This window comes from Cupressus sempervirens, chromosome 9 (genome assembly GCF_028749045.1).
Source record: "Cupressus sempervirens isolate cs-2001-9-10 chromosome 9, ASM2874904v1, whole genome shotgun sequence".
In the NCBI taxonomy this organism is placed as follows: Eukaryota; Viridiplantae; Streptophyta; class Pinopsida; order Cupressales; family Cupressaceae; genus Cupressus; species Cupressus sempervirens.
Window position 1 is genome coordinate 811,267,475 of NC_143126.1, and position 72,089 is coordinate 811,339,563.

A 72,089-nucleotide genomic window follows, 5' to 3' on the forward strand; every position below is an offset into this window, starting at 1 on the left:
TTATCGTTAGGAAAAATCATAGACATAAATAAAAACTACATGAAAATATAACCAGTAATAAAAAATAATAGATCACACAGAAATGAACACAAGGCACCAAGATTTAACGTGGTTCACCCAATCCCTAGGCTACATCCACCAAACAGCAAATCCAATATTATTACAATCTAGTGATTACAACCCGATTACAATGCATAATCCCTTATAGCTCAATATCGCCACAAGAAGCAATTTTGCATCACAACATAATGAAAAAATACCCAACCCTAAACTCTTTTATACAAGTATTAAACCAATTTAGGGTTATAACATGTCAGCCTTAATTAGCCATAACTTTAGTGGTGAATCTACGAATGGTGAATAGTACCAATTTTTTTTTACCCCACTAATTATAAAGTATGCAAAGTAGTTTCCTGATCAGTCACCACAATATAACAATCTCCCACTTGGGGACTGATCAAGCTCCACACTAAAAAAAAATCTCCCACTCGGAGACTAATCTTATAGCAATACCACTACCACATGGGTCTCCCACTGGATCAAACCACCCTAGACTCTGTTGTTCTTTTATTCATGTTCAATCTAAAAGACCAACCAAAGCTAAAGAAGAGTTCAGCTTCTCTCGTGCTACAACCTTTGTCAACATATCTGTTGGATTGTCAATAGTATGTATCTTCTCTAGCTTTAACTGTCCATCCTCTAAAACTAACTGAATGAAATGGTACCACAACTGTATGTGTTTGGTCTTAGAATGCAGAGCTGAATTCTTTACAAGATGAATGACACTCTAACTATCTATGAACAAATAATTATCCTTTTGAGGATGTCCCAATTCTTCCAAGAAGAACTGAAGCCATATCATCTCCTTGGTTGTGTCTGTAGCAGCAACATACTCTTCCTATGTAGTAGATAGAGCATTAATCTTCTATAACCTAGAAACCCAGCTCACAGCTACCCCACCAACAATAAAGACATAACTTGTAGTACTCTACTTGGTATCAATATCCCTACCAAATCTAAGTCAACATAGCCCTATAAATTAGTAGTAGAGCCCCCAAAGTATAAACACTTATTGGATGTTCCTCTCAAATATCTGAGAATCCACTTGACAATATTCCAATGCTCAAATCTTGGATGACTCATACACCTGCTAACGACTCCCACTGCATGTGCAATATCTGGCCTAGTGCATACCATAGCATACATCAAGCTTCCTACAGCTGAAGCATAGGGTACCTTGGACATCTTATCCTCCTCTTCATATTTCTTAGGACACATCTCCTTAGTCAATTTCAAATGACCAGGTAAAGGTGTACCGATAGCTTTAGCATTCTCCATAGAGAAATGTTGCAACACCTTCTCAACATAATCAGCCTAAGATAGCATTAATGTTCTATTCTTCCTATCTCTGCAAATCTTCATACCAAGGATTTTTTTTTCTACCCCCAAATCCTTCATAGAAAATGCATGTGCTAACTGGCATTTTAGCCCCTTAATATGATCCATGTTAGACCCAGCTACAAGCATATCATCAACATATAAACATAAAATAATGTAGCTGTCATCATCCAACCTCTTAAAATAAACACAATAATCTGAATGACACCTATTATAACCATGCTCATGCATAAACCTATCAAATTTCAGATACCATTGCCGAGGTGCTTGCTTCAAGCCATATAAACTTTTCTTCAGTTTGTACACTAAGTTCTCCTTACCTTGGACCTCAAATCCCCGTGGCTAAGCCATATCGATTTCTTCATCCAAAGCACCATGAAGGAAAGCTATTTTAACATCTAGGTGCTCTGAATGCAAATCTTTAGTAGCCACAAGACTTAAAACAGTATGATAGAAGTCATTTTAACAATAGGAGAAAATATCTCATCAAAATCAATTCCCTTTTTCTATGCAAATCCTTTTACAACTAACCTGGCCTTAAATCTTTTCTTACCTCCTTCCTCTTCTTTCAACCTGTAAACCCACTTATTCTGTAAAGCCTTTTTACCTATAGGCAACTTGCACAAATCCCATGTCTTATTCTTTAGCAAAGAGTCCATTTCATCTTTCATTGCAGACTCCCACTGAATCTTAGTATCCACCTGCACAGCTTCATCATAACTTTTAGGTTCACCAGCATTATTAAGTAAAATAGAATACAAAGAGGGAGAAAATATTTGTGGAGGTCTAATTTACCTTGTTGACTGTCTAACATTAACCGATGTTTGTGGTATTTTTTATTGCACATCATGAGGAATGGCTGGAACATCAGCTTTTGGAGTATCATCCAACACTACATAATCATCTTCTTTCTTCTCATGTTGCTGCAACAAATATTTGTACAACACTTTCTCATTGAATATGACATCCCAACTTCTAACAATTTTATGATTTTCAAAATTCCAAAGCCTATAACCAAATTCATTAATGCTATATGCAACAAAGACACATTTCTTTGATTTTGCTTCTAGCTTGGTTCTATTTTCAAAGTCTATATGAGCAAAAGCTTCACAACCAAAGGTCTTGAGAAAAGAATAACTCACCTTCTTACCAATCCATGCCTCCTCTGGAATACCATAGCCCAAAGGAGTAGAGGGACCTCTATTGATCAAATATACTATAGTATTGACAGCCTCTTCCCACATGTATAAGGGCAACCCAGCATGCAACCTCATGCTCCTTGCGTGCTCCATTATAGTCCTGTTCATACATTCAGCTACTCCATTTTCCTATGGAGTCCTTGGATTAGTTTTCTATCTACGAATACCATTAGTGGAGAAATAATCTTCAAATTCATGACTACAATACTCACCACCATTATCAGATCTAAGATATTTTAATTTCTTACCAGTCTCATTTTCAACCAAGCATTTCTATTTCTTAAAAGTTTCAAATACATCAAATTTATGTCTAAGGAAATAAACCCATACTTTTCTAGTTGCATCATCAATAAATGTAACATAGTAATGAGATCCACCAAGGGAAGATACCTAAGCTAGTCTCCATACATCTGTATGCACAAGCTCTAATTTCTCCTTTTTGTTTTCCTTCCCAATCTTTACAAAACTCACTCTTTTTATTTTTCCATATCAGTCAGACCACTATTGCACTTTTTTTTGCATTGGGATGCATATCACATCTGTACTCCTGACTTTGTGTTCAGTTGAGTGTTTTTTATACCTATTGTTATGGTTTCTTTTGGACCTTTGCTTTGTTTCATGGACAATAGGACTCGTGTAGAATCCATACTCTCGAATTGAGGCCAGTAGAGTGAGTTCATCACTTTTGATCTTGTTACATCATTGGGATTCATGTAGAATCCATATTCTCAGATTGAGGTCAGTTGAGTGATTTCATGATGTATGATTTTATTAGTTTTGGGATTCATGTAGAATCTATCCTTCTCATGTTGCTTTCAGTTGGGTGTTTTCTTTGCATTATGTTCTCATCTTGTCCTTGTTTTATGATCTTCGTGATGGTGGTGCGCCACACATGAGTACGTGCATGTACATTTATCGAGTGACTTGTGAGGCCCAATCTTCCATGGTACTTCTAGAAGTTATGATCATTGGGGTTGGGATGGGAGTATGCATGCCCACGGGCACTTGTCGTAGGATGAGCATGGGTATGGTAGGGTAGCATATGGAGGAGGCTTCTATCTCGCAGCCTAGTGACCTCAATCCCATAGGGTTGGCAGAGGATAGGAAGTTTTAAATAAGTGATAACTAAATAAAATGTGTGAATGGTAATAAAACTTAAGATAATAAAATGTTGTGCCGAGCCATTCCGTTGAGGGATGTTGAATCCGCACGATCCAAGCTTGGGCTTTTCAATGCCAAGTGACTCTCCATGATGTCTTTGCCTACTTAGTAGCCTTTTGAGTGTCTGACCAGGACCTATACTCCTTGCATTGTCTTAGATTCTTGGTTGCAGCCATCATACTGTCTGGCGTGAGTGTTAGCCATGGATGTTGTTTTGTGTGTTTTGTGGTTGGATCATTGTCTCCATCAGCATGGTGGGTGTGGACCTATGGGTGCCATGTGGTTGGGAGGTGTAGCTACCTACACCACTACTAGGGACCGATGTACAGAGATGATCTTGTCCTAGTGTGACCATTGCTGGATGTTTTCACTTGATGCTTCAAGTTCTGGAGTATGCTTTCTTTTGATTTATGCTTTCATTAGAATGCTTGGATATCATGTTTAGATGATATTAGTTTATTTGACACATTCCCATATTATGATGTTTAGCATATGATTAGATGATGTGAATTGTTGTATTAGCATATCTATTGCTTACTGATGTTTAGCATGTGATAGGTGATGTTATCTACTGTAGGATTATCTTATGTTTTACTAGTAGCATGTTAGATTTTCTTATGCTTATATTAGTAGCATGTTTAGTAGTGACATCCCTATTATGATAGTACTGATGATCCAAGTGATGGCTCGGGATGTTACGCACAGGGGATGGCTAGGACCCACGATAGTCTTATGATGCTATTAATGATTGGGAGGAATCATGTACTTCATTTGGTTGTTTTTTTATTGTGATGTTATTTCTGTACATTGTGATGTTGCTTTTGTTCACTGCAATGTTTATTTTAGTACATTCTTTTCTACTGTAGTTTTAGATGGTAGATGTATCTCCTTCTTGATCTTGGCATCTTGTTGATTATGCACTCGAGTGTTCGCTCCTTGATCTATGTGGATCAGGTACTCCCCAGTGTGAAGGTTCTAAACTCTATTTTTCTCTATTTTTCCCCTTTTTTGTTTTCCTTAAGTGTTTTTATGTTTCTATGGGTGACATTTTATCAGCATGGTGTGACATAAAAATGTATCGCATGCCCATAGAAACTGTGTCGTATGATACTGGAAAGTATCGCACGCCTCCTGGAGAAATGTCATGTGATACTGGAAAGTATCGCACCTCCTTTGGAGAAATGTTGTATGATACCCTGAAAGTATCGCATGCCCTTGAGAAAAGTATCTCTCAAACTCTAAAAGTGTTGCCCTCCTTCTTTAGAAATGTCGCACGATACTTTTTAGTGTTTTATTAAAGTATCACACGTGTTTTGTAAAAACTTGTGCGGGTCGGCAACGGGCACTTTTTGATTTGATCCAAACTTTTTGAGAGTTTCTTTGGATACCCTTTTTGGTGTTCTTCAACCCTATGTTGTGACTTTTTGAGATAGGTTTTAGACCTCTTGGAGATAAGATAAAGATTCTAGGAAATTTCAAGGCTTCAGAAATCCAGACTTAGCCAATTTTCAGGGCTTCAGGATTTTAGGCTTAGCCAAATTTTAGAATTTTGCATTTTACTCCAGCTTGGTGTTTTGTTGATGAGTGGTCATTTCTTGAGCCCTCATCTTATATGTGGTGGTTGTTGGCTTTTGTTCTCGTGTGTTAGTTTGGTAGTGGCATTCAAAGATCTGTTAGTTGCCAGGATTGTGGTGAAGTCTTCCATTGTGATCTTTGTGATCCTTATATGATGTTGTCATGTGCATTCTGTTAGATTGTGGTGACTAATCAGGAAAGTACTGTACATACTTCATAAATAGTGGGGTTCGGGGCATCGCCCCGAAAAAAAAAAATTTTGGAAGTAGCCGACATGGTAGCCGACATATTATGGCCGACATATGGCCGACATGTTATAACCCTAAAGCGGTTTAATACTTGTATAAAAAGGGCTTAGGGTTGGGTATTTTTCATATGTGGTGATACAAAATTGGTTCTTGCGGCGGTATTGAGCTGTAAGGGATTACGGATTGTAATCAGGTTGTAATCACTGGATTGTAATAAGATTGGACTTGCTGTTTGGTGGACGTAGCCCAGGGATTGGGTGAACCACATTAAATCTTGGTGCCTTGTGTTTATTTCTGCGTGTTCTATTATTTTCTGTTATTGGTTATATTTGCATGTAGTTTTTATTTCTGTCCATGGTTTTTTCTTAACAAGTGGTATCAGAGCCTAGTTGTTTCTCAGTTATCCTCTGCAGGAAAGTCTCACGGTTAAGTGGGAGTCTCACAGTTGAGTGGGAGCAATGGCAGATGATGGTAAGCTGAGGGTTGATAGGTTTAATGGGTAGAACTTCTAGTTATGGAAGATGCAAATGGAAGACTATTTATATCAGAAGGATTTATGGAAGCCGTTGGAAGGAAAAGCCAAGAATCAGGGAACTATGTCAGAGGCTGAATGGGATCTTTTGGACAGAAAGGCACTCGGAAGCATTCGGTTATGCTTGGCACCATCGGTGGCATTTAATATTACAAAAGCAAAGACGACAGAAGATTTTATGAAAACCCTAGCGACATTGTATGAAAAGCCCTCCGCTTCAAATAAGGTATTTCTCATGAAGCATTTATTTAATATGAAAATGGCAGAAGGTGGATCTGTTGCAGATCATTTAAATGAGTTTAATACTATTACTAGTCAATTATCTTCTGTGGGTATCAATTTTGATGAAGAAATTAGGGCTCTCTTGATTTTGTGTTCTTTGCCTGAAAGCTGGAATGGCTTGGTAATGGCGGTGAGTAATTCTGTTCCTGGATCTAGTACCCTAAAATATGATGATGTGATCGGTGTTATTTTAAGTGAGGAAACTCGTAGAAAATCCTCAGGTGGATCTACATCAAGAAGTGCTTTAAATGCACAAAGCAGGGGCAGAACGACTGAAAGAGGAAGTAACTCTGGAAATCGTGGGAAATCAAGAGGAAAGTCAAAGGGGAGGAGGTCTCAATCGAGAGGACCAAATGATTGCTGGTACTGTGGGAAACCAGGGCACAAAAAGAAAGATTGCTGGACTCGAAAGAAAAATGAAGGAGATAAATCAGATGGAGACAAAGAGACAAATGTGGTAAGTAACAAATCTGAAGAGGATGCTTTGCTTCTATCTTTAGAGAATGTTGATGATTCATGGGTTTTAGATTCTGGTGCTTCTTTTCATGCTACACCTCATAGAGGTTATTTCATTGATTATGTCCAAGGGGATTTTGGGCTTGTTTATTTGGGGGATAATGAACCCTATCAGATTGTTGGAAAGAGAAAAATTAAGATTAAGTTGCAGAATGGGAATCATTGGCTACTACATGAGGTAAGACATGTTCCAAAACTAAGTAGAAATTTAATTTCAGCAGGGCAACTCGGTGATGAGGGTTGTGTAGTTACTTTTAATGATAAAAATTGGAAGGTTTCAAAAGGTTCCCTTGTAGTAGCAAGAGGTGTGAAAGTAGGCACCTTATATCTTTGTACAGGTCATATTGTTCCTTCTACTTTGATTGTTTCAGAGAAAAATGAATATTCAGGAACAATTACTGCAGTTGAGCAGGGAGAACAAATAGCTGTTGTAGATTCTGATACAGCGCTGTGGCACAATAGACTTGGGAACATGAGTGAGAAAGGTATGAAAGTACTTCATTCAAGGAAAGCTTTACCAGGTCTAAAATGTGTGAATTTCTATGAAAGTTGTGTGTATGGAAAACAAAAGAGAGTGAGTTTTGTAAAGATAGGGAAGGAAAACAAAAAGGAGAAATTAGAGCTTGTGCATACAGATGTATGGGGACCGGCTCAGGTATCTTCCCTTGGTGTCTCTCATTATTATGTTACATTTATTGATGATGCAACTAGAAAACTATGGGTTTATTTCCTTAGACAGAAATCTGATGTATTTCAAACTTTTAAGAAATGGAAATGCTTGGTTGAAAATGAGACTGGCAAGAAATTAAAATGTCTCAGATCTGATAATGGTGGTGAGTATTGCAGTCATGAATTTGAAGATTATTTCTCCACTAATGGTATTCGTCGACAAAAAACTATTCCAAGGACTCCACAGGAAAATGGAGTGGCTGAACGCATGAACAGGACTATAATGGAGCGCGCAAGGAGCATGAGGTTGCATGCTGGATTGCCCTTACACATGTGGGCGGAGGCTGTCAATACTGCAGTATATTTGATTAATAGAGGTCCCTCTACTCCTTTGGGCTGTGGTATTCCAGAGGAAGCATGGACTGGTAAGAAGGTGAGTTATTCTTTTCTCAAGACCTTCGGTTGTGAAGCTTTTGCTCATATAGACTCTGAAAATAGAACCAAGCTAGAAGCGAAATCAAAGAAATGTGTCTTTTTTGGATATGGCATTAATGAATTTGGCTATAGGCTTTGGGATTTTGAAAATCATAAAATTATAAGAAGCCGGGATGTCATATTCAATGAAAAAGTGTTGTACAAAGATCTATTGCAGCAACATGAGAAGAAAGAAGATGATTATGTAGTGTTGGATGATACTCCAAAAGCTGATGTTCTAGCCATTCCTCATGATGTGCAACAACTGCAACAACAAATACCACACACACCAGTGAATGTTAGACAGTCAACAAGGCCAATTAGACCTCCACAAAGGTTTTCTCCCTCTTTGTATTCTATTTTACTTACTGATGCTGGTGAACCTGAAAGTTATGATGAAGTTGTGCAGGTGGATACTAAAATTCAGTGGGAGTCTGCAATGAAAGATGAAATGGACTCTTTGCTGAAAAATAAGACATGGGATTTGTGCAAGTTGCCTGCAGGTAAAAAGGCTTTACAAAATAAATGGGTTTACAGGTTGAAAGAAGAGGAAGGAGGTAAGAAAATATTTAAGGCCAGGTTAGTTATAAAAGGATTTGCACAGAAAAAGGGAATTGATTTTGATGAGATATTTTCTCCTGTTGTTAAAATGACTTCTATTCGTACTGTTTTAAGTCTTGTGGCTACTGAAGATTTGCATTTAGAGCAGATGGATGTTAAAACAACCTTTCTTCATGGTGATTTGGATGAAGAAATATATATGGCTCAGCCACAGGGTTTTGAGGTCAAAGGTAAGGAGAACTTAGTGTGCAAATTGAAGAAAAGTTTATATGGCCTGAAGCAAGCACCTCGGCAATGGTATTTGAAATTTGACAGTTTTATGCATGAGCATGGATATAACAGGTGTCATTCAGATTATTGTGTTTATTTTAAGAGGTTGGATGATGATAGCTACATTATTTTATGTTTATATGTTGATGATATGCTTGTAGCTGGGTCTAACATGGATCATATTAAGGGGCTGAAACGCCAATTAGCACATGCATTTTCTATGAAGGATTTGGGGGCAAAAAAACAAATCCTTGGTATGAAGATTTGCAGAGATAGGAAGAACAGAACATTGACTCTATCTCAAGCTAATTATGTTGAGAAGGTGTTGCAACATTTCTCTATGGAGAATGCTAAAGCTGTCAGCACACCTTTACCTGGTCATTTGAAATTGACTAAGGAGATGTGTCCCAAGACACAGGAAGAGGAGGATAAGATGTCCAAGGTACCCTATGCTTCAGCTGTAGGAAGTTTGATGTATGCTATGGTATGCACTAGGCCAGATATTGCACATGCAGTGGGAGTTGTTAGCAGGTATATGAGTCATCCAGGATTTGAGCATTGGAATGCTGTCAAGTGGATTCTCAGATATTTGAAAGGAACATCCAATAAGTGTTTACACTTTGGGGGCTCTACTACTGATTTACAGGGCTATGTTGACTCAGATTTGGCTGGGGATATTGATACCAAGCGGAGTACTACAGGTTATGTCTTTACTGTTGGTGGGGCAGCCGTGAGCTGGGTTTCTAGGCTACAGAAGATTAATGCTCTCTCCACTACAGAGGCAGAGTATGTTGCTGCTACAGAGGCAGCCAAAGAGATGATATGGCTTCAGTTCTTCTTGGAAGAATTGGGACATCCTCAAAAGGATAATTATTTGTTCACAGATAGTCAGAGTGCCATTCATCTTGCTAAGAATTCAGCTCTGCATTCTAAGACCAAACACATACAGTTGCGGTACCATTTCATTCGGTCAATTTTGGAGGATGGACAGTTAAAGCTGGAGAAGATACATACCAATGAAAATCTAGCAGATATGTTGACAAAGGTTGTAACAAGGGAGAAGCTGAACTCCTTTTCAGCTTCAGTTGGTCTTTTAGACTAAATGTGAATAAAAGAACAGCAGAGTCCAGGGTGGTTTGATCCAGTGGGAGCCCCATGCGGTAGTTGTATTGCTACAAGATCAGTCTCCAAGTGGGAGATTGTTGTTTAGTGTGGAGCCTGATCAGTCCCTAAGTGGGAGATTGTTAGATTGTGGTGACTGATCAGGAAAGTACTGTACATACTTCATAATATGTCGGCTACCATATTATGTACAGAAAATAATAGAACACACAGAAATAAACACAAGGCACCAAGATTTAATGTGGTTCACCCAATCCCTGGGCTATGTCCACCAAACAGCAAGTCCGATCTTATTACAATCCAGTGATTACAACCTGATTACAATCCGTAATCCCTTACAGCTCAATACCGCCGCAAGAACCAATTTCGTATCACCACATATGAAAAAAACCATGGACAGAAATAAAAACTACATGCAAATATAACCAATAACAAAAAATAATAGAACACACAGAAATAAACACAAGGCACCAAGATTTAACGTGGTTCACCCAATCCCTGGGCTACGTCCACCAAACAGCAAGTCCGATCTTATTACAATCCAGTGATTACAACCTGATTACAATCCGTAATCCCTTACAGCTCAATACCGCCGCAAGAACCAATTTCATATCACCACATATGAAAAATACCCAACCCTAAGCCCTTTTTATACAAGTATTAAACCGCTTTAGGGTTATAACATGTCGGCCATATGTCGGCCATAATATGTCGGCTACCATATTATGTTGTGGGATTTTTATGGATGTGGATGTTGTCTATTGCACCATGAATGTTTCCTCCCTTGCATGGCATGAACTATGGCACTTCATATGGCATCCTCCTACCATGCTCTTGCCTATGGGTTGTTGCCTCTATTGTATCTTTCTTCAAACCATGGGCTACTACTATCCTAGATTATCATTCCACCTTTGACTGTGGTTTCCTGTCATGCAGTGGCTTCCACATTGACTCTACAATATGGGAGGGAGCAACTTTATGCAATCTTTCCTTTAGCATGGATTTCTTGCTATAGGCTACCCTACCATGAAACATAGTTATCTTCTACTTCTCCTACCATGGAAGCTCCTTAGTGCATGAATAATATTTTTATTTTGAGCTTCAATTTTTTATTTCAAAACATATGAGACTCCATTTTTTTTGTGCCAAAAATATTTGATTCTCAAGTTCAAGAGCAATATATAATTCTCATATGTAGGGGAAAACACATATGTTGAACTTAGTGTCGTAGTTCGTCACATAAACCTCTGACTCTACACAAATGCCAATATATTTTTAAATGAATTTATCTTTAAAACTAGCTAATAGAAGATTGTTTCAATCACTTCTATAGGCAACATTGGTAAAGATGTTACTGTCAAGACTCTAAACAACTGATAAAATCAGTCGAGCCCCAAAGTGGCTAGCTTAAAAAAAAAAAATTCAAACAACTAATATTGCAATCTGATTCATTAACATTCCCTAACTGACTAAATTCAAAATTAATTACAAATTTACACTGAATACTTATTTTAAATCATTTCTACACCACTGTGAACTTTTTGTTAGGAGGCCTGTTGCCTAACTTTAAAAACTAGCCCAAACAAATAACTTGGCTTTGAAAGTTGGCACGATGATACTTCATTCCACAATCTTGCATCCTGCCAGATTTCATGTCATGGCGATCATCCAGTCAAAATATATCAACCTCCAAAGTTACCGAGTTGAAACTGTTTGCAAATCAACTAGAGAAAAAACTAGAAATTGTGTTTGGTTTGAGCCTGGAAAACAAGGCAAACAGATACTTGAAGACTTGAAAACTGGTGAATTAGTTCATTGCCATGAGTGGAATATAATTTTGTGATTTGGACTCATGAGGAATCATAGGACGCATTTGACAAGTGTGCCAACTAGGCTTCTCAAATTTGTAGGATAGGAAACATCAATGGAAAAGTATTTTTTGCAAATGGAATGGCCCTGGGAAAGTGTGCAGACGGATTCATTGAGACTTGAAAACTAGCACACTTGTAGTATTTTCAATATGAAACATAGTGGTACAATCCATTTGATCCCACTAATCATGGATTCAAAGATATGGCATCCCGAACAGGGCTCCCTACTCATCTACATCTCATGACACCAGTAAAAACTTATAAATCGCATTCAGAATCGCATTTGAAAACTGATCAAATAGATTCATCATAAGCTCAAAATTGGAACTTAGAAAGTCTCTAACCCCTAGAATATGATTCAAAAGGAAATTTCTTATTTGGGTTAACTAGTCAAAAGTTATAACTTATCAAACAAGGCTACCCAAAATTATAAACAATATGTAGATTTACAACAGAGGCAGTTGACCAATTTTGAGGCATTCAAAACCTAGTCAAAACATGTCAAAAAAACTTGAAACTTGGAACATAAGTTCTTTGGTATGCATATTAAACATCCTCAAAGTGGAGAGTCATGAATCTTAACCAAATGAAAGATATTCAAATGAAAACTGGGCCTTTTGTCATTGTTTGACACGGGCAGAAAATGCAGAACTGACACTGCTCAAAATGGGACTACACCAAATCAATCGGGATGAAAAAATAATTTTTAAAAAACATGCATATGAAAAATGAAGGGTGTTAAACAACCAAAACACTACCTAGGCCTTGAAATGATAGCTGGAAACATATGCATGAAAAGCATTTATAGGGCTCAAAGTAACTCAAAATTTGGAATGGACACTCAAAACAGGAATGCAATTTTGAGTGCCAACAAACTCTTGTACTTGTCTATTGAATTCTTCATTTTCTAGTATAGTCATTCTATGAGAGACCTTATTTGGAAAAGTGACTCCTGGAATTAGATCCATCTAATGACTAATATTTCTCATAGGTAGCACAACCTATTAGGCACCTTATCAAATACAATATCCCTATGTAGGTACATCTTTGACTTTGACAGATTTTGGAATTATAGAAAAATATGTTCTCTTGCCTCATACCTTCTAGAAATTGTCTTCCATTAGCTAAATGAATTCTAACAGTACTACATATATTTTATTTTATTTCCTTCAATGGCTTCATCTTGTGATGAACTCCATCATTCATCAAGGAATAGGTATTTTCACAACCATCATGTATAACATGCTTTTCAAACTACAACAACCTTCCCAATAACATATGACATGCACCCACGGGCATGATATCACATAATAACATGTCATGGTAGCTCCCAATCTTGAACTTCACTTAGTACTACTAATTGGCCATGACCTTCTGGATGTGGTTGTGGCTCTCTCTCTCTCTCTCTCTCTCTCTCTCTCTCTCTCTCTCTCTTTAATTTTATGACCATCTCCTCTAACACAAAATTGTTAGTTCTCTCACTAGTGATAATCACATCACAAAACTTATCCTCACACTTGCACCTAATGCAATACAAACTCTTTCTTTGATCCAACTCCTCTTCATCTATCAAGGTTCTCCTAAAAAAAAGGGTTTCTCCCCTTTCAACATTATTTAAGTACTCAAACTAAGCTTCTTCTTCTACATGTGCAACTCTTTTCTGGCCTACATTTCTCTTATTTATCCTTCCTTCATGGTCAAGACATTCATAGGAATGATGCCCTTCTTCACCACAATGAAAATGGGTTCCATGAAAACCTCTTCTTCCCAATCCTTTCCCTCTTCTTCTTCCTCTCCGATCCTTATTATTTTGATCATGAAAATGATTAAAATTATTTCCTCTCTAATTTTGACCACTACTTGCCTCATCATTCTTTTTCTAATCTTCATTTTGGGCCTCCATAAGACCCTATGTGGGATCTTCCACCATGACCTCTTCCACCTTTCTTTCGAACTTCTTGTTCAATTTTTCTTCCACCGTTAAGGAAAATTGGTATGTCTCTTCAATATTAGTCATTCTAAATAGACTCAACTCCTCTTGAATACTTGGCCTTAATGCATTAAGGTAATGGGTAATTATCTCATTCTCAACTTCTAGATGATCTATTCAAATGAGTACTAGATATAACTCTTCTATATACTCCTAAACTAATCTTCTCGGTTGCTTCAACCCTTGCATTTTCTTTAGTAGATCAAGCTCATAATTGGCAAGAATAAATTGTCTCTTCAATATCTCCACCATTTGATACCACCTTTTGAATTTCTCTTTTCCACTTCTATTTTTTTCTAATTGAATCTACTACCACCAAATTTTTGCATGCCCTTTCAGTTTGGCCTTCACAAATTTGACCCTCAGAGAATCTTCAATTTTTTCATACTCAAAATATTCAATTAGATCATTGATCTAATTGATCAACTTCTTTAGGTTAAGATCTTCCAAAAAATGTGGGGACTTCAATCTTGGGCCTTTTTCCAATCTTGGAAATGGCTATGAAAAACCTATCCTCCTCTAGGTCCCTAGCTGCTTCTACTCCATCATGTTCAACATGCCCTTCTGCTTTGAATTCACCATCACTTTAATCTCTCACTCAAATATGTATTTCTCTATGCATCTCCTCTAGCAATACTTACACTTGTCTCTAGAGGGCTCTAAAACCCTCTTTTGTCACACCTCCAAGTTTTTTGTCATAGTTCCTTCATAGAGACATTTTTGTGTTTATCGTTCAAACCCACAACCATGGTCTTGGTGTAAAATGCCTCATAGTCGATGATTTGTCTACACACTCAAGAACTCCTACTCTAATACCACTTGATGAAGGGTACTTCCCTTAGCAACACAAACACATAACATAAATAGATAAATAATAGAAAGTAGGAAGAATAAAAAGTTAGCTTCTTATTATCTCCAAAAGTATGGAATTACAAATTTTAGAAATAAAACATACAAAGCTATATTGGAATATTCCTTTCAATAGCATGTAAGCAAGATCCATCACTTTAATCTCTCACTCAAATATGTATTTCTCTATGCATCTCCTCTAGCAATACTTATACTTGTCTCTAGAGGGCTCTAAAACCCTCTTTTGTCACACCTCCAAGTTTTTTGTCATAGTTCCTTCATAGAGACATTTTTGTGTTTATCGTTCAAACCCACAACCATGGTCTTGGTGTAAAATGCCTCACAGTCGATGATTTGTCTACACACTCAAGAACTCCTACTCTAATACCACTTGATGAAGGGTACTTCCCTTAGCAACACAAACACATAACATAAATAGATAAATAATAGAAAGTAGGAAGAATAAAAACTTAGCTTCTTATTATCTCCAAAAGTATGGAATTAAAAATTTTAGAAATAAAACATACAAAGCTATATTGGAATATTCCTTTCAATAGCATGTAAGCTAGATCCACCACCAATATCCCATAATTTTCCTAGAAAATCATACAGACCTTCTTTATATAGGCAATTTTCCACCACCTAAAGAGATTTTAAAAATTTAAGCCTACACCTTTATGTTGGCCAACCCTAAATTATTATTATTATTCATATCTTATTACATTAGAGTAGGCCTCAAAAACTTTCAGAACTCAATTTGTTTTTGAAGAAATCTCATTTATGCCCATTTTAGGTGGTACGACTTTTAAAGTTTCAGAAATACCACAATGTTGGACTTGTGCAAGCCTCATTAGTCAAGGTTTGACCCTTTTCAGAGCCTCTAAAGCCTTCAAAATTGAGTTCAATTTTTTTATATCATCTTGCCAATGCCAAAAAATTCAATGATTTCATAGATTGACTTGACATTGCAATGAAACTTTATTGGCAGACTTATATATCTAAAATGAACCTTCAAGTTGAAATTAGAACATTCTAAGCTCAAATGACCAACTTACTAAAAATAGTAAGCCTCTCGAAATAGTAACTATGCACATAGATAGCCCTTATTGAAAGAAAAATCAAAAATATTTTCAAGTGATGCAAGATTTCCATTACGCCCAGGATGCTCTGCATCAAATGCTCATGTCCTAGAAATGAAGGTTGCATTAATCAATAGAAGGGAAGTGATGAGATGTGTTATCATTCAATAGCTCTTTTATGGATTACGTATATTCCAAATTTGAACAAAATAGTGTTTTCTTATTATGGATTTATGGGTGAGTTTGCACCTATAGTTGTTTTAAGGGAACATTTTAAGTTGTCCAACCATATTTAGTTTGATAAAAACTAGAGAAGTTTAATTTGCATTTTTCACAAATAGAATTTGGTGATGTTGAAACATTTTATGGGCCTAATTACAACATATCACTAGAAAATTAGAAATGCAAGGATTATTCATGGTTGTAGTGGTTGGACTTCAAGTGGGAGATTGTTGGGTATGTAAAGCCCAATGGTCACTTCACCATTCACCTTTAAGACTCTTCACTTCATTACTAAGTTCATTTGTATAAATACATGTGTACATGTTGTGGATAGATGTATCAATTTGTTTCCATGATTTTAGTTCCCTATATTTTCAAACTTATAGGATTAGGGTTGAGTCAATGTGATGCCATGTTTGTGTCTAGATAGTTTTTAAGGAACTTCTCTTCTCATCTATTCCATTGTGTACACCTAGGTGTGTATTTGAAAGAAACCTAATGCATTGGTTCATATTAGGTGATTAGGGAAGGGAGGGTAAGTTTATGCATTTCCCAGATGAGAATAAAGTTGTTGAGAAACCCTAACTCTATGATCAAGTATTTCATTAAAGGCATGATACATCTAAAAGAAGAAATCACATTGCATTCAGAATAGGTAGTGACTAAAATCATTTGAATTGAAGCTCAGGATCAAAGTGCAAATCAAAGGAATATCATGGAAACTAAAGAAGTTGAATTGAATGCAGGAGAAGTAGATAAATCCTTAGAAATGATGAAAGAACTTAGTCAAAGGTGATATGAATTTCTTTGAAATTAAATTGATAGTTCATATTTGATCTGACTGCCTATGTTGCAAAGTTGACAAGTCAAAGGGCTCATAGACTAACTTCAAATCATAAGATAAAGACCAGATTGATAGATGATGTTTTAAAGATAAAATTATAAGTATTCAATGATGAATCTCCTCAACCATCAGATAAAAAAGAGATCCACACTTGTCATTATGTCACTATGGAGAGTTGCATGAAGAATAAATAAAATGACATAATGACGATTTGACACATGGAATAGATGAACCCACACTACATACCAAAATAAAGAGTTAAAGTCTTCTAATATTAATCATCAAATCATGAAGATCAATGATCATCACATGTTCATTGCTGATTAAAGGTAACCCAAAGTTAACATGGTGAAGCAATGAAACCATTGTTTGCATGGTCAAAGGTGGTTAGAGGTAACCTATAGTTAACACCATGACTGAGTGAAAGAATTTAAAGGTGAAGTGATCACATGGTCCCAAGTGGTTGGAAAGTAACCCAAATTAGTAATGTTATCCAAAAATTACACTATAATAATCACACACATGTTTACTTTTGTCTTTTCAACAACCATCACATATGTTGCATGTAGAAATCCTACTGGCACAAAATTTACCCTTGAACTGTGATTGATCTTATACCCAATAATCTTTCTCAACACTCTAACTCTAGTGTCCTCAATTAGATCAAGCTTCATACTCCTTCCATCAAATTTAGTCTTTAGATTCATCTAAACAATCTTCCTAACTTTTATGTCATTTACTAGATAACAACCTTCATTGCTCAATCAAGTGACCTTATGAAATAGGTAATTATCATTTATGATAGGTATATCACCTACCCAAAACATCTCTTCATGCATTATGCTCAGAACAATCCTACTCCATTCATGATAATCAAATTTTGTATAAAACATATACATGATCAGATTCAACTCATTCAAGCATGTGTACTTAGGTTTCAAGTTTAGCTTTTTATTACACATAATACCTAAATCCTTATGAATATCTCCATCTCCAATACTCTCCAATTTATTGTGAATGTAGCTTCTAACATCTTCTATGTGAAGTGCATCAAATGGGATTTCACTCCCAAAGGATCATCAATTAAAGAAAAAAATAGGTGCTTCTTAAACTTTTAGCTTGGTAAAATTGAAAAAATTGCAAACAGTTAGCAGATCACATGGTCACATGCAGTTAAGGTTAACTTATAGTTAAAGCAGTGACTGAGTGAAGTAATAAGTTAAACCTATTTGTGTGGCCGCGATATGAGGAAATGTTAAGGGATAAACCACAATGACAATGCAAGAGATGACAATGGTTAAGGTGAACAATTTTTGTAGGGTCACCAGTTAAGAGACATTCAAGAAATGTTAAGTTGTGAACTGGTGACTGTAGTAATAGTTAACATTAAATTAGTCATTCCATGGTCCCAGGTCAGAAAAAGTAGTTAAGTATAATGTTGCAAAATTGTGATCATGGTTAATGAACAGTTGTCATCTAGTCATCATAGTTAATGAAATAAAGGCATGCTAAATTGTAACTCAGTGAAGGTTAATGTCAAATTCTCCAAGCAATGAAATCGTGCCACCTATTTGCCACAGTGTGCATAGCTAGAAAGTGGACCACGGTGTAGAGAAAAATATAGACTTAACATCTTTTATGACCACCCCCAGACCAAAAGGAGATCTACGCTTGTCACTATGTCACTATGGAAAGTTACATGAACATTAATTATAATGGCATAACGATGATTTGAAACATGTGCACAAAGGAGATTACAAAGGAAAAATAAGAAAGTCTGTTACATTTTAATCGTGATCATTGATAGAAGATCAACAACTAGAATTTAAACATGTTGTGATCGTTGAGATTCAAATTATATAGATTTGGTGCCAAGGTGACTGTTACAGATCAAAGAAGAATATGAACCATTTCGAGGAATCCTAATCATTTATGCTTTCTTTCCTTGACATATTGAATTCCAATTAATGACTATTGGATTTTTTAGTGATTCAAGTGCTCTATTAATGTAATTAATGAATTTGTAACTAGCCAAAAACCCTAAGAGGAGGCTATATATGTAATTTTATATGTTAATAGAAGGAATCAATAATTATGTCTAACTTTTCCCCCTACATTTCTAGATGTTGAGTGAGAATCAAAGAGTTGGATGGAATGAAGGATTTGTATGATGTTTGCAGTTAGGTAATGTGATTGTTCTGATTCCATTTAGGACTAGCATTCCTAGGTTCCTTTCATTTTCTCTTTTAGCCAAGCTATCCTTGCATTTTAGAATAGTTTCTATGGGATTGTAGAATAGATGTATTTGAAGCTGGTGATATCTTACTAGATTCCATTTTAGTGGAGAGTTATCAGTCAAGATGGATTTCATTTCATCTTTCATATGCATCTCTGCTCTATCTCTAGATTGCATTTTAGTAGGACTAATTTTCACTTAGAATTAGGATTATATGTTAGAAGAATTCAAGGTAGCTTCTGATATCCATTCCACTAGGTGTTATAGGTTGCCCAAATCTATTTTTTCCTGGGGTGTTTGTAGTTATGAGCATCCTGGTTTATCCTCTTCTGCTCTCAAGTTAAGAGCATACCCTCATCCCAGTGATCTATTAAAAACACAATTCATTCCATATCTTGCATACAAGGGAGTTTTACCTTATAATTCAATGGGTAGTGATATAATACATACACTAACCCATTTTTTGGTGACATCTTTTTGTTCCTCGCATTATGGGCATCTAGAGTCGAGGTAAAGCCAAGTTAGCAAGAGGGATAGATTGTTTTTTATTAAGGAAAATAGGTTTTGAAGGGTGCCTGAAACCTTTTATAGATCCTGTAATTTTCAAAGAAAGCCCAAACTCAAAAAAAAAAACCTTAGATAAGATAGGTCGCCTGAAAAAATAAGGAGACCAGGGTGGCTTCACAAATAACACAGTGCACTACTACCACCTCAACAGGTTTTAAATGGGATGTTGAAACCCCATGGTTACAATAGAAGACATTTAACCATGTCAAACTACAAGACAATAGGCCAAAGAGACTAGGTTATTGAAAACAAAAAGGGACAACCTCAAAAAAGACTAGGTGAGCAGCTAGAAAAGAAATCTCTCAAGATTTACTTTTAGATCTTGTCTTTTGAGAATGTAGAGACATATTAGATGATGGAAAAGAGGGCTTGACCTTTTTTCCTTTTACTTTTGTCCATCCATCCTCCACCATCCCAATAGCCTTTTTCCAAGAAAATTCATCCAAACTACAAGCATCCTCCAAATCCCTCACAGACAGGGAAGAAGTACCACCACCACATGAAAGAGGGCCAATAGCTCCCCTAGAGCTAGAGTAGCATCGGTCGAATTAGAGATAGAAAAATTCAAAGGAGGGTCAACAATATTGGCCACCACATCCCTCATAGCTAGGGAAGAAGTACCACCACCACATGAAAGAGTGGCAACAACTTCCTCCTAAGCTAGAGCCACCTGAGGAGCATTAGCCAAATCAAGTAGCATTCAAAGGAGCAGTATTGGCCACCACTATAGGGGAAACATTTAAATCATGTGGAGCAGCTACAAAATTTGTCTCCAAAGAATCCTAAGAAGAATCAATCAAATCACCCCCAATAGAGGGAGCTTTCTTAACAGTGTAGTGATCATCCAAAACCCCCTTCCACCAAGAGGGACAAATTGTTAACCAACATAGTTAAGCATAATAAAGATGATTCCTACCTTAAGAGTGGATGTAGGAAAATTTTCCAAACCGCTATAATTTTTTGTGTTGTGTTTTGGTGCTTCTTTTTTTTGTTGTCTTCATTGTGTTCAATGTTTATATGTTCTTAATTAAAACTTATAGCTTCAAGTTTTTCTAATTTTTTTATTTCACAAATTTTGGATTTGCCATAGTAGTTTCCAAGTCAAGCTTTCCCAAATGATACACTTTTCATCTTGTAATTGATGCTCAACATTGAAACTTCTAAATTGTAATCAATAATGAAGGAATTGCACATCCAACAAGGTGAGTGTATTTTTTGGGTCTATTTCCAAACTTGTATACTCAACTACAACCTAGATGAGTATCAAGGCCATGTAGTGAGTTTTTCCTAGGACAATACTCCTCCCATCTTCGTTATATTTTCTCTACAATTTTTTTGCCTAAAGTCAATTTTGAAGGAAGAGAATTCAATCTACCAAAATTTTAATGTGGTGTACTATTTCAGAGTCATCACAAGGAAGAAATTTGCAAGAGTCTCAACCTTGACAAGATTTGGTACTCTCCAAATGCAAAGATTGTAACATGGTTTTTTAAGATATTGCAAATGGTAATTTATATAGATATTGGAAAACAAACTCAATGTCATCTTCACTTGGATTTCCTCCACAAAATATATTGTAGCATTGTATCCCAATGCTCATGCAATTCAAGGTTTTCTTTTAGTGACACTAATTATGTTCATAGGGTTTTGGAACTTGAAAGGTATCGATACGTCTAATTAAGATTGCCAAGGTTTGTAAAAATAATTCCCTACTTGTAATAGTCATAAAATCATTATGTTTGCGATTTTCAGATGCAATGACAATTAGATGAAAAATATTGAAAATAATTTTGTAACTTTGAAACTAACATGCATATGCCAAAATGTTTCATTACATCAACATAGTGGCCCAGATACCCCAAAGAAAAATACTCTACATTATGAAAAATAACATTGTTGGAAATAAATGTCAATTCTAATGTAGGTGCACCTTTTTAATTTTGAATGAGTGACATACATAAATAAATATGGCTTGTGGTAAATTGCTCAAGCTAAAAATAGTTGTTAACCTTGAAGATGGATAGGGTAAAGATATGTGTATGTTTCTCTTATTGAAAACAATTATTCAATTGTATGTTTTCTTTGATGTTATACAAAATGTCAAGCCTTTTTCGAGCAATCGGTGATAGTCAAGCTCACTTGGGCATCGAAGGCAGTTTCCTATATATATCGAGCATTTAGTTATAACCAAGTTTAGAGATAGTATTGATCAAACTTGTTTGGTTAATGAAGTGAAGTCAGTATTGACCAAGTTGGATTGGTTAACATTAGAACTCTTATTTTAACCAAGTTGGGTCGGTTAACGAAGGGATTCTCCGTGTTCACCGAGTACTCAATTTTGTATTAGTTGACTATCAGCATATTAAGTTTGATAAATTTATTGGTTAATACAAGCCAACTTAAGGGATGATAATTTTTTGATTAAAAGAGTATTCAAGCTAAATTGACAAGGTGAATCATATATATGAAAGGTCAAGTTGAGGATTGAAGTGTGGAATTAAAAAAGATGAATTAAGGAAAAAAGTTTGAAGGATATCTGTAAAGGGAAGAGTATCTAAGTGGATCAAGCTACAAATAACATTCTGATCAAGGAGGATCAAGTAATCAAGCCTGAACTAAGATTTGAATCAAAAAAGTTAGTTGCATCAGCAATTAGGTCAAGTCATTCTTACTCTCTAATAACTATAATAGTGAATCAAATCTCTTAATAGAGTTAGCCTAATAGTTATTTGACAAATCCTCTAACAAGTTGGCATTTCTAGATTGAAGTGTCTAAAGACCTCTAACAAGGCCACTCCTAACACGGTGAATTAAATCCTCAAATGGGGTCACACCTAACAATGGATTTTGTAACCTTTAACAGGGTTGACTCCTAACAGAGCTAACTTCAAAAGAGTGAAAAACATTAACTAGTTGCAATTGGTGATTTTCCAAAATTGGGTCTCCCTATTAAATCTTGGTGTCTCTTGTGTTCATGTTATTTCCTTTATTTCTCTATAACTAAGTTAATAATGGCTAATCATATTAATATATTAAGATCTAATTATCTGTGCTAGTCAAGAGATAGTAGTATATTAAGTGTTAACCAAGTTACAACAGAATATTCAATGTTAATTGGGTTACATTAGGATTTGGTTTCTATATTGTGTTGACATCTTAAAAGGGACTTTGGATTTGTTTTTGTAGTAATTGATTCACCCCTCCCCTCTTAGTTACTCCTTTCCATTTCCAATAATTGGTATCAAACCTATTGTTGATTGCAAATATGGTTTCAAGGACCTAAGCTAAAGATCAAAATGAGTCATAGAAGGGAAATTCGTAAGTTGAACAGAGATAACTTCCAAGAATGGAAAGAACTCATGAAGCTACATTTGGCAACCATTGGAGACACAAGCCTAAAATACCTAGAAAACAAGTATATGGCACCTATTGCACCTTTGACAGTGGATCAAATTGTGGAAAAGAAGAATCACAACATAATGATGATTGGCATTGCCTCTACTCTCAATTATGTTGAATTTGATGAAGTCAAAGATTATTCTACTACTCATGAAATGTGGATCAAGCTGAAAGATATGTATCGAGGAGATGACAATGTGAGTAGAGCTAAGGCAAAAAGTATAAAAGGTCAATTTGATCATATGAAGATAAGAAAAGATGAAAACATTGCACAATACAGTAAAAGAATCAAAGCAAGTGTGAGTGCAATCAAAGCCTCAAGAGGGAAAATAGATGATTTGATAGTGGTTAGCAAGGTATTCAAAACTCTTCTTCCTATTTATGAAATTAGAGTTTTAGTTGTTCAAGAAATGAGATGTGATCCCAAAAATGATATAACTTTGGATGCACTAGTGGGAAGGTTGACAACCTTTGTGTTAGATAACTTTGATAACTACATTCCTAACTCTGGTAGCATTGAGTCTACATTTAAAGACAAACTATCACTCAAGAATAAAGGTGGAAAATCTAAAAGAAAAAGGTGTGACAGTGAAAATGAAGATAATTTTGATGATGACCTTGAAGTCATTAAAGCCTTGCTTCCAAGAAGATTCCCTAAAGGAAAGGAAAGTAAAAAGGTAAAATACCTCTAATCTATTTTTCTTGTGGAGAAGTTGGTCACATTGCTGCAAGGTGTCCAAACAGAGAAGGAAAAGAAGAAAAGAAGCATGAAAAGTACAAAGGTAAGAAATATTTCAAAAGTTACAAAGACTACAAGGATAAAGGTAAGAAATCTTGTTACATGGCTAAAGACTCTGATTGTAGTGATGAAGATGGAATGGTTTACATTTCAATTAAAGATGAATCAAATGATGAAAATGATAAGATGGCTCTCATTTCTTATATTAGCAAGAATGAAACATGGATTATTGATAGTAGTTGTTCTCACCACATGACTAGTAATAAATCAAAATTTGAGCACTTGGAACACTATGATGGTGGGAGTGTTAGATTTGGAAATGATGAACCTTGTTATGTAAAAGGAAAAGGTTGCATTACATTAACTGATGAACTTAGATGTGGCAATGTTTACTAAGTTGAAAGGCTGAAACACAATCTACATAGTGTGGCACAATTGAACAACACTAGATTCAATGTAGAATTAATGAATGGAAAGGCCAAACTACTCAATGGGAAAGGAAATCTAGTTGGGACTGGAAATCAAACAAAATGTAATCTATTCTATCTAGATCTAACTAAAAGTTCATGTTTCCTAGCTCAAGTAGAGGAAAGTTGGTTATGCCATAAAAGGTTGTTTCATGCAAATTTTGATAACCTAGTCAACATAAGCAAGAATAAAAGAGTGAGAGGCATTCCTAGTCTAAAGAAACCTGATCTGGGGATGTGCAAAAATTGTCAAATTGGAAAGATGGGAAAGACAAGTTTCAAAAGAAATAATTATCATTCTAGAGAAGTTCTGGAGTTGGTTCATGCAGATCTTTGTGGACCTATTGGCATAGAAATCTACTATGGATATAAGTAGTTCATTTTATTTGTTGATGATTATTCTAGGATGATGATGGTGATGTACCTAAAAGAAAAATCTAAATCTTTTCAAAACTTCAAGTGGTATTTGGCTAGAGTGGGGAAAGAAATGGGAAAGAAACTAAAGTGTCTAAGGTTAGATAGAGGAGGAGAATTCATCTTAAATGAGTTCAATGAATTCTGTAATGAAAGAGGAATCAAAATACAAGTATCTGCACCTAGAACACCTCAGCAGAATGGCATAGCAAAAAAAAGAAATAGATCCATTATGGATTGTGTAAGAACATTGATGATAGAGAAGAATGTTACAATCAAATACTAGAAGAAAGCAATCAACATAGTAGTTCATACCTTAAACTGAGTTCAATTGAAGAAGGACCAAATCAAACACCTTATGAATTATGGTATGGCTATAAACCTAATGTCTATTATTTCAAAGTATTTGGAAGCAAATGTTATATCTTGAAAGAAACAAGGAAAGGAAATTTGATGTGAAAAGTGATGAAAGGATATTCTTAAGATACTCCAACAAAAGTAAAGCATATAAATGTCTCAATCTTACTACTCACAAGGTCATAGAAAGTGCACATGTAAAAATTGTTGAGTTTGTAGAAAAGAGTGAAGAACAAAGTAGGAAAGAACTTCAACACTACAGAAACTTTATCTACTTTGAACTTGATACTTTACCTGAGATTCAAGCAAATGTAATTGGAAATCAGCAACCTTTTCCAGCCGAGTCCCCTAAATATCCAGTTCAACCCAAGTTGCAACCATTACAACCCAAGTCACAGACTGAAGGACCTGAGTCTAAGTCAAAAAGACCTAAGTTTCAACTAGTGTAAATTGAGTCATAGTCTAAAAGACCCAAGTTATAGAGAGTGGGACCCAAGCATGATTTAGAAGATCATCTTGAGCATAGTGAATAGAGTCAAACAAGTTCTAAATCCAAAGAGGAGGTACCTATACTTGATAGATATGTCAGAAGGCATCATGCACTTGAGAAAATCATTGGAGATCAATCAAAAAACATAATGACAAGAAACAAACTAAAAGGTACATGTTTGCTTACTGAGTTTGAACCTAGAACTATTAAAGATGCATTAGACAATGAAAGTTGGATTGAGGAAATGAATGAAGAGATTGATCAAATTGAAAAGAAAAAAACTTGGACTCTTGTTCCTAGACCCAAGGACAAAAAGGTAATTGGCACAAAATGGGTATTCATAAATAAGTTGAATGAAAATGGAGAAGTTTCAAAAAACAAGCCAAGGTTAGTATGCAAAGGTTATATTCAAGAAGAAGGTATTGATTATGGAGAAACTTTTGCTCCTATTGCAAGACTATAGGGTGTGTTAGAACACTACTTGCTTATGTTACACATAAAGAATTCAAATTATATCATACAGATGTAAAGTCAACTTTCTTAAATGGAATCCTAGAAGAAAAAATCTACATTGAGCAACCTAAAGGTTTCATAGATCCTAAAAAAAGGGATATGATTTGCAGATTACACAAAGCTTTATACAGTCTCAAACAAGGTCCTAGAGCCTGGTATAAAAGATTTCATAGTAATCTAGTAAGAAATGGTTAATTTCAAAGGACAAATGACAATAGCAGTATATACATCAAGGAAGGACCAAAAAAGAAGATTGTGCTAGCAGAAATCTTTGTAGATGATACAATATTCACTAGACATGATAACTTATGCAAATCCTTTCTCCAAGGAAATGAGTAAAGAATTTGAAATGTCAATGTTTGGAGAGATTAAATTCTTTTTTGGCTTACAGATTTAATAGAAGAAAGATGGTATCTATATTACTCAATCAAAGTACATTAAGGAGATATTGAAGAAATTTGGAATGGAGGATTCTAGACCAGTTGGAAAACCTATATCTACTGGACATAAGCTTTCCAAAAACGATGATTCCAAAGAGGTAGATCATACTACATATAGATCAATGATTGGAAAACTGCAATATGTGGTATACACAAGACCTGATATTGCATTAGCAGTTGGTATGGTGGTAATATTTCCTACTAATCCAAAGGAAAGTCATATGATGACAATAAAAAGAACTATGAGGTATCTAAAAGGTACTGAGGATTATGGTTTGTGGTATAAGAAAGAAGGAAAGTTTGAATTGAAAGACTTCCCTGATGTTGATTGGGCAAGAAGTATTGATGACAGGAAAAGCACTAGTGGTGGAGCATTCTTTCTTGGAAAGAGGCTAGTATCTTGGACAAGTAAGAAAAAAATTACATCTCTCGATCTACAATAGAAGCAGAATATGTTGTAGGAGAAATTAATTGTTTTGACATTATTTGGTTCAAACAACTGTTTTTAGGTATGAAGGAAGAAATCAAGGATCCAATAGGTTATCTTATGTGATAACACCAATGCAATTAGCATATCCAAGAGCCTAGTGATGCATACCAAGACAAAGCACATTGCAATAAAGTATCTTTTTTGAGAGAATTAGTGCAAGAAAAAGAGGTTAGATTGGAATATGTGAATACAAAGGAACAAATTGCAAACATATTCACCAATCCATTACCTAAGGATGCATTTTTGTATCTAAGACGTAAGTTAGGGGTCATTCCCCTATTTGAAGCTCACTAAACAATGTTAAGTGATGCATAACAATCATTTTAAAGATCAATCAAGTTGATACAGTATTGTCGGAGAAGATTGCATGTGAATCAGTACATTAGGTACATGGAAAATACATTGATTGTTGTCTTTGGAATGAGATGTCAAAGAGGGAGAGTTTGTTGTCATATCAGAGAAATTTTGTGTTAGCAAGTTCATTTTGCATAAGAAGAGATCAATAAGTCAAAGGGAGTTATTTCAATCAGAGAAAATCATTCCAGAGGGAGAGATTGATGTCAGAGGGAGTTCTCATTGATAGAGAGAGTTCTTATGGATGAAAATCAGAATGAAACTAAGGATATTATATTTACTTCTATTTTTCTCTAATAGTTTATTTATATTATGACATGTTCTGTTGCCACCAATGCCAAAGAGGGAGATTGTTGAAAACAATTATTCAACTGTATGTTGTCTTTGATGTTACAAAAAATTTCAAGCCTTTACCAAGTAGTCAATGATAGCCGAGCTCACTCGGACATAGAAGGTAGTTTCATGTATATGTCGAGCATTCAGTTATAACCAAGTTCAAAGACAATATTGACTGAGCTTAGTCAGTTAATGAAGTAAAGTTAGTATTGACCAAGTTGGGTTGGTTAACATTAGAACTCCTATTCTAACCGAGTTGGGTTGGTTAACGAAGGGATCCTCTATATTAATCAAGTACTCAATTCTTTATTAGTTGTCCATCATAATATTAAGTCTGATAAATTTATTGGTTAATGCAAGCTAACTTAAGGGATGATAATTGTTTGATTAAAAGAGTATTCAAGCCAACTTGACAAGGTGAATCATGTATATGAAAGGTCAAGTTGAGGATTGGAATGTGGAATTAAAGAAGATGAATTAAGGAAGCAAATTTGAAGGATATCTGTAAAGGGAAGAGTATCCAAGTGGACCAAGCTACAAAGAACGTTCTAATCAAGGAGGATCAAGTAATCAAGCCAAAACTGAGATCTGAATCGAAAAAGTTAGTTGCATCAACAATCAAGTCAATTCATTGTTACTCTCTAATAATTGTAGTAGTGAATCAAATCTCTTAACAGAGTTAGCCTAATAGCTATTCAAAAAATCCTCTAAGAAGGTTGCATTTCTAGATTGAAGTGTCTGAAGACCTCTAACAAGGCCACTCCTAATAGGGTGAATTAAATCCTCTAACAGGGTCACACCTAATAGTGTGTTTTGTAACCTTTAATAAGGTTGGCTCCTAACAGGGCTCACTTCAAAAGAGTGAAAAATAGTAACTAGATGCAATTGATGGTTTTCCCAAATTGGGTTTCCATGTTAAATGTTGGTGTCTCTTATGTTCATGTTATTTCTTTTATGTTTTCGCAACTAAGTTAATAAAGGTTAATCGCATTAATATCTTAAGATCTAATTATCTATGCTAAGTGACAATAGTATATTTAGTGTTAACCAAGTTACATCAGAATATTCAGTGTTAACCGGGTTATAGCAGGATTTGATTTTTATATTGTGTTGATATCATAAAATGGACTTTGGATTTGTTTTTGTAGTAACAAATTCACCCCTCGCTTCTCAGTTACCCCTTTCCATTTCCAACATCTCTATCTTCAATTTCTTCATACTCATAATGTTCTTCTAGATCATTGATCTGATTGATCAACTCCTTCAAGTTAAGAATTCCCAAAAATGTGGGGACTTCAATCTTGAGTCTTTTGTCAATCTTTAAATGGCTCTGAAAAATCTATCTTCATTAGGAGCCCTAGTTGTTTTTGCTCCTCCCTGTTCAACATTCCTCCTTCAAATTCACCCTCACTTTCATCTCTTACTAAAATATTCATTCCTCTATGAATCTCTTCTTGCACTGCTTACACTTGTCTCTAGAGGGCTCTACAAGCCTCTTGTCACACCTCCAACTCTTCTGCCATGGATCCTTTATAGAGACATTTTCGCACTTGTCAGTCAAATCCACAACCATTGTCCTAGTGTAAACTATCTCATAATCGATGATCTATCTACAGACTTAGGAAATTCTACTCTAATACCACTTGATGAAGGGTACTCCCCTTGATAACACAAACACATCAGAAATAGAGAATAAATAAGTTGCAAGAACAACATGTTGGCTTCTTATTATCTCCAAAAGTATGGAATTACAAATTTCAGAAATAAAATATGCAAAGCTACATGGATGTTTTCCTTACACTATTTTGTAACCTAGAGCCACCACCATCCCAGAATGCCCTAGACAATCCTACATGCTTTCTTTATATAGGCAACTTTTCACCACCCAAGAAGGCTTTAGAAATTTAATCCTAGACTTTAAGGCCAACCAACCCTAAATTATTATTATTTTTCATATTTTATTCAAGTGGCATGACTTTTGAAGACCATAACTCATCATGAGTTGTTCTGATGGACTATTATGACCCCATAATGCCACAATTTGATCTATAACACTTGACTTGTGCAAGTCTAGTCACTTGAGGTTTGATCCCTTTTCAGAGCCTTTAAAACTGAGTTCAAAGTTTTCATACCATGCTTCCTTTTAGTCCTCATTTTCACTATGCTTAATGTCCAAACTTTTGTTGTGAAAGTGTTGTTGTTGAGCAATTAGGGTAAAATGCAGCCTATTTTCATCCTCTAGTGAAACCCTCATTTTGATATTTTTTATCTATTCCAATCACCTAGGATTTTCCTTTATTTTCATGAAAACATTTTACCCTAGCAAACCCTTATTTTTTTAAAGCCTGCACTCTTCAGAATTTTAAATTTTTAAAATAACTCTAAGGTTGGCACTTTATGTTAACCTTTTTTTTCTGATGAGAGCTCTTGGGATCTTAAGTGTGCGACCAAGAGATTGTGGTTAGTCGCAAGGTCGAGGCTCTTGATCAAATCGCAACATCAAATGGCATGACCCGACAAGGTAGTTATTGTCCTTTGGTCGTTGAGTTTTGACAAATAGGCACTTAGGCTCTTCTCAAAATGTGACTGAGCGAAGTAGTTGGTGATGGCCTTAATTGCGTGGTCACCTAAGTAAAATATTATGTCAAGTTTTGATAGCAATTGTGCGATAACTATTTCATTCCCTGTGCGCGGTGTTGCAGCAGTTACAGCCTATTCTTTAATTTGTGATGCGATTGAGGGAAATGATTTCATGAAAGATTTCATAGCTTTGCAAGATAAATGATTGTAGTTACATGTTTTGTTGCAACTGGGCAACTAGGTTAAATGGTTAAAGTTTTAATGTGTTCATAGCTTCACCAGTGATTTAGCTTAAACATGATTTGCATTCATGATAGAGCAAAAGGTTTGTTTGCATGGTCGTTGGGTTGAAGAGCTAACCTTAGGTTAAGATTTCAAAGGTGCGACTGGCCGCCATGTGGATGTCCCTGTTGATGTGGCAGTGCAGTGTCAAAATTATGTGGTGTACGGAAAACTCTTGATTGGTTATAAGTTCAGACAAGGGTCACAGTTTTGTAGTTGTACCTAAGTTGTTGATTAGATGTGGATCAACGATTGTCGTATTCCCACATTTTGAAGATGCGTGGAAGATAGCCTAAGGGAAACGACATGAGGGCACGTGTCCTAGTGGGCCCAAATGGTAAATTCAGAAGTAAAGATAGACAAATCAAAAGCTGACATGTAGCACACTCTAGGAAGGATTAAAGGTCAAACATAAGTGTTTATGAAGTGTTACGCACATGGATATCATTTGGTAGTCAACAGGGTTTTGACTGAGGTTGATGGAAAGATTGCAAGGACAAATCAACACCAAATAAATAGAAAGAAGTGCCAATGCTTAGAGTTTGTGATCTGATTGGATCCGATCTACAGATGTAGTAAAGAGAATTTTGATGAAATCTTATACGTTGGGTAGCTTATCAAGAAAATTTGATATCTTGATTAGAGAATTGATAACCCTGACAGCAGAGGTAGTTGAAGTTTTGATGATCAAGGCAATAGAGGACAAGCAAAATTAAATGTAAAACTCCTCTAGCGGATGTTGCCATACCAATTTAGTGGTTGTTGTCTTGATTTTGATGCACAGTGTCTTAAATGCAATATCTTCTACAATCTTTGTATGGATTTTATGCTTTTCAATCAAATTTGACAGATCCTGCCATCTGTAGTTAGTTGCAATCCTATTTAAGGATTTCCAAGATGTGGAGCTAGGGTTGGAAGGCTGTAGATTTTTTAGTTCTATGTCATTTTTACAGTCTATCTAGTTTTTTAAATTATATAAATGCTTGTAGGCTTGTAAACCTGATGATATAGTGCATATGAATGGTCTAATCGTCAAGTTCTGAGTTATATTTTGAGTCCATATCAGTATTGTGTTCATTTTCAAAGAAAGTAATACAAAAGGAAAATCTGCATATTTGTGTATCTGAGGTTTGTCTCCTTTCTGGTGTATCTATTGTCTTGAGATTGAAATGAATAATTTTTTTTCAATTTAATGCAATTTGGATGAATTGTGTATCTTTGGTTGATTGCTCTTGATTCAAAGAATTAAGTAACTGCTTTCAGTAAGTGGTAGGGTTTTGGATATATGAGAAGGATATGATAAGAATGAAGTTTAGATTTCACTATTGACTTTTAATTGCAAGTCAGTTGAATAGGTCTAAGGTTGCTGATTTTGACTCTATATGACAATGGATAAGGCACCGATCAATTGATATCAGTTTCAAGTTGATGGGTCTTATAATTGCAAAATAAATATATCAATCAAAATCATTTTCCCATTTTATGTAATGAAGAATTAAAGTTGTTGGTCAACACTTGTTTGTAATAGTTTTCCTTCTAGTTATAACTAGCTCTTATGATTAGAGAGTCTATTTGCAAATCCAAGAAGAATTTGTAACTATAATCTGCTGTAAGGGGTAGGTTTGAAAGAAAAGGTATAAATGAGTAAATGTGTGAAGAGAGCAAATTTTGTAACCAATTACCTTCATATCCCTGAGGTGCACCCGCCTTGGCCCTACAGAGCCTAAAGTGTAGAGAGTCTTGTGTACTCTGTTGAAGTTGGTTCAAACCTAAGACTAACCTTGTTAAAAGTAGGTGGTGCAGGAGCACTCACATAAAAATTGTACATGTTGCCGCATTTCAGACTCTAGGTCATTAGGATAAGATCTTTTCTTGAGATTTGTTCAAAACATTGTGGGGTCATTCTTCCCTATTCTATATTGATCTAGAATATTGGGTCAATTTTCCTATTTTGTGATAATCTACAATGTTTCGTAGACCATCCTAACAAGTATAAATAGAGTTTTTAGGTTTAGGTTTACTCAAGTTTTTGGATACAAAGTTACAGGGAGAAGAAATCTGTAGGAGAGCAAGTGTATATACTATTCATTTGATAAATAAATTAGAAGAATATTGTTATCTATCTCTTTCTGGTGTTGGTTCCTTTTGTTTTTGCTTATGTTGAGTTTATCTCTGCATCATTTTTGGTATCAAAGCTTAGCAAAAGGTTTGAAAAAAGGTGAATTGTGAGTTTGTGTTTGTTGTAATAGGTTGGGAAGAGAACCTATAGAGTGGTCACAATACTAGGTTGAGTGGAGAGAACCTAGATAGGAGAAAATGGTCACAAGAGGAGATTTATCTCATGATAAGAGGATACTTTTAGATTCATGGGTTTCATATTGTGATTTTCAGAAAAAGAAAAGAGAGGAAGAGAAAGAAAAGAAAAGAGAAGAGGAAGCTAAAGTGAATCAAGAGATAGAAGAGAAAATGAGATTCCTAATAAGGGAACTTTAAAAAGGGGAAGAAAATTTAGCAAGACTAAAAGAGGAGTTGAAGAAAAATAAGGAAAAAGAAAATAGTGATTTGGAGAAACAATCCATTAAGATTACAAAAGCTTGTGAAGATGGACGAAGGACAAAATGAACAAATTGATGCTGATATAAAAAGTTTGCAACAAATAGTTGTTGATGACCCTTACGATAAAAAGGTTCTTGAAGATAGGAAAGAGGTTGAAGTGGTACTTGTTGATGAGCCTTGTGACGAAAAGGTTCATAAAGATATAAAAGAGGTGGATGTGTTGGTTCTTGATGGAACCAAGCGATGGCATTTAAAATTAAGAAATAAAGTGGTATGGCATATCAAAAGGATGATAATTGCAGCAAGGAAAAAGACTTATGATGAAGCTAAGAGGATAGATAAGGATCAAATAGTGATGAATTTGTCTCCGAACGTGGAGATATTGCAAGATAAAGACATCAAAAAAAAGAATGCAAAGGTTCCTATAGTTAACCAAATTGATGAATTCATATATTATGATGCCCCATTTGTTTTTTCTAATCCATTTATTGCAAGTTTACAAGAGTTCTACCTGAATTCTTATGTGGAAGAGGTTTATGAAAATATGAAAGTTGACTTGGGTACTTGGCCAGAGTACAAACAACAAATACTAAGGAATTGGAAGACAAGAAAGAGGATGGACAATCCAAAGGAATTGGATTCTATTGTCCCTAGGAGTATGGTGCAGGAGCACCCACATAAAGATTGTACATGTTGCTACATTTCAAACACTAGGTCATTAGGATAAGATCTTTTCTTGGGATTTGTTCAGACCATTATGGGGTCATTCTTCCCTATTCTATATTGATCTAGAATATTGGGTCGGTTTTCCTATTTTGTAATAATCTAGAATGTTCCATAGACCATCCTAGCAAGTATAAATAGAGTTTTTAGGTTTAGGTTTACTCAATTTTTGGATACAAAGTTACGGGGAGAAGAAATTTGTAGGAGAGCAATTGTATATATTGTTCATTTGATAAATAAATTAGAAGAATGTTGTATCTGTCTCTTTCTGGTGCTAGTTCGTTTTGTTTTTGCTTCCGTTGAATTTATCTCTACATTAATAGGACTTAGCTAATTCTTACACTTGTTTTCATCTTATGCATCTTGATATTGGGTTTAGAGTACCTAGTAGTCCAAAAAACACCAACACTGTCAATACCAAAAAAAATCAATAACATCACAAATAGACTTGATATTGCAATGAAATTTTATTAGCAGACTGATATATTTAAAATGATCCGTCGGCAAATCAGAATATTTTGAGCTCAAACAACCAACTTACTAAAAATATTAAGCCTTCCGAAATAGTAACTTAGCACATAGATATCCCATATTGAAAGACAAATCAGAAATATTTTTGGGTGATGCAAGATTGCCCTTACACCTATGATGCTCCTGCATCAAATACTCATGTCCTAAAAATAAAGATTAAATTGATTAGCAGAATGGAAGTGGTGAGATGTGTTCCAGAGAAGGGGAGCACAATTACAAGTGTGAATGTTGTGTTATCATTCAATAGCTCTTTTGTGGATGAAGTATATTCTGAATTTGCACAAAAATGGGGTTTCTGATAGTGGATTTATGCGTGAGTTTGCACCTGCAAATGTTTAAAGAGAAGATATTCTACTGTTCAACCATATTCGTTCTAAAAGAAACTGGATAAGATTAATTTGCATTGTTTGTGAACGGAATTAGGTGATGTTAAAATCTTCTGTGGACCTAGTTACAATGTAGCAGTAAAAAAATAGAAATGCAAGGACTATTTATGGTTGTAGTGGGCAGACTTCAAGTGGGAGCTTGTTAGGTATGTGAAGCCCAATGGTCACTTGACCATTCACCTTCAAGATTGCTGAATTCATTTGTATAAATACATGTGTACATTCTATGGACAAATGTATCAGTTACACATAATAAAGCGGTTCCCTACCATGAGAGTGGACATAGGCGAATTCGCCGAACCACTATAATTTGTTGTGTCATGTTTTGGTGGTTCTTTCTATTGTCGTCTTAAATATGTTCAATGTTTATATCTGCTTAATTGAAACATACAGCTACGAGTTTTTGAATGTTTTTATTTTACAAACTTATGATTTGCCATAGTAGTTTCAAGTCGATGTTTCCAAATGATACACTCTTCATCTTGTAATTGATGCTCAACTTCTAAATCTCCCAACTCGATCAAATTTTTGAATTATAATCGATAATGAAGGAATTGCACATCCAACAAGGTGACTGTATATTTTTGGGTCTATTTCCAAACTTTTTTACTCAACTACAAACTAGATCAGTATCTAAGGCCATATAGTGAGATTTTCTAGGACAATATTCCTCCCATCTTCAATATATTTACTCTACAAAATTTCTGCATGAAGTCAGTTTTTAAGGAAGAGAGTTCAATCTACCACGGTTTTAATGCGGTGAACTATTTCAGAGTCGTCACAAGGCAGAAAATTGCAGGAGTCTCAACCTCGACAAGATTTGGGACTCTCCAAATGCAAAGCTTGTAACACGGTTTTTTAAGATATTCTAAATGGCAATTTATTGAGATATTGCAAACAAACTCAACATCAACTCGACTTGGATTACCTCCACAAAACGGATTGTAGCATTGTATCCTAGTGCTTGTGCAAATCAAGGTTTTCTTTTAGTGACACTATTATGTTCATAGGTTTTTGGCACCTGAAAGGTATTAGACTGGCAAAGGCTTGTAAAAATGAATCATTAAATCGTTCTGTTTGTGACTTTGACTTGCAACGACAATTAGATGTAAAATATTGAAAATGATTTTGTAAATATGAAACCGACATGCATATGCCAAAATCTTTAAAATGACTCAACACAGTGGCCTGGATACTCCAAAGAAAAATATTCTACATTATGAAAAATGACATTGTTGGGAATAGATGCTAATTCTAATGTAGGTGGACCTTTTTAATTTGGAATGAGTGACATACATAATCAAATATGGTTTACAATGTATTGCTCTAGCTAAAAATGCTTGTTATCCTTGAAGACGGATAGGTTAAAGGTATGTATATGTTTCTCTATCTGACTGCTAGTTGAGACGAGGGATTTCAAAAGAATAGAAGGAAAATAAATTCACAGTTCATCTTTTGGTAGAAAAGAGAAGTTATGCGTGTTAGCCTTTTCTTCCTTGCATTGTTGGCATCTTTGAAGACATGACTGAGGGCTGACAGAGCCGATGGTGAAACCTATGGCATTTTCACAGAAAGTTGTCGGTGTGCTTCCTGAAGATACTGTGAGATCAATGTCTTCTAAGACTATGTTGTCACAAGGAACCATGTCACTGCAAGAAAATCTCATCACTTCTTTGGTTGCTGATGTCCCTTCAATGTTCTTGTATGCAATGTCACTTACTTTCACAGCTGATGCCTGCAATTTTATGTACTACATGAAACATTAGTATGCTCAAAATTCTGTCTTATTCCAAATCCCCTGCTCCACTTATAAGATTTCCTAACAAAAACATTGACACTATAGGAGCTTTAGCTCATTGGCATTAAGAATAGTTTCCTTTCTCTCTCTTGAGAGCAGCATAATTGAAAGAGTAGAGTAGAGAGACCTTAGTTGGGCATGGCTTCTTCGAGTCACAATAGAACTGATTAATGATGATAGGATGTTTGACATTCTCCAAGAAGACATTCTGAAATTTGATTCCCTTAGCAAATCCAGAGCCACCCTGCAGAATAAAAAGAGATGTTAAATAAACTGTTTAAAGGCCGTTAGATGCTAAAGCTCTCCAGGCCATCATTTTCACTGTTCTCCAAAAATCTGCACTTTTTCTTTCTTTCTTTCTTATTTGCATGTGGTCCTTTGAGTAATATGTGGGCAACTGAGCATGGCAAAAGAAATTTTTCAGAAGAGGATACCTAGTATCGATTAATATTCAAAACTTCATTTACATCAAAAAGTCTATATCGTCTAGAAGTGCAGCTCAAAATTTTCTTAACCATAAAATATGCAGAAACTACTTCTCAAGCTTTCAGAAGTTTGACAAGACCTGCCATGTCTTAATCCTTAGCCCATTTGTTGTATTATACAGAGAGGCACCATGTACCGTCACCTTAGATACCTGTGCCTCTGAATTCCTCTTGCCCAAGCTTCCAATACTGTTAATATCAATAACGATATTCATAAATTTGAATTCATTCAACCGGAAGATTTTGTTTAAAATTTAAGTGCAAAATAACCATTTTATGATTTTACATGGCTTTTCTTACCTGATCCCATGGCCTGGTCCACAAATGATATTTCTAATTTTGATGTTGAATGAGTCACCTACTATGGAAATACAATCATCACCTGTATTAAAGTTAAATATGCCACAAATGTATCTTAGAGACCAATGGATAAATGATAAAATGTAAAATGTGAATAGATACCAAAATATTGTGGCACCAAATCTCTGGTATAGGATGGGGAACCATGGACACCAGGACAATTGAGTGTTCATCACGTTTAGCAATAATTGTAATGAACTGTTGAAGCTTCTGTATAACATGGTAGAGAGATTCCATTCACTGTCTTTAGCTTACCAGTTCCAATAATGCTGTTTGTAATAAGTACATGTCTGCAGGCACTTATATGAAGGCCATCCGTGTTAGGACTATGGGCAGGAGCTAAAACCTTGAGATGGTCTGCATGTACCCCAACACATTTCCTAAACTTGACATGCATTTGTTGACTGTTCTCTACAAGTATATTCTCCACTCTCAGATTGTTGCTTGATTCAAATATGACTGCCTGATAGAAAAACAAATTCAGTATAAAAACTTAAAATTTCAATCATCCTTAAGATGGCTAATAGTCCCATTCCAAAATTTTCAAGCACTTTTTCACCCCGCTATAATATGCTGGAGTAAAATTGAAATAAAGAATTTAGATCAACCAGAAGTATGGCTATTGAAAAGAGAGCTGGAAAAGGTGCATACTGTTGGAGCTGATTGGCATGGCTGCAAAACAAAAGAAAACAGACAGTCATGGACTGATACAATTAATACCAACAAGTCACAGATTTGGTCACAGGAATCAGTGGAAACAAATCTATAGAAAAAATCACATTTAATGAGGATAATTTAAATCCCCTATATTTACATTTGTTTTGTTGATTTTGCAAGATTGCGCCCACCATTGGGCTCCATTTCCATAAACTGTCCCTCCACCTGTTACTGTTAAATCATTTATTCTTACAAAACGAAGCCATTGCCTTCGATTTAATCCTTCCCAAATCTTGGGGTCTCCAGGCGCAATGATTGTTCCAGAGATCTGAAGGGTCAAGGCAGCTTTGCATGGGCCAGAGAATCTAACAGGTCTTACAAGATACTTCTTCCCGTGGGGCACAAGGAATATTGTATTGGCTGATGAACACACCTCTTTCCATGTTCTCTTGAAAGCCTGAAAGACAATTGCACTTAAGTTCATAATTGTCATAATTCATTACTTCTCCTTAGAAACAGTTAAAGAAACACTAATGTTACCACAAAAGTTTAACTATTACATAAACTGTTCAAGAGATGAGAATTGTTTTTTTTTCAGTTTTCATATAAATGAACAATAATTATTTAGTTTTAAACATTGCCATTCAAATATATAGCACCTAGAAATCATTCAACTTTCTGCAAGTAGAAAGATATGCCATACTGTGACTCACTCTCAGTGCTGATAAACACGAAGTAAAGTTCACAGAGAATGATAAACTAATATATACATATTTTGCACTGGATTACAACTTTGGTATAGATATATAATATGAAATATAATGCAGGAAAACTATTCAAAATTGCAAAAAAAGCATGAATGTAGAAAGAGTCCATCTCAATGTAGAGCTCAGTGTAAGAATGTATGAATGCAATTATTATGTACAGATGTTGCAATGGTTATGAGATAACAGATACAATTTTTCGTGATTTCGTGTCATTTTTTCAACGCCATGAGCGGCCTTAGAAATGCTGGTTTCTTGCCAAACAGATTTTGATCAGGAGAAAGGCCAATTGGAGCATCAATTCTTCTTCATACAGGAAGTAACTCAATGCTGCTTGATGCAGTTCTTTTTTGTTCAGATCATTGTTATTTAGGGTGGGAAACTATTTTTATTCCAATGTTGTAACCATTGGCACTATGTTGCTAGCTATTTTTTCTGACCAGCACCATTGATATACATTGGTCCTTCATGGACATGAACATAATTTCTTAGTTATTTGTACCATTTACTGGAATTAGTGATCACAGAAGATGTGGTGGCATCACAAACATATGATTCTAAAATCAAAACGAAAACAAAACAACCTGAAGCCAGCATTTCAAATACTACTTTGCCAAGTGTACTCTTTAGCTCCATAAATCTACTCATCTTCTGTTATTCATGGGCGTTAGCATCGGCTCTTTCTATCCACAGTCCATTTATTAGATTTATTTATTTGCAAAAGACCGTTGAAATTGTAAATATGTGAATCCAAAATCAGAGAAAAAGAAAGAAGAATATATTCATGTCCCATTGATCTATTTTGATCATGGATGGGCATTTATATCATTATTTTCTTACTTGATAATTGGTTGCAATTGAATTTAGTAATTGAGTAAGCGGTGTAGTTCTGTAAAAGATATGAATCCAATTTTCATTTTTATTTTATATTAAACAGAAAATCCCTGATGCAGGTATCTGAAATGCTATTTTTTCTAACTGTACTTTTCAGTCCTATAGATTTTGTATGGTCACCCACAAATACTATCATAATTTTCTTCTGAGAGCTACGTACTGATTTCAGCAATTGTCATTGACAAGTCTGATTGAAAACATATCAATTCAATATCAAAATAAAAGCAAGAAACCATTAAGTAGATACTTCAAATGCTATTTTTACGAACTGTATTTTAAAATCCTCACACAGTAAAGCAAGGGGTTCTATTTAGAATTCTGTAACTCTTGTAGCCTACGTAAATTCCCATAAAATAAATATTAAATAACACGACAGGCTGCCCTCATAATCTCACACAGTTTTCTAAAACAATTTCGCACAAACCATTTAAAATTTTGAACTTGTGAGTGTTAACAAAGCACAGTTACTAATATCTGTTGTTTTACTTAACCAAAATAAGTATATACAGAACTTCTTTAGGAAACCAAATCTCAAAGCTACACTATGCAAATGATATATCTAACATATTATCGTCCAGAATACAAAGGGGGGAAAAGGCTTTGCTCTTCCAGTACTGAGTGTTTGGATTCTATTGCTAGAACAGCTGTCTGAAAACATACACATCCACTTTCCTTGATTCAGTTTGGTAGTGCCATGATCATTCCCTACGGTGATCTCTCTCGGCAAAATGTAAGATTTTCACACTACTGAAAAATGTATGTATATATATGTACTGCACAGGGTGTCCACCTTAAACTTTTGGCATCTCCAGTTTATGACCCTCTACAGAAGCCATAACTACTGAATGTGATAGCTGCTTTGCCTTCTTGGTTAACACTTGACTGTCTCAAATTTTTCTGCATCATAAACTGGAGTAATCTACTGATTAGATGCCAACAAACTTTGTTTTGCCCTTTTTCCTCCAAAAAAAATGGCCTTTGTGTTTTACACCCTTAGATATGTATAGAAGATGCTCATGGAAAAGTAGAGAGACTTTCAATTCCCAAAAATTGCAGTTAATGTTTCCAAGAATCAGAGGAATTGGTTGCTCCAATTTTAAACATGTGAACAAAAAAGGAGAATACCATGTTTACTATGAACAGTTCGACGAAATGCCAATAGCTAAATATAATGAACAAAAAAATGGTAAGAATTTTTTTTTGTTATTTTCCCTTTTTTTAAGAATGGGTATTGTGGTCAACCAAGGTTGCTCCTACATCATATACATTAGGTAGAAATATGGTGAGCTCGGAATTCACAAACAATGGCTGACCACTCTTTTGGCCAATTGTCATGGCTGTAGTGTTCATTTCCACCATGTCAAGTACCTTTTAATTTGTGACAGCTGTTCTCTTCTGTCTTTCCAACTCATCTCTCTGTCATGTACTCTCCCGTTTGGGTTTAATTACCCTCTAGCTGTCCTTCTTCACTTAGTAATGCCCATCCTCCTCTTTCATCACTCCCTTCAGGAATTCTCACATATTTGTCCATTCCCAGTGAATAACTTCCTCCTTTTTCAGTTCATATATAATGCAACAGATGACTCTAACCAGACAGAGTTTTCCAATAAGTGATGGAGAAATGTTGGTGGCTTCTTCCAAACCATCTATCTCTTTTCCATTTTGTTTTTGTTTTTTATTTTGTTATTTCCTTTATTTTTACCTTTTGCCTTCTGTAACTGGGTGATGTTGTGGAGAAAATCGATTCGTTTTGTTTTTATATTTAAGGCAAAACAATGCTCCACCTTGGTAGAGGTAGCATTGGAGCAGACGGGAAGTCTTTTCAAAATAGAACTAGAAACAATTTTGTGCTCTATCATTTTCCATTTTCAGAGGTTAATAGAAATTACAAGTTGCAGATTACTAAGTTTAGGCGATTTCCTAGGTTGAATGGTTGTTTGGAATTATTGAATGCATTTGTAGTCCTCACTTTTTATTTTTTTATTAGTGTGAACTTGCAAGTGCTGAGGAATTATCTGCATCAGTTTTGGTATCAGAGAAATCCGTGATGGCTCATAGGGGACTCTATGTGAATTACGAGATAAGGGGTAGGAAAAATGAAGGGCCTTGAAGGAAAACTGGATAAGAGCTTCAAAGATTAGAGACCCTAAAGGCAAGACCAAAATTGGACAAGTCTAAAAAGGGACCAAAGAACTTGGAGAATGCTACTAGCATATCAGATTCTATGGAGAAGCTTATTAAAGCATTGACAAAACACAGCTCCAAAATAAAGGTGGATATTTCTGATTTTAATTGAGAGGTTCACCGTGATATATTCTTAGACTAGATCCAAGAGTTTGAGAAATATTTTAAGATTGGAGACATATACAAAGATAATCCAAAAAGAGTAAAGATTACCACAATGTACCTGTTCAAATGTGATGCTCATGTTATCATTGTTGTTGTCATTGATGTCAACATATCCTATGTATAGATGTGGATTAAATGTTTTGATGATCCAATAGAGTGTGCTCCGGACGATGCGCCATAAAGATTCATCTTTAACCATGTTAGTGCTGGTCCCATTTATCTTGCTACATAATGTGGTTTGTTTCTTTGGGTCTGGTCCTATCTAGCAAGTGGTCATTGTGCTTCGGTCCAAACATTTGCATTGTAACATATAACGAAAAGAGAAATTCTTCATACCTGTAATGATCAGTGTTAATTTCCTCGAAGTATAATTGAGACCATTCATACCTACGATGCTTCTCTATATTCTTAATTCTTTGTTTTCTTCTAACCACTCCCATAACCACTCCTGCTAACCTCCCCACACATACCTCATCCCTTGCTCATGTTCCCTCCATCTGGACTCATGATCGCATTGTCTCTATGCATGAGGGACTATGACCATCTAGTTGTCATCGTTGTTTGCCGACGTTTTGCATCATTGTTGTTTCCCCATGTGCTCTAGGGTCATTGTGTTTCTGCTTCAAGCCTATCAATGATCTCTACTCGTTACTTCCTACAGTCATGTTTCCTTGCCCATTGTTTCCACTATTCCTTGCTCTCGTGCTCTTGTGTGTACTTGGCTGCTGTCATTTCTCTATCCTTGCTCTTGTTCTCTCCTTGTTTCTTGTTTTGCCTATGGGCAACCATGTTCTCAGCTCCTATGGCTTGTTTTGTTACTCTTTAGATTTCTCCTTCTCTGCCCAACTGTGTTTTCTCGGGATTATGCATTTGTGGTTTTGTTTTTTGTTCTCTTGTTGTTGGCTTCTTGTAATCACTTCTGGCCCTCTACTATTGGCATTCATGGGATTTTCCTTGTTGTTTGGGGGTTACTATTCCTTGTTGTCGAGTTTTCTAGGACTCTTGTGCTCTTCTTCCTCTACTACTGGCAGACTGATGGACCACCTACCCACACCAGTGACATACCAAAGGCCAGTTGACCACATGGCCAAGGTGGAAAGCGAAAATTTACTATTGAAAGAAATGGCCCAAACATTGTCTACTACTGTAACAAAGCTTTAATCATAGTTTCCTAGTTTCTCTTCCACTTCAGATGGGGCTTCTACGGATCTTCGACAATTGGTTAGCTCTAATAAGAAGCAAGTTTGGGAACTTCAAGACTAGCAGGCTATGTTCATTAGCAAGCAATCCTCCCAAGCATCTAAAATTGAACAATTAAAATATTGGGCCTCAATTTGTAACAACTCGAACTCGGTACCACTTTTAGGGTTCAAGGAGCTAGTCCAAACCAAGTTGGCTAACAAGCGTGTTAGGTGGGCTCACAAGCTAAACGTACTAGTGCAAGGCCTTCCTCCCCCACCACTAATCCTCTCCCTACAGGCTACTCCTTTCTCAAGAATCAACTCGATATTTCAGATATTACACTTGATAGGGCATGGATCGGACATAATGACACCCTTTTCCTCAGGTTTCTCGCACTAGCTAATCGTGTGTAGGTTCTTAGGGTGAGAAGGAAGCTCTTTCCTCTTCCCACTAAGATCTATCATAATAAGGATCTCACCAAATTATGGGTAACAGAGTTAAAGCTCTCATGGAGCTTAGTAGTTGAGGCTAGATGTATTGGTAAGTGGGTCATAATCAAGAATATTTGAGATGTCATTCGCGATTCTCCTCCCCGAGTTGGAAGTCAAGAATGACCTCCATGGCCAAATAATGCCCGTGGAGATAGTTGGGCACGCAAATAACTCGTCGAAGTTCCCTACTTGTCAACTGCTAAAATGGCAACGATGCCTTATGGTCCTTGTCAGGTTTGTTTCAGGATGTCATCGGTTCCATTGACATTGTTTTGGTTATCGAGACTCATTAGAGTCTTGTCCGCCATCTTCCCAATATCTATGGGTTTCAATGGTTGTCTACTTTCAGAGATGACGTCAGGTTTTCTGGCAGGGTCAAAGGTTTTGGTAGGGTTGCATCCTTGTCAAGAATTTCCTTTTCAACGCAACTTCTATCGTGTACTCTGATAGTTTTGCTATATTCCTATGGAACCGTATTAGATTGAGGGATTCTTTTGCCAGGGATATCTGCATTGTTGTCTTTTATTTTCTGCCAACCACTTCACCTTATGATATCCATAGTATTGAGGAGGGCGATCCCTTTAGGAATGTACATGACTGCATTAGCAAGTTTTCATCTATGGGTGACATCATCATTTTGGGGGACTTTAATGCCCACACCAAAGACCTTCAGACCCCCCTCCATGACTAGGCGATGAACTCCATCTATACCTCAGAGTCTAACTTGAGTTCACTAGGATTTTAACGCTCCTTCAACGTCAATGATGGCCCTTGGCACAGTATGGTTAGCACTTACTACAGCTCTGTGAATATTCAAACCTTGTGATCCTAAAACGACCCTCATGCTTCCCTGGTTTCAGTCACTTCACTTATTGGCCCCACTATGAGGGAGCTAGCGTGGTGGACTACGCCCTCTCTTGCACCTCCTTCATCCCCTCCATTAGCCACTTCTCCATATCTCATCTCCCCATTGTTGATCACTACCTCCTCGGCCTCACCCTTTGTGCCTCCCCACACCCCATTAGCCTCCCCTCGCACCCCCTAGTGCCACCTCTCCCTCACACTCTTTATTCCTTTGTTAATGCTAATCGTGACCTCTTCACCTCCCACCTCATATGGTCCCTTCCGCAGAGGCCCTTCATTGACACTTGTTTTGCCTCCACATGTTTGACCATCATCTCAATGCAATCCGTGAGTCCTCTGTCCTCTCCTTCCCCCACTGCACCACCTATTTCTCCTGCTACCCCCCCCTCTCCCACCCCATGAACTAGTGGTTCGATGAGGATTGTAAGTCCTTCCACTGCTTGATCCACACCACCTTCTTCTCCCATGCCCATCTTTTCCCCTAACTAAGGCTCTTCTATCGTCATCTTCTTCACCGCAAGAAGCGCTTATTTTTTCTCTCATAGTGTAGATCCCTTGGCATCTCCCTCCGGCAATCCTTGAAGCTCTTTTGCCATAATCTTTTCCCCCAACACCCCCCACCCCCTCCACTCTGAATTTTTGTTCATTCATCTCCCACACTTCTACCCTTTACGACATCCCTAGCTAGCCCCACTTCCACCTTACTCCCTTTCCCATTATCATATCATCACCTTCACCAGCATTTATGAGGTTATTAGATCCATAAGCAATAGCAGAGCAGCTAATGAGGAAGGGTTCCAAGAGGAACTCTTCAAGCTGGGTATCTCAGTCTTGGGTTCTTTCTTCACTGTGCTCTTTAACAAAGTGGTCTACATGGGTTTTCGCAATTCTTGGTCCTGACACATCATTCACCCAATACACAAAGTCAGGTTGGCTTTGAACCTCAACAACTATAGGACCAATTGCCAAACTCTATGCTACCGCTTTGTGCACCATTCTCTACAGGGAGCTTAATAGACGACATCACCGTGCGAGGAGCCAGGCTAGGTTCAGGGAAGATTTTCAAACTATGGATCACATTCTGACGCTTCATGCTATCATTGAGGAGGCTCAATACCTCTCAGCAAAAGTCTATTATTCCTTTGTGGACTTTCGCAAAGTTTTCGATTTTGTCCATCAGTTGACTTTGTTTCAGAGACATAGAGACATCGGGATCTCAAAGATTCTTTTGACCGCCATTATGAAGCTCTATAAGAGTGTGGTTGGTAGGTTCAAGGCTTGTTAGGTTTCTCCAACATCATTCAAAGTACTATTGGAGTGAAGCAAGGCTTATCACTTTCCCCTACTTTGACATCTACATTGACGAGCTTGAAGCTTTCCTCCAGGACTTCTCGCTCCCTGATGATGGTTGTTATTTGCACCATATTCTGATCTCCATTCTTTTTGCGGACGATGTGGTTCTCTTGGCCTCCTCCCCTAAGGGCCCTCAATGTCTCCTAGCCAGTTTGGCCTCTTTTTGTGACTCGAGACAACTCACAGTTAACCTAGGTATGACCTCGGTTATGGTCTTCAACTATTTAAAGACCTCCCATCTGCACTTCTTCTTTCAGGGTGAAGAGATTAAGATCTCATTTACTTATACTTAACTGGGTGTCAAATTCTTAGGACCCCATTTCAATATGAGACTAGACATGTAGCACCAATTTAACGAGGGTCTGGGTTCCCTTGCTCTTCTTGAGAGACAGTGCTTCTAGCATCACTTCCAAGACACTATGTCCAAGATGTCTCTTATGGATTCTCTAAGCAGACCAACTATTCTTTATGGCTTTGTGGTTTAGAGGCCCTCCCTCTAGGCCTATGACTGGGATACTGTTGAGCGGATTTAGAACCTTATCCTTCATTGTATAATCAAATATCACCATACTACCTTTACTAGCATCATTTTGGCCGAGTTCAAGGATCACCCCTTTAAACTCGATGTCATCTTTGACTTGACCTGGTTTCTTCACCAGCTTCGGGGGTTCATTGACTCTACTGAGGATCGATATAGATATTCTTATTTGGCCTATCGCTCCTTTGAGGTGATTAAGGCGGCCAATCCCGCTAGTTGGTATGCCTAGACCTATGCTCTCCTATAGCTGATGGGCATTCATATTGACCACCCACCTCCCTTCCAGTACTCGTTGATCGCTCCAACTCATTTCCTCCCTACCAAGTTAGAGTTGAACGGTCGCATAAGGATGGACACCTACAGGAGGTATATTCACATTACCTTGATCGATCCCCTAGGGTGCCTCCATCCTAGGATGGCCTTTTATGCTAAGCACTACATTGACATTCAAGATTGTATCATTATTTGTCACTCTTATGTTGAGCAGTGCTAGACTCATGCCCTACGTATTCCTCTGGGCTCCTTCAGAGTGGGATCCCATCAGCTTTGCATCCAAACTGACCACCAGATTGAAAAAGATTAACATGGGCGTAACTAAGACAAAATTACACTTTCTATTCCATTGCCCCATCTATTATGAGATTCATGGGAGGTTTCCTTGTTTGTTCAAGGATTGTTAGTCATTAGTTTCCTTTTTTAGATACATCGAATAGGAGTATGTGGCACTCTACCTCAATGAAGCTACATGTCTTCATGATCACACCTTACAAGTTCAATCTCCCTTGAGACTTGGGTCAGTTCATCTCATCACCTCCTTCACATCTATCACCTCCACTAGAGTGAACAAGCATTCGTTGGGTCCTTCTACTTCAGTTAATGCCAGGTCTGTGAAACCACACAGAGACCACACACCTCGGTGGAAGCCCTCCACTCCTAGTGGTTCTCGAAGACGACCCCAGACCCCCTCTCGCCCCAATGGTTATCCTTCTATTATGGGGTACTTCCCTACAGCTGGGGGCTCTTGGTTATCCTCATTCTCCTTTGACTCTAGCTCCCTGGTGGCATTTTCGTTGCTCTTTCTTTTGTTTCTTGGCTGTACCTTTTGGTGTTCCTATTACTGATTGTCTATTTTTTATGACTTTCAGTCCCTTAGACCCTTTTGGTGGTCTCTAGTTCTACATTAATAAATCATCATATCTTCTCTAATCTACAAAGATGTAATTGTATTCTGCTCATCGTTACTAATTGAGAGCAACTTTAGTTTTTCATCAAAGAGTATTGACTTTCTTCAATTATTGTTCCATCTAGCTAAGAGACTTTGTTGGCTCCCTTACAATGGTCAAGCAATTTGGCTTCCTTATTGTGGTCAAGTTGTTCCTCTATCAACGCTTTCTTTCATGCATCATTCCTATTATACTCGCATTCTTAACCATTGGGAATGGATGACATGGTACTGTGTATGAGATTTCACAACATCATGCATATGTTTGAGTGTTCATGTCTTGTCGTTGATACAATGAAGCATATTTCTCATAATTTATTGAAGAGTCTTCATTATGTTCGTAATTGTTGCCTCTTGGCATTCAACGAGATTCACTTCAATCACCATGATGTTTTCTATGGATCAAGCTATGAAAAAACAAAACGCCTCTAATGGAAATTCATTCTTATTGATATTATCATCACGGATTATTGTACTGGGTGTTCATCTAATAATCTTGTGTGTATGGGTTTAAAACAATATCGTTATTGTCACTCGATTTGTATATGGTCAAGATACTTATTTTGTTAGACATTTTTAGACAAAGTGCTCAATCTGTTAAAAGAAATAAGGCATATTGATTGATTGTTTAGAGTCTTCAATCTTAAGTGAGAGATCATTATATTTGTTTTTGAGAATTCAGTAAAGGATCATCATTTTGTGGTCTAGGTTTTTCACTCACAAGTAGAGGGTTTTCCATGGATAAGGTTTTGTGTCCTTTGTTCTCTTGTGTTTTGAATTTCAGTTCATTGCATTATTATACATTCTGGTTCAAAATTTAACAAGGATAAGGAAGTGGAATAAAAATTATGATTGCAAGAGAAATGAGGCACACATGATCATGATGATGAGTTGTATGACTAGGTAGATTCCTTACTTCCTATTGGTCCTCAAGCCTTTGAATTTTCTCATTGGCTAATTTTGTGGTGCTTCATTTCTATTTTCTACTTCTTTTTATTGCCCTAATTAGGGTTTGTAATGGATTTTTGGGCCATTGATTTCAAATCAATCTTGGTTGTTCATTGTAATTAGGGTTCTTATATAAACACCACCCCTCTCATTTGTAACACGGGACTTGTTGGTGAATTGTTGCAAAGATAATGCCAAACTTTCTCTACTTTTCATTGTTGTGTCTTGCATGGTGAATTGTTATGATCAAGTTTGAATTATTGCGTAGTGATCCATATTCCTCACCTAGCTTAGGATTTCATTCATGTTGTTCAGTGTAGTTGGATGAAAGAATTGTGGATGTTTTCTTGCTTGACTCGAATATAAACTAGACCACTAGCCTCTTGCTGATGGTGGGAGTGCCTTGTGTGATGAGCTAGTAAAAGTAGTTAACTTCAACTAATATCCAATCTTTAGTTTACATCCATTGATGGGATTAACAAGGGTAAATATTGATTTGAAAAACATTTGAGTATATCCTTAGAAGCTTGCACCAGGTGGGTAGAGTCGTTGATAAAGCTACAACTAGTAGAGTCCAAGTTCATCCATACTTCCTTCCATCTTGAGTTAGAAGAAATAGTTGTGGAAGATAAGGTTAAGTTGAAGTTCAAGGTCGAAAATCAAAGCATATTTTCATTGCACATTATGAAGCTAAATCTTTAGAAGGCAAGCAATTGACAAGGCTTGAATGAACTAGCGGAAGTCCCCTTAATGATCCAGAAAATCACATCATTTCAATTGAGCATCTAAAACTGAAAGAACCCTGAAGTCATTTCATGATCTCACCTTGCAAGCTTAGCATAAGAAGTGACCTTTTATATCAAGAGATGATTGAATATTTGGTGTTTCGCTCTGAAACATTGAGCGTTTGGTTCTGCAAGTTGCAGTGGAATAAAACTCACATCAACAAGATCCTACATTGGGTTTCTATGCAGAAACACACTAGGTTTGGCCAGTTGGTGAGGACATAGCCATAACATTCAGACTCCCAGCCTATTGACTAGTGACTGAATTTGGCGAGGCAACCTCATTTACTTATGCTCTATTCTTGGCATCATATGTCTCATTCACATCTTCCTCAAGTTCATCTTCATTTGCCTCAACATCCTCATAATTACCCTCTACTTCTTCATTCCCTTCTTAACCATCATATTCTTTGATTTCCTCCACATCATTCATTGGTGTCACGATTTCATGGTTTCTCAAACCATTTATACATGCCATAGATATATCAAGAGTGGGTAAAGAAACAAAACCAACATCCTCTTCTTCATCAGAATCCTCTTCATTTTCTAGCTATTTGTTACACCCTTGTCCACATTTTCTTCATTTTGTAGTGGTAAAGCTTCTGTGTCATTACTGCATGAACAGATCCATTAAATACTAGTGTTTTCACTTTCTTCATCCCACCAATGTACATGACACTTTATTTCGTCTCTGACATTGTTCATCCCAACATCCTGTTTCACTAAATCATGGCTCGCATTTGCAGCAAGGTCATGTCCTCCAAAAGAACATCTGCCATAGCCAAATAAACATCAAGAGACTTTTTCAAAATCCTTTTGCCAAGCTCAATAAATGCTTCCCTTCGTCCTTCATTACAACCCTGTCTGAATTCATCCAAGGAATCGTCACCTGATTCCTCATTCTCAAACACAAATGCATCTTCTTCAGCAGCAGCTTGTATATGCTCCATGTCACTGCCAAATTCCAAAATACTAAAGAATTCACAATAACAAAATCAGCTTCATCGTCTAATTGATCCATAAAAGAATCCAAATAATCAAGGCTTTACACAATGATGAATCTGAAGTTGGACGAGCAACTCTCACTACAATTTAACCTGCTAATAAATACAAGAAGGATGGAGAGGCAATGAATGAAAAAGTGGAATCCAGTTCCCCAACTTTAGCTTCTTCCATCTCTGCTCAAAACCTTCTCCATGGCTCTAACCAAGCTATGATACCAATTGTTGAGCTTTAAATGAGCAGAGAAAACATATGAAAACCTAAAACAGCAAAAAATAAATAGAGACAAAACACTTAACATAGGAAATTATAGTGGTTCACTAAAACTGGCTACATCCACTCTTAAAGCAGGGAAGTATTCTTATTGACTTTACACCAAATACACCTTAGATGGCTTGTACACATACATATGCAACCATCAAATGAAAAGACTGGAGAAGTTAAAAGGTCATGTGACCATTGGACTTCGTATACTAACATCATGTTTGTTCCATATGAAGTGTCATCTCACATGGGGGTAGGGTATGTACGCCTTGTTTGTACTATAATAGATATCTTTCAGAAGGAGTACGAGCTAGTCCCATATTGCTGTTACCATATGTAAACCCAAAAATATATGGCTAGTATCATGGACTATAAAATGACCTTTCCTTTCCCTTCTCCTTGAACAACACAATATATATGTATATGTTAATGTGTGTGTGTATAATGCTTGCATACTTTATAGAATGTCTACCTTAAAAACTTTTAGGCATCTCCACACTATTGTGGTGGGAGAAGTTAGCAGCAGTTATAACAAAACGCGGTTTACAGAAGCCACATCTCACTGATTATAAATTGTAATAAATATGTTTTGTTTTTCTGTTGATACTTGATGACCTTGAGTTTTTCTGCAGCATAAAGTGGACTAATCTGCTGATTAGATGCCAGTTCACAGTGTTTAGCATCTTTTCTCCTAAAAGTATGGCTTTCGTATCTCACATTCTCAGATATCAACAGTGATGCTCATGGAAGATTAAAAAGAATTCCAGCAACCAAAACTTAAAGCTTCCAGGAATCGTGTAAACAGTTCCGATTTTGAACATGTGTAGAAAAGTGTCTATTGTTGATTATGAGATATTTGACGAAATGCAAAGGAAACTGACCAGAACAACAAACACAAAAATGATAAGAAATTAAAACGTTTTTGGACTATTCACGTGATCATGGAGCAGGAACCCATTAATAGGCAACTAATCCAAGCAGCTCATCTCATCCATAGTTCTTCTTTCAGAAAGTTGGGTAAATCTTTAACATATGATCACCAGAATTAACTACAGAACTTAACAGCTCTAACGCATTTCAACAAATGAGATAGAAAATCAAGCATTCAAAAGGCTCCAATACAATGTCATTTACAGATGGGTCTACAAAATATACTTACCAGGGAGGGATTAAACCATCCAGAACAAATTAAGGTTCTTGTGATAGTTTTGAGTCCTAAACCCACATTGAACTTATTATTAACAACTATATGACAGCACTACATGCAATACCAAAGTTTCCTAATAGACTCAGCTTCTATCGACTAAAACTATGACTCGACATTACAAACATCCCAAAATATCTTTTATTCAACATCTCACACTCATCACTATACACTGGAACTACTACAACCCATGAATTTTATCAGATTTCCACAATCTATTTTGAAAATGATTTGTTTCTGGATTCCATTGTCTATATAATTTTTAGCATCAACATTTAGGATACAATGAAAATACAGACAACAAAGGAAACTATTTATTGTTAAGGGTAAGGTCCCATAGAGTCGAGTTTCCAAAAAAAAATTAAAAGTTAAGAATGAGTTTTGTTATAAAAAAAATTAAGAATATTTTAAAGCCTGCCTGGTGGTCCTTAGTACAGCACAACATAAATTGTAAATTTTAGGAAAACCGGTGGTATCAGGTATAAAAAAATGAACAAATGAACACCATTTTTCCTAATTTCTTTTCAGACAGAAAACTATCTAGATGATAGACAAGCGGCATTAACAATTCATAAGCTGGTAAGATCGACCCCAATTTTACCAAATGATATATGCAATCCTAACAGTTAAACATTCTTATTTAAAAGAAAATTTGCTTCAGCCTATTAAAATAGATCACATAAACCTCACGATCAACTTAAAAATACTCCATTTACAACTAAATCACTCACGATTGTTCTTCAGAATTTTCTCTCCTCCCATCAAGAACAGCATGATCTACATATCCACTTTTCCTCCAAATGAATACCTCATTCTGTTTCTCCAACCCTGTCTGAAGTCTTTGGCTACCTATAAATGGAGGCGGAAAGTCTACATCATAAACCATTGCACATATATGAATAGGAATCGCCATTACTAGCCGGCGAGTAAATGCTCAGAAAAACTGCCAAAGCAATTTAAAGGACACTTTCATGCCACATAAAGAAGACAAAATCTGAACAGTGTCCTCATAAAGACTAAACTGTCTTCTGCATGATGCTCCTGCATCACATGGGGATTACTCTGATTTATTTCATTCAGGTAGCTGCGTACTAAATCCAGTGATCGCAGAAGAAGAATGGAATATCAAACATGTGAAATCAAGATACAAATTAAAGGCAATGAAACCGGAGTGGGGATTCTAAATGTACCTTGATATAATTTCCGCCATTCTGGTCACTAATAATTCAGTTCACCGATTTCAGAAGAAAAATGGCAAAGTAAACACATAAAATCCAAACTAAAGTGAAAAAAAAACAAGGAAACGTGAATTGAGTTTTCGAAACGTACCTTGGAATCATCAGTCTCTCCGTCTCCTTTGGCTCCAAATTCATCCACAGATACCACTCTGGCAGATCTTTCCCACCAGTTTTCAAATTCAATTCCACAACTAGAACAGTTGTTGTAGCTCAAATGGGGCCTAGAAATGTTATCGTAGCTCAAATGGGGTACCCATTCAGCGAATTTGCCAAATGATTCGACATTTTCACCTTCAATAATGGAAGAACATATAGTACCATACTGGGGATGCTCTTGCGGACATAATTCAAGTGGGTTTTTCTTAATTTGAGTCATACATTCACCACTCAGAATCCCAAGCACAACTAATACAATCATCAATTCATTCTTCCCCATTCCGATCCTGCTGTTTCCAGGATACATCTCCAGAACGGCACAGAAATTTGTTGAATGGTAAAGTAAATGAGCTGCTGCACTACAGGACTGTACATCTTCCAGCATTACATGCTTTTGAAAAAGATGATTAAATATTTAAGGTTGTGGTTTAATGGCAGATGGTAATTACTGTTATTTATCATATTTATCAGTGTTTGAACTTTTGAGAGGTTTAATTGGGTAGATTGGGTGCTCGGATTTCTGACACTTCTTTATTCCCGAAGACCCCGAAGCATCGATTGACAGACGTGTACAGGGAATAAAACGTGAAGTTGAAAATAAGAAACAGATTGTTTTATGTCATGATCTGATCAGGAATTAATACGACAAACGATCGTTTGAAATGTTGACAATATCCTGTCAACGATAAACTCCGAAGGGATCTTTTTTTTTTCAAACTCTAGCTAGTAACATATTTGCACCTTGCTACAAACAAACAAACAAACAATAGTATGTTAGCAATTGTATTATTTAATTGTAAGTGTTTACAAATTACTAACAAATATAAATATAATTAGCTAAAAAACATATTGCAAACAAACAACTTTTTTAGCTAATTGTATTTATGTGTGTTAGTAACTTGCAAACACTTACAATTAAATAACGTAATTGCTAACATACTATTGTTTATTAGCAATATGTTTTTTTTTACCAAGGTGCAAATATTTTGTTATGTAGACAGTGCCTTTTTTTAAAATGGAGTGTCCTAAAAGGTGGAACTTCTTAAGGTATCAAATGTTCAAGATTCAAAACAATCCAATATGACCATATCAAAGGCGTATCGAAAGCTTACAAAATATCGGGTTAGGTAATATTTTCTTATTAGGAAATTTTACACAATTATGTTTAGGATTATTATTTAATGCCAATTAGTATAATATTATTGCTTTACATTAATACATAATGATAAAATTGTATATTTAAGTCTTTTTATAAAAATAACTATATTAAAAAATAATATATTTGTGTATAAATAAAAATGACTATAAAGTTATTAGGGATTCTAATTAGGCTTTAATAAAATCCTAAATTGTAAGGAATCATATAAAATTCAACAAGACAACTAATTTTGAAACAATCAATAATAACACCAAGATGTAAAATTACATTTTGTTGTATTCACATACAATGTGCACACACCAGTGTAGCAAGAACGTTATGACACAAAAGAATGACTACACAAGACTCCAACATTGCATAAGCAAGGCACTACCAGTGGAAGAGCAATAGTCACAGGGTAACTCACCATAAAGAATGCATGAGAAAATGGATGAATTTTTGACAATTATTGATACAAACAGATAAGAAACAGGTTGATATGATATCTGAATTTGTTCTAGAGTTTAACTGACAAATGGTCATTTGAAATGTTGGCAATGTTAAGACTCAAAATTGTAGGAATAATTTTGATTGCCTATAAGGAAAACTTTGCTCAAATAAGCCCCTATAAGAGCTTTTCATGCATGTGTACCCAACTGTCATCTCAAGGCCTATGATGTGTTTTGGGTTTTCCTCACCTTTCATTCAGTATATATATATGCATGTGTTGTTAGAAATAATAGTCCACCAATATAACTTGGCGGGGGGGTGTAAAACAATCTTGACCATTCAACAAAGTAAACAACAACCATAAAGAGATGCACATAAACAATTACACCAGATATGTTGAGTAGGGAAACCCTTGATCAGAGGGAAAATCCTAGTGGGAATGATGCCCACAAAATGATATACTAATATGAATATTCCTTATTAGAGGATGGATCCTGTTAGGATTCTATTACAATATTTAGTACAAAGAGTTCCTCTTAGGAGACTTTGAATCCTTGTTAGGAGATTCCAACCCTGTTAGGAGTTGTGGAAGGCAATTGAACCCACTGTCCAATTGACCTTGCTACTATTCCTTCATAATAATAGATGTGTAACAAGCTTTCACTTCTTCCTCTATCCAGTACATCAGACTCCTTCACCTTCAGATCATGCGATAAGATCTGGAACTCTAAACTCAGTAACAATAACCCTTAAGGTCACTTACATGCATAGGTAGGTCACATTGCTTTTGTATCACTTTGTCGCTCGAATTCGCAATTCTTCTCTTCTCACTAATTGTAAAACACGGAAAACATCTTTCCTAAATATACCATGCTCAATAATAAGTCCTTGAGTTGGCTTTCCACACATTAATTAAATGAAATACACGTTTAATTAATGTTGTCAGCTCATAGTTATACACAAACTCACACGTGCGACTTTCGTAAATGCGCACTCTCTGACGTCATCAATGGTCAACATATTGTCTCCAGTTCACTGTGCAACCCTTCACTACAATTGTAATGAACTATAGCAATCATACAATAGGAAATACTTTCCTAATAATCTATTTCCATATGTTCTTTGTAGATCAACCATATCTTTCGTACATTGTCACATTAGGTTATGCGCACTTGCCCTTGTAACAAATACACAATGTAGTATGCGCTGGTAATTGTGCATCATTAGATAAGTAATATAATGTTCTCAATACAGAAATCACAGTCTGCTACTCTGTTAGTCTTTTACAAACTTATTACTATGTTGTCATCAATGACAAACGTAGTTATAAATACATCATATCAATGTTCTACAATGCTCTCCCATAGCATCAGCATTCATGTTAACATGTGTCTCATGATGATAAGTTGCAATTATGAGTCATTTAGTGGCGTGTCATTTTGAGCATTTGAGACATTTGCATTTTTTTCCTAAGTGTCAAACAGAGTTTAGAAGCCTAGTTTGCATTTGAACATCTTGCACCAGTTAAGTGTTGTGACTCGCCACTTTGGGAATGTTTAGTAGGCATACCAAAGATCCTATGTTTCATATTTCAAGTCATTTTGATTTATTTTGATAGGGTTTTGAGTTCCTCAAAGTTGGTCATTCATCTTTGTCATGACTTTGCACTTTGCACTTTGCACCTTTATCCTAGAAGCCTTGTTTGACTGGTTATAACTTTGACCCAATTGATCCTATTGAGAAAATTCTTTTTTCATTGCATTCTAGGGGTCAAAGATGTGTTATGTTCTAGATTTGAGTCTATGAAAAATCTGTTTGACTAATTTTCAAGCATGATTCAAAATGCAGTTTCTAAAGTTTTGTTAGTAATCAAATGTGCAAATCAATTAGGAGGCTTGTTTGGTATGTTATAACTTTGACACCGTGATAGATATGCTTGAACCAATTGTACCACTATTCTAGATTGAAAATACTTCCATTGTATGAATTTGCAAGTTTTCATAAATTTGTTTGCACACTTTCCTAAGGCCATTCCATATGCTAAAATCCTTGTTTTGACAAGTTATGTAGTTCTACAATTCTAAGTAGCCAACTTTCTACGCTTGCCAAATGTGCCTAGTTATTCATCATGAGCCCAAATTTTACATTCATACTCTCCATATGAAAATTTACCAATGTCCCATACTTTGTTTTCCCAAGAATTCATTTGACCTATTTTGAAAGCCAAAACCAAACACATTTTCTATTTCTAATATGTTGTTTGCAGAATCAAAATGAAATGAGCAACTTTGATGGTCAATATCTTATGATGTAGATGTCATCATGAGATGAAATCATGTAGAGTGAGAGTTTGTTGACTAGAGAGAAAAAATGCCAAGTGTTAAGGCCTAGTCATATGTTTTTATCATTTGTTAAGGCTAGTTTAAAGGCCTCTCTGAACATAATTGGCACTTCTCAATAAATGGTTAAAATGAACTTGAAATGATCAAATGATGGTACAAATTGAATTTAATTAGTTCAAGGAGTGCCACCTAGCACAACAGGGTAGATGATAGGGACCCAAGGACCAATGAGGAGATGCCACATGGTGATGATGTGGCGGGCCTACTAGAGATTAATAACAAGGCTGATGACTAAGTAATGATTAGGATGGTAGTAGCCAATTAGGTGGTGCCACATGGAACATGTGCAGTCAACCAGGTCAAACCTAAGTACATAATGGAGGGAAAAGCCAAAATTTTAATGGAAATATTAATATATCCCTTCTATGAAGAAAGCACACAAACTGAGATTTTAAGGGAATTTAAAATTTGGTTGCACCTATTGGTGTTTTGAAACATCATGGTTTCAAATTACCCCAATGAGAACAAAATACATCTAGAGGTGGCTACTTCCTATCTGCAACATATCCTTTCAGACACCAGCCAACTATAAGGCTAAACCCTTCTTCTACTTCAAGCTTTGCAAAACCTAGGCAGCTGGACCTATTAGATTCTTCATATGGTACCAATATTCAAAGCATATACTAAATCTAAACAAAGTATATTAAACCCTTATATCTCCTGTACTTATGCAAAGATCATAGACATGAAATAGCTAATGACATGACCTAAGAAATTGATAAGCTAAGTGAGGGCATCCTTTCAACTCTTAAATAGAAAAGGAAATGGATGATTAAAACTTTGATTTCAATAAATTTCCAAATATGCAACAGTAAAAACAAGTTGATCCTATAGCTAATTAGTGCCTTATTTATTAGACAATTCCATGAAGTACACACATACATCTATGATATCACATTCCATACATCAAGATATCATATCTATCTTAGCACTTTGTGAATTAGACATCGGTGTTCATAAAGACCTCATTCTTATGAAGTATCCTTCTCAAATAACCAACAACCCTATCAAATACATCAAGTATTTACTTGGCCCTTTGTTCCAACAACAAAACATATCAGACATACAACCTTAAAGGGATGCAAAAGGGTCTAAGTTTTTTGTCCCTAAACCTCAAAATATTGTAGATTACAGAGATAGGAGATGGGATTCAAAATGAAATTAAGAAGATTCTTGGTCATTATATTCAATTCTTTGAAACTATACATTCAGGATGCATGCAAACAACTCATGGAACCACTAAATAAATCAGAGCTATCTATATTAGCTTAACTATTGTTGTTTATATAAGAGAAATATGCTAAAGAGAATGGTATCATAGTCATGAGAAATATCAAAACTAGAACCCTAGTCTCACAACACTGAGAAAACCCAAGATTGGAACCTCTATAATGAATTAGAAAGAGAGAGATATAGGAAAAGAATAAAATCCCAGATTTGATCTAGAAGTGACATGTATCCACTTGAGTCTTCACTCCATACTGTTATAAAGCATCTCTCCTCTTTCTATAATTGAAATCTAATATGATTATCATCATTATTATGTAACAAACTTGAAATGTCTCTTCTTCAATGATGAAAACCCTTTCATTGCCAAAATATCTGAAATGTTGATAATTCATCCATTGAACTGACTTGGAGGTGACAAAATTCACACCTAATTGCATTCATACTACCTTTTATGTTCATCCAGTTCACCATTTCACTAAAAATCAAATATGAATTGTCCTAACTGAATGAAACTAAAAAGTAGTTACCTAAGACAAAACCTTGTATAAATTGAACCAATGGTCACCTATACAAAAACAAACTCCAAAAATGAAAAGTTTGTTCTCTCCCAGTTTTGGTGAAAATAGTGCTATATTTTCTTACCAAAAATGCCTAGAATCTCAAAATGAAAAATAGGTTCCTATCATGACTCTGAGACTGCATTTTCCTTTAAAATTTATGCAAAATTTAAAATTTCCTAAGGTCAAAACTTTAGGATATATCATCAAGTTTATTTAAAAGACCTTGTTGCATGTTTAGAAAAAGGAAAACAATAAAAAAAGTTATTTTATGCATTTTGGTTTTTTCCCTCCAAAATTTCCTCTAGGTCAAATGGGTTTTGACCAAGCTTGACACATGTCAACACACCATTGGTCAGTTTTGCACCGTCATCTACCACCCAAGCGCCATGTGGTACCACTAGATTGGTCCCTGTTCTGCCATGTCTTTTTGGTCCCTCTTCCGTGTGGCAACCTTTGATTGGGTTGCTATGTTCCATGACACCTCAACACCTTACCACATCATCATAGTGATGTCGCAACATGTAGCATCTCAATCCACATCATCACCCAGTCAACAGTGCCACATCATCCTACCACATCATCTTGCCACGTCACCAGCCCCGCCACGTGGTAGCCAGTCGCTATGTCACATGAAACCTTAACTCAATGCCATGTCATCACAATATAGCGACCTTGCACCATGCATCATTCTGCCACATCAACACCTTGGAATCCGTGCCACATCTAGTTAGTTTATGATTCGTCATTAGTTTGCCACAATAGCATTTTGGCTCAAAATTTTATTTTATCCACCATCTAACCGACCTGGGCCCCACATGAGAAGCCTTGTATCTCAAAAGGTGTGTGCTTTTGAGACACTATTCTATGGTGTATTGATACATACAAACATTTAATAGAACCTCCACACAAAAAATATGGGATTATAGCTCATTCTTCTTTCTTCCTTTGTTGAAAATTGGTAGCGTCCTTTGAACAAAGTAGCACGTACTCATCATGAGATTGCTAAATTGTAATTAATAATTTGCTACCTTCACAAAAATGTGTGTGACATCTACATTATGTTTCGATATGTGCTTGAACACATCTTATTCAGTGGTCACTCCTTGCATTCCCCCAGTTGTAATGCCTTGCTCAAGAACCCAAAAGAAATAAACCTAATATGTTACAAAGTTTACTGAACTACTTTTTTTAAGGTTAAACAACATCAAAGTAACAATAATGTGTAAGCAATATATACATACACATCAAGAACATATAATCAATTACAAAAAGAGTTTCAATTTCTCAAGGGTTCCTTCATGTTGAGTCACATTTATTAAAATTGTATTAATAAGTTTAAGTCTCAATTACAATGTCTATAATCATAAAATAATCCTAGGCAAGTAATCCTGATAGCCAAAACTACCTCAAGGGTAACACAAATTACTCAAGAAGAAGAGATAATCAAAATTGAAAGGACACTCATACCACTACTAACATCTCATACCAAGTCAACATACAAATACCAAGACCAAAAATATACAACCACCTCGAAATCAATGACAAGTTTCATAAACACAATGACCAACAGATAACAACTATTACTAATAAAAGTAAACTACCAATCATTAACTCCAACAATAAAAATACCACCAATGAATAACTGATCATTCATTAATAAAAGTCAACTATCAACAATAACTGACATCCAATCAATGTGTAACAACTCACAATAAATAAACCATCAAAAGTAATATCCAACAAGTACACCACTAGAGGCAAATATAAAAAAATCATGAAGGAGACTCAGGCTACATACTTTGGAGTGTCATCGCATGAGCCAACTCTAAGGTTACCCTGGTAGTCTCTCAAGACCCTAACCCCCTAGTGACTCTATGCAGAACCAAAATACCCTCTCATGATGATGAGAAAACTAGTCATACCTCTCAAGGTATCATCTTCGTGTCATATTTAGTCTATACAAGCACTCAAGGCATAAACTAGGAAAAATCTCTAACTTGTTTTTTTAATGTATCTCAAAGAAAAGGGCTAGGCAAGATATTTTAATTACTATGTTATCACTTGTTACACAACTTATAATGAGTTACCCTGGCAATGACTTTGGGCCCTGACCCCCATTGCAAGCCATTCCCATAGACATGCACCTCAACTACCTTCCCAAAAATCACAAACCACAATAGTGTCCCATACCACAAATATAATATTAATCAAATTTGGTTCCTTAATAGGTAACAAAAAAATACATTAGTTCTCAAAACCCAAGTTTTAATAGATGCCCAATAGCATAAAGCTCATAAACTATAAATCTCAATTCAAATCATAAAGTTCATCATGACATCCAGTCAAATAATCATAAAAGAAATTTTAAAAACGCCTCTAGTGCACATCCTAACTTGGCCAACTAAACAAGCCACAAAGCAAAACTATCAAAAAAAAAAAAACATCACAAGACTATAAATAGGTTATTAGAAAATATGTAGTTTTCAGCCACATGATTTAATTCCACCAATTTCTCTTGTTTAGTTTGGGTCATAAGGATGTGTTTAGAAATAAAGTATGAATATATATGTTAATATAAATTTTTATGCTAATATACTTATTTAAAATAATAAGTATTTAAATATCCAATCTTTTATGCATATAAAATATCATGTAATATTATCATGTTATTAATTTAAATAATCTTAAATCATAAATAATTTAAATAATAACATAAATGTATATTAGATTAAATACTAATATTAAATTTTATTTCTAAAATATTAGTTTGACTTCTATTTAAGTCCAATATTAACATTTAATTTTCCTTTAATTCATAATGCAAATAGAGATAAAATTATTAATTTAATTTAATTATTTATAATTTCTCTCATAAAGTCAAATAGTTATTAACTAAATGATTACAAAGTGAACTCCACCACAGCTTCTCTTAAAATATAATAAAATTATAAATATTTATTTATTAACTTCCCTCTTGCATTAATAAATATAAAATCATTTATATGCAACTAAGAGTTTAATTAGACTTAAAAAATCAATAATGATAGCATCCACTTAAACTAAATGAATAATATTTATTTAATTTTTGAAATTAATAATTTATTTACTTTTTAAATAAATAAATCTAAAAATTAAATTATATCAAATAAAAATACACATGCAATTAGTATTTCGATCTCTCAAATCATGCAACCATACTATACTTGGTTTTCTATTCTTAGCATATTTGTTTTCACATGCAACCCTATTATACTTAGCTTTCTTTTTTTAGCATATTTGTTTTCACATGCATGTAACCATACTATACTTAGCTTTCTATTTTTAGCATATTTGTTTTCACATGCATATAACCATACTATACTTAGCTTTCTATTTTTAGCATATTTGTTTTCACATGCACGTATATGTTTAGTTGCAATGTGATTTCCTCTCAATTAATCTTTTTCTTTCTAAATAAATATTGCAATTAAATTATTTTAGATATAAGAATAATATTTATCTATATTTTAAAAATTCATGATAATCTCATGGTTCTAATGACAAATTTAATGTTGAAACCCTAACTATTCAATTTATTGTTTTCTTCCAATTTCCATAATCAAATATTCCCTATATTATCTAAAGGGGTTTAAAAGAATTCAGTCATAATAATTTTCTAAAAAAATTCTATAATTTTCCTCAACCAAGTTTTCTTAATTAAAAAGAGTTCTTTTTACTACAGTAAATTAATAAGCAATATGCAAACACCTAAGAAGACATGAAGTCGATAGATCTTTCAATAAATTTCTACAATGGGTTTTCAAACCCTACCTCAAAATTAGAGCTAAAATCTGAGACAATATGTGAATGCATGCAAATCCAAACACTCTAAAACTTTCAACAATTCTTTTGATCCAACTCCAAATTTTGCTCCCCAAAACCTGTGTAATTGCAAAATGAGCTTTGGGTCTCTGATAAAGAGTTCTCCCCTAAATTGGGGCTCTAATTGTGCAATCATGAGAGGGAACTCACTGATCAATTACTGTTTATTACTTTATTACCTTTTTACCTTTTCATGCATAACTCTTTTAGATATTTAATTACAAAATATCTTAATTTAAATAATTAGCTTTCTCTCTTTAATTAATTTTTGAAATATTTTTAATAATATATTTATTAATTTAATTAATAACATTATTTAGAGTTTATTATTAAAATAAAATTCTTAAATAATTATCATTACATTAAATAAATATAACTATGCTACAATTAGAACTATAACTTTATCTTTAAATTTCATTCTTTTATATTTTGTTTTCCTCTAGTTTATTAATTAGTACAAGCACTAATTAAAGCATAGTTTATTATTGAAATTAATAATAATCAAAGCTATTGTTTAAATGCAACTCTAATTTAATTATTATTAAATAAATAATTATGATAAAACAATATTAAATCTTTAATATTTTAATATTTTAATTCTCTTTTTGTCCAACTTCTTAAATTAGACTTTTAAATTAAATTTTTTAAACTAAATTACACAATAATTAAATTAAATATCATCATATTCTAATTTCTCTTTAACCAATTTTCTAAATTTAGATTAATACTTTTAAATTAAAGAAGACATTTAATTAGTTTTTTAATTAATTAAATAATCTAATACTTTAATATTTTCTTTTTAATCAAATAATATTTAATAATTTTTAATATTATATGATTAACCAAAATATTATAATTAAATCATTTACCAAACAAATCATATAGCAAAATCTACATAAAACCAACATCAAAATAGATCAAAGCTCAAAATCAAACAATACAGACAAAGATAAACTCATGGGTTTAAAAAGGGTGGAAAGTTAGTTACAAGTCCTCCTTGCAGGACAAGTATTTAGGCTATGGCTGGGATTGGACCTGAACATTATCTCCTGATTCTTACCATTGAGTTATTGTGATAAGGCGCACTCATCCTGGCAATTCAATGAAGTCGATGTCTGGTACCTGCAATCCTACATAAAATCTGAACATGTACATATGCATATATATCTAAACTAAACATGCAATGACAGGAAGTGGTACATCATGTAGATCCCGACTAGCAGGTGACTACGACTCCCTCCCTTAACCGCATCAAACATGACAAACATAAAGATAAAATAGACACAGGCACCATACACATGCAAGTATGGGGTAAATACCATAATAATTATAAGTCAAACATCAAATGATTAGATAAAATAATGCATCATTACGAATATGAAGTAATCATCATTAAAGCATCATTAACACATTAGTAAACATAATCATTAAATAACACATGAAATATAGTCAATTAAGCAATCATCATTGATATATATCTAATTCAAGTTATGAAATAATATCCTTGAAACTAACACATCCATGAAATAGGCATAAAAGAGTTTAATAAATATAATAGAAAAATAAACTATGGGTGGGCATTACACTGGTTGTCATGGATACTCTGCAAATCCTGTAATGGCTGATTGGATTCAACCCATGGTGCTCTTCCAATGTTGTGCCATTCTCTTCAATCAACATTTTAAAAGTGGCATGCCTCTATTGTAGATGATTTTCATCTCTCCAACACACTCATTCCACCCTTTCAAAAAAAAAAAAACCGGCTACCCTCTTCATTTTGTAGATGATGCCATCTCAAGTCTTGTGTCTCTCGCAACGTTCCTTGCAAAGCTAATGCTTTAATATGAGTCATCCCAATCCATTGTCTTAATGGAGGACTTTGAGGATAATGTGACATTTTTAGTGAAAACTTTATGTAGCCACGATAAATAAAGGAATGCAAGCTTCTCAACATGTTGGGTGCATATAGTGTTTTCATGGCAAAGACTATAATAATGTTTGAATCACCTTCATTGCAACCACCAATGCCTTTGTCTGGCTCATGCTTCTTTGTATCCTTTAAATTTGCAAGTCCCTATGCCTTGGGTATAACAGTGAATGAAGAAAACACTTGAAAAGGGATTGGATTTTTGGCTTACTTCCACTCTCATAATTCACCTTATGTGCCTTCATCATTTCATACATCACTTGCTCAAAAAATCCATGTTTGGGAAAACATCTAAAAAGGTGGGCATCCCATTGTTCCTAATGTCTAGGCTTCCTTAACTTATACTAGAGTCCATGGCAAGCATTAACATGTTCCACAACTACCAAGTATCCATTATCAAAGATTTTATCAATGGATTCTGTAACAATTTTCCCAATGGAAGCACTAGGATTCACTCCATACATGTCAGAGGCACCGGTCTTCCTTTTCTTTCTTGATTGATCTTGATTAAGTTGAGGATAATATGGAATTGTGTTGTTATTGGATCTCCTAGAAGGACAAGGAGTAGGCTATTGACTCGGAGGGGGAGCAAGTTGTCCCTTTGCTCCAAAATAATAAACTTGTTCAAAATGGTAAAGGAGATCTCCATAAATGTTTGCGAAGTATATATGAAGGATTTACAATTTGAGTGAGGGAGTTTTATAAAAATTGCTACTTCTTTCCACCTTCTCTCCTTGATAACTTTCTCAAATCCTCTACATGCAATGACTTGCCTATACAATGAAAGTAGGTCTAAGTATGTGCCATGTATATTAGGTACTACTTTCTCAGTGACTTCCAATCGCTCCTCCATTTGGCTCCCCAAGCACTTTTTTTTTTAAACTAGGACTCCATTAAGACTAAGTCGCCTTTGCAATTCAACAATGCTTATGGCCCCTACTTGCATTGAAAAACCATATCTTAATCATAGGATTCAATTCACATGGTGGCTTGGCTAAAAAAAGTTTAATTTCAAACAATTGACATCTCAGACTAGCCTACCAAATATTTGACATTGACTAAAAACCATTCAACCATTGAACCATCCATTAACAATAATTTAACTCTTTTTTGTCGATTGTCAATTTCATGTTTAGGGGTCCTTTGAGTGGCCTTAATAACTGACCAAAAACCCTAACTAAACCCTGAAATTAGACATGTTAATTCTTTATTCCACATTCCTGCACCCTATCAAACCTCGTGTCATGATGATCATTTAGTCAAAAGATATTAACGATCAAAGTTGCCTTCTTAGAACTGCTTGCAAGCAAACATGTCAGAAAACAATAAATCGTGTTTGGTTTTGGCTTTGAAAATAGGTCAAATGGACACTTGGGGGCATGAAAATTGGGGTATTGGTTCACAATCATGAGGAAAATATAAATCTAAGATTAGGTCTCATGATGAATAACTGGGCATATTTGGCGAGTGGTCAAAGTGGGCTACTCATATTTGCAAGACTTGAAACACAGGTTGAAAAGTGATTTTCTCAAATGCGATGGACCCGGGAAAGTGTGCAAACAGATTTGTCAACTTAAAAATTGACACACTTAAAGTATTTTTAGGCTATAACATAGTGGTACAATCTATTCAGTCTCACCTATCATAGATTCAAAGTTATGACATCCTAAATAGGGGTACCAACCAATCTGCACATCTTGACACCAGTAAAACTTTATGAATTATATATGGAATTACGTTAAAAAAATGATCAAACAGATTCGTCATAAAATTAAATCAAAAACATAATAATCTATGACCTCTAAAATGAAATTTGAAACATAGGTTCTTTGATACGAGCCCAAGTTACGACAGCTCCAGATGAAAGGGGAATAAGCATATTAGGAGAAGGGATTTCCTAGGGATTCAAAACCCCAATAGCTTTTGGGGGCTAAATACCTCCAATTTCTATCATAGGCACCAACAGGGAATGAAACTAAATAATCCCAAAGTGGCGAGTCATGAAACATTACTGGGCATGAGATATTCAAATGCAAACTAGGCATCCTATCATTGTTTGACAATTAGGGAAAAATGTAGATTTGGACATTGCTCAAAACAAAACTTCATGAAATGACTTGGAATGTCGATTTATCTTCATGGGACACATTGATATGTTGAATGCAAATTATTAGAAACATCAAACACCTCTTAGGTCTCAAATGGACATCTGGGTATACATGCATTAAAAAGCGCTTATAGGGCTTTTTTTTAGAATGGTACTCAAAATTAGGGCTTCAATTTTGAGTCCCAATAGTGGCTTTGTCTTGGGATGCATGTCTCTTGTAGGCATGAAAAGGATTTAGATCTTTGGAAGAAGCAAACCACACAATTGATAACAAAAAATTCTCTCGAATAGCTTATTGAAAGCAAGGAAATCTACTTCTAAACTGTACAAATGATGGCCCTAGGCCACCGAACTTCAACAATTTTTTTTACCTCTATCATAAATATGGTTTTCATATGAAATTTCATGAGGTAAGATGGAAACATCACTTCTATTAGTTTCACCAATCAGATTAACATTTTGAATCAAGTCACTTGGCAAAATGAAATCTACATCTTCACTTTCATAACACATATAAAAACTAGACTTATTCTCTACAACTTTCTCATTATGAAAGTACTAATCAGCATATCAAACATATCAGACTCAAACTGAAACTCCTCTTAATTGAATGAATCATGCATGCTATCAATCTTGAATATGAAAGCTTTATATTCAACTTGGGGAAAAATATCACACATACCTTGAAATTGTGTATCCTTATGTATAATCAGATGGTACTTGAATGAACAATTAGATTTATAGTCACAAATTTCATTCATGTTAATGTCTGGAACTAATCTAGAACCCTCCAATGATTCTTTGTAATTAGCAAATGGATTAACCATCACATTAGAGTATTCACCACAAAACTTATTATGAGGCACATACTAATTTTTAATCATAACTTCTTCTAACACCTTGTTATCAATCTCGTGAGATGCAACATCATTATCACTTTCACTATCACACCTAAAAGAAGAAAAATAATATGATTTCCTACAACAATAAGACAATGTATCATCATCAAGATCAACATTAAACAAATCTAAACATTCCATGTACTCTTCAAAAAGTGGGTCGATAACTCCATGCAAAGCTCCCTTGTAAACGTTATAGAAAATGATGTGTTGATTCACATCAAACTCTTCACCATACAATGGATTAGTGAAAACCTTGAAACCATTTCTAACATCATTGTCATGAACACTTTTAGCATTTGCAGAAGGAAAATCAGAATCATCACATAGACACACCATCCACTCCATCAATGAAGCACATAGAATATACATCAATGTTACTTTCATTGTCTTCTCTAAGATGATTCAAATGTCTTCAAATCAAATCATCTCTCCTTTTATCAATAGGTGTTGATGCATCAATCTTAGAATCACTCATGTGTTGTTGATTACTACTACATGCAACCTTATGAAATTCATCTACACAACTAAGTAATTCATCCTTATAAATGATCTCATATCCTAATATTGTGTAGATAACTCTTCTTCAAAAGTTTCAACCTCAAGTTGATTTGTATAATTCTAAGATGGAACTTCATTTTCAGATTTAGAAAAAGAACTCATACCTTTACTCACATAAGAACACTCATTTCCATCATTGCTTTCTTCTTCCCAATTTGTATCAGACTCATATGAAGATGAACATGTGCTATCATTATCTTCACTTGGATTTGAGTAACCACTCTCATCATCTTCTTCATATGATGCTTCTTCATAGTATACTGAATTAGCAGCTTTCCCTTCATCACTTGAAACATAAATTTCACCCTCTTCATCCTCATACTGAGATGAACACCTTTCAAATTCAAGGCTAATAACATTCTCAACACGATGCTATCCATCAATAGGAGAAGGAGTGATTAAAATTTCTTCTTATACATATAACTGATCAAGTGAATTAATTTTGTCATATGCTACTATGATACTACAAACATGTGCACTATGTTTAACAAGAAAAGGACCAACTCTTTTTTACAACAAAGAGACTCCATCTCCACATGCTTTTAATTTTGAATTTTCAACAAGATTGTTTACAACAATAGTAGTACCTACATGTTGATATGAAATTGAACATTCTTCATGACATTTATTTCTTCTTATGACTTCATCTTGTCGACAAACACTTCTAGAGAAATGACTCTTAGTTAGTCCATACTTTATATTATTTTCAATCTCTATTGATGTCATGAATGCTTGATGCAAAGTCTCAAGATATTTATCTCTCAATAGATAACTTATCTTTTTACCAAATGCATTAAGATAAAATACTAAACACACTTGATCATCTGGCCTATAATTTTTAGGAATCTCATTTAAAACTCTTGCAAATTTGATATTAAATTTAGGAACTAATTCATCATTCTTAATTTGGATCTTCAAGAAATTCTCAAAAGAATCAGAGATGCTTTCTCTTTCCCTGAACTGCTTCATGAAGGCTGAATGTAATTCATCCCAAGATGAAACAGAACATGTCGACAGAAAGGAAAACCAATCTCTAGCATCACCTTCTAAAGTTTGAACAAATAACTTCATATGTATGTCTTCACGAGCAATTTGAAAGTCACCAATCAAATCATTAAACATCTGAACATGATGACTGGTTGAATCCAAATGGCTCCCATTGAACTTAGTTAAAAAATTTCTAAGATCATATGACATAGTATTTTGGAAACCATGAATTCCATTGAAAATTAATGGCATGTATCTCTTGGAAGAAATATATCTACAATCTTTATTCATGGGTTACATACTAGGTGAAAAGAAATTTTCCATTTCTTGCAAACTTATATTTCATTCACCAAAATCACTTTTAGAATTTGTAACTTGCAGTAGATCTGAAATTTCTTCTACTAATTTCAATCCCTAACATGCTTGAAAATGTAAACATGTCTCTTGAATCTATCTTTCACAAAGTATGTTGAGATGCATTCAAACAACTCTCCTATTTAGTGCTGAAAATACCACTTGATGGAGAAGCTTTTGTAGAACTTACTTTCATGGAAAAGAATTCTCATGAAAGTGGAAAACACCTTTTAATGTCAATGCCCACAAACTAATTCAATGCTGCAAATAATAGTAGATTTAGATCTCATCTTGATTGAGTAACTTTTGCACTGCATCTCGTATAATCCTTTCAACCATTGCCAAGAACTTGAGATCACTTCTTCAAATCTACATTCCAACTATTGTATCCTTCACAATACCTTCAACTTCACCATGCACTAGTACAGAGATATAACTTTGAGTTGCCACTCACTTAGTGAGAAAATATTTGCCTAACTTGCAAAACATAACAAGCTAGTCCAAAATTTATAGCGGGTATTTGAAAAACTTCATACAACAACTTTGGAATTTCACATTCTTGACAAAGTGAAAGAAAACTTAACATCAACTCTAAATTTGATAGCAACTTTGTAAAACTTTTAAATGTTCTCAATGCAACAATCATTGCAATTATCTCATAACTACTACTGTCAGGAATAAGGCATAACTAGAAGACATGAATCTTCAATAAAGAAATTGAAAACACCTCACAAACTTGCTACTATAGCAAATTCTTCCTAAATTTTTTTCAAATTCTCAAGGTTTGCCTATCATAAAAATTTTGAAAATGCAATTTATACTAGAGATTCAAGTACTTCAAACAATGAATTCCTTCATAGACTTCCCAATAGAGTCACCATTTTGTTGGTGACTTGGATGAGCAAAACCATACTAAAATATAGGATACAGTTATTCAATTTACACTAGAGATTCTTTCCTTTTAACTAGGTTTATTGCCATCTTATCTCCCCAATAAAGTCACCACATTGTTGGTGTTTTGAAATGTTATAGTTTCAAATTACCCTGATGAGAACAAAATATATCTAGGGGCAGCTACTTCCCATCTGCAACATATCCTTTCAGACATCGGGCCAACAATAAGGCTAGACCCTTCTTCTACTTCAAGCTCTACAAAAACTAGATGGATGGACCTATTAGATTATTCATATTGTACTAGCATTCAAAGCATATACTGAATTTAAACAAAGTAGACTAAACTCTTATATCTTCTATACTTATGCAAAGATCATAGACATGAAATAGCTAATGACATGACCTAAGAAATTGATAAGCTAAGTGAGGGCATACTTTTAGATCTTAAACAAAAAAGGAAATGGATGATTAAAACTTAATACATATATGATATCACTAACATATTCCATACATCAAGATATCAGATCTATCTTATCACTTTGTGAATTAGACATTGATGTTCATAAAGACTTCATTCTCATGAAGTATCCTTCTCAAATAACTAGCGACCCTATCAAATACATCAAGCATTTACTTGACCCTTTGTTCTAATAGCAAAACATATCAGACTTACAACCTTAAAGGGATGCAAAAGGGTCTAAGTTCTTTGTCCCTAAACCTCAAAATATTGCAGATTATAGAGATAGGAGATGAAAATCAAAATGAAACTAAGAAGATTCTTGGTCATTGTATTCATTTCTTTGAAACTATACATTCAAGATGCATGCAAATAACTCATGAAACCACTAAATAGGTCAAAAATATCTATACTAGCTTAACTATTGCTGTTCATACAAGAGAAATATGTTGAAGAGAATGGTATCATAGTCATGAGAAATATAAAAAATGGAGCCCTCATCTCAAAATATTGAGAAAACTCAAGATTGGAACCTCTACAATGAATCAGAAAGAGAGAGATATAGGAAAAGAATGAAACCCAGGTTTGATCTGGAAGGGACATGTGCTCACTTGAATCTTCACTCCCTGTTGTTGTAAAGCATCTCTCCTCTTTCTATAACTGAAATTTGATATATTTCTCATCGTTATTATGTAAAAAACTTGAAATATCTTTTCCTCAATGATGAAAACCTTTGTGTTTCTAAAATATCTGGAATGCATCTAAAATGTTGATAATCCATCCACTAAACTTACTTGGAGGTGAAAAAATTTGCCCCTAACTGCATTCATACTGCCTTTTATGTTCATCTAGTTCACCATTTCACTGGAAATAAAATCTAAACTGTCCTAATTGGATGGAACTAAAAAGTGGTCACTGTAGACACCTAAATTTGATTACACTGCTTTGGTAATCTAATTTAGCCATCTCTAAAGCCATCATTAATT

At 35.2% G+C, this 72,089-nt stretch overlaps 1 protein-coding gene across 3 annotated transcripts; it reads right to left on the reverse strand.

Moving 5' to 3' along the window:
• Positions 1-35,915: 35,915 nt before the first annotated feature.
• On the reverse strand, positions 35,916-53,868 carry LOC149541177 (putative polygalacturonase At1g80170). Of its 3 annotated transcripts, none has more exons than XR_016356488.1 (8): positions 53,212-53,789; positions 38,180-38,479; positions 38,017-38,037; positions 37,621-37,828; positions 37,306-37,387; positions 37,086-37,194; positions 36,648-36,917; positions 35,916-36,457 (listed from the first exon to the last, which is right to left on the reverse strand). XR_016356488.1 is itself a non-coding variant. In XM_089802179.1 (8 exons), the coding sequence occupies exons 1-8, from the start codon at positions 53,659-53,661 to the stop codon at positions 36,164-36,166; spliced, it is 1,581 nt and encodes a 526-aa protein (XP_089658305.1). In that variant the 5' UTR covers positions 53,662-53,868; the 3' UTR covers positions 35,916-36,163. The 3 variants fall into 3 exon arrangements, 2 of the variants coding, with proteins under 2 accessions (XP_089658305.1, XP_089658306.1); XM_089802179.1 differs by having other exon boundaries at positions 36,648-36,764; positions 53,212-53,868; XM_089802180.1 differs by having other exon boundaries at positions 36,648-36,764; positions 37,090-37,194; positions 53,212-53,788.
• Between the last annotated feature and the right edge of the window lie 18,221 nt (positions 53,869-72,089).

Bases quoted from the DNA above. Each gene is read 5' to 3' on its own strand.
- LOC149541177 (XM_089802179.1), bottom strand. From the start codon at position 53,661: ATGCTGGAAGATGTACAGTCCTGTAGTGCAGCAGCTCATTTACTTTAC. The intron at 38,038-38,179 runs GTAAATATAGGG...TTTGTTTTGCAG, and splicing joins GCAAAATCAACAAAACAAAT to CCATGCCAATCAGCTCCAAC. The intron at 36,458-36,647 runs GTCTCTCTACTC...ATAAAATTGCAG, and splicing joins AGAAGCCATGCCCAACTAAG to GCATCAGCTGTGAAAGTAAG.